The 72089-nt window shown below is 37.3% G+C and overlaps 3 protein-coding genes across 7 annotated transcripts in view; 2 read left to right on the top strand and 1 right to left on the bottom strand.

Annotated features, from left to right (window-relative positions):
* LOC127800433 (very-long-chain aldehyde decarbonylase GL1-9-like) overlaps positions 1-2193 on the bottom strand; it is an 11316-nt gene extending 9123 nt beyond the window's left edge. The window contains exons 1-3 of one of the 2 annotated variants that reach the window (XM_052335033.1): positions 2021-2192; positions 1854-1941; positions 1461-1788 (exon numbers count right to left, since the gene is read on the bottom strand). In XM_052335033.1, coding sequence (XP_052190993.1) covers positions 1461-1691 — 231 coding nt within the window. In that variant the 5' untranslated portion in view covers positions 1692-1788; positions 1854-1941; positions 2021-2192. Of the gene's footprint in view, positions 1-1460; positions 1789-1853; positions 1942-2020 lie in introns of both variants that reach the window. The other variant, XM_052335034.1, reaches the window with a different exon arrangement.
* A 23775-nt stretch (positions 2194-25968) lies between these two features.
* LOC127799343 (cleavage stimulating factor 64) lies at positions 25969-52253 on the top strand. Of its 3 annotated transcripts, none has more exons than XM_052333288.1 (10): positions 25969-26193; positions 26398-26476; positions 29042-29216; positions 33770-33803; positions 33919-34145; positions 34227-34304; positions 43503-43538; positions 43646-44149; positions 44676-44837; positions 51775-52253. In XM_052333288.1, exons 1-10 carry the CDS (start codon positions 26163-26165, stop codon positions 51901-51903), a joined length of 1455 nt encoding a protein of 484 aa, XP_052189248.1. In that variant the 5' UTR covers positions 25969-26162; the 3' UTR covers positions 51904-52253. The 3 variants fall into 3 exon arrangements, with proteins under 3 accessions (XP_052189248.1, XP_052189249.1, XP_052189247.1); XM_052333289.1 differs by having other exon boundaries at positions 33901-34145; positions 43646-44080; XM_052333287.1 differs by having other exon boundaries at positions 33901-34145.
* A 1081-nt stretch (positions 52254-53334) lies between these two features.
* Positions 53335-67600, top strand: LOC127799956 (shikimate kinase 3, chloroplastic-like). 2 transcript variants are annotated; one of them, XM_052334265.1, is made up of 11 exons: positions 53335-53515; positions 53682-53971; positions 54740-54798; positions 55010-55064; positions 55147-55219; positions 62023-62110; positions 63634-63716; positions 63808-63937; positions 64140-64218; positions 64520-64584; positions 67249-67585. In XM_052334265.1, the coding sequence occupies exons 2-11, from the start codon at positions 53755-53757 to the stop codon at positions 67303-67305; spliced, it is 906 nt and encodes a 301-aa protein (XP_052190225.1). In that variant the 5' UTR covers positions 53335-53515; positions 53682-53754; the 3' UTR covers positions 67306-67585. The 2 variants fall into 2 exon arrangements, with proteins under 2 accessions (XP_052190225.1, XP_052190226.1); XM_052334266.1 differs by lacking the exon at positions 53335-53515 and having other exon boundaries at positions 53829-53975; positions 67249-67600.
* The last annotated feature ends 4489 nt before the right edge of the window (positions 67601-72089 follow it).

The raw sequence follows: 72089 nt of genomic DNA, 5'->3' as shown, positions 1-72089 counted from the left end.
AGAGTATGATATATGAATTACAGAGAGAAGAAAGAAGAAGAGCAGCAGCAGCAGGGAAACAACAGCAGCAGCAAAGATAAGGAAGAAGAGAACTAGAGAATTTGTAAAAAAAAGAGAGAACATAGCAGAAGGGAACAGCTATATAATAAGACGACAATAAAGAAATCAGAGCAGTAGAGAAGAAAGAAACAAAAGGCAAAGAATTCAATATTAATTCAATACTAAAATTGATAATCTCCCACAATTCTGAGGCATAAGCCATCAAACCAGAAAATAGGAAAATTATGAAAACAGAATAAAATTCAAAATCCTTTAAACTTCCTAAACATATAGAAATTCTAAATAAATCAAACAGCTTGATCTCAATCACCATGCTACAACTAAAAGTAGGAGGGGGAAACAATCGATATATGCAAAAGTTCAAGCATACCATGTTTCATTCTAGTCTAGATAACCTAGTTAGGTGAAACTGAAAGCAAACTCCACATCAGATTGCAATCTTTCAACAAGATATGTATTTTCAGGTCATTGAGGTCCACAGTCAACTATAACAAATGCTAAGGCAGTAATCCCTTCTTTTACATTGTATGGTCTTATTATGGCAACAGTGAGTGAGGAAACTGAAGCTGAAGATGAATCAGAAACTTTGTTGAGGGAGAAAGTATGTGGAGCTCTTCTATGAGAAAAAAAATATCTGCAACGGGCTCCTATAAATATGACAACCATCAACTGCATCTTTGTGGACCCAGCTTGAAGTCTTGAACTCAAAATCTTTGCGTGAAAGCAAAATCAGGCTAAATGTTGGGGTATCAACTCATTCTCCAAAATGTTGTAACAATTGTAAAAGCTGCATCCAATTTCACATTTACTGGATATGGTTGGACTGAGTGGTGACTTCTATGGACTATAATTCAGAATTGGGTTAAATTTGTTTTGGATGATCAACTCTGCAGTGATGAGTTGGATTTATGAGAATATGGCTGCAAGTTGGCCATAAACATTCTCATGATTCAAACCATAGAAGACTGGCTCTCCATTATTTTTACAAGAATCCAAAAGGCAAGCAAATCTTCTACTGTTCTACATGTCTTTCTTGCCAGCCATGTTCATGCATCCAAGTTCTCTCTAAGAAGGATGCATTAGATGGGTTTTTGAGAATCATTCTTCATCTATTTGTTATTAAAGTGAGTTCTTTATCTTCAGCCTCCTCCTAGAGTACAATTTAATCTAAATTTGACCATTTACATAATACAATCCTTGCTTACTCATCCTCAACCTGTTTGTGATGAATAATATACTCTTACACTGTTTGCACATGCCTATCTTGTATAATGATCTCAAAACCTATCTACATGATACAAAGAAATGTCGTTTCTCAAGTACCCAAACTAGTCCACATAAAATGATAAATTGGAACACAAAGGTTGCCCAAGTATATAAAATTCAAGTTGAGAGCTAACCAAGAAGAGTACGTGCGCAACTGTAGCCTGAACAAGCTGTTGTAGCAAAACACCCTTCACGACTGACCCCAATGGCACCAAGTTCTTCTCCTCCTCCTCCTTCCTCGTGTGCAGGCGGTAGTTATCTAGAGACGGCATAAGCTGATAGAAGCCCGCGTACAGCCAATACACTACAATTGGGGCAAATGTTCCCATCGCTTCATCGCTCACGTAACCCTCCCAGAACACCATGATCGATCCAACAAATCCCAATCCTCACAATCTAAACTCAGTTCCCCAATTCTGAACCCCGATTACACCTCCGGATCACGTAAATCCACAGACAACCCTACAAAGTAACACAAACATCAGAAAATTAAATAAACGCGTCCTGGCAGTGACTGATCAACTTACAAGGATCAAGATTGGCGAAGAGGATAGTGAATTTTGCCAATTCTGTACCCCAATTACCCCTCCAGAACATGTAAATCCCCGGAAAACCCTACGGAATTAATCACAAAATCAGAAATTACGTAATTGTACGCATAGAGATAAGCGTGGGCAAAGATTGGTTAACTTACAGAGATCGAGATTAGCGGAGAGGGATTGTGAATGTTGCCAACCGGGTAGATCTAGGGCGCTCTGGGGCTAAATAGGAATAGACTCAGTGACAGTTGTGAGATTCGAAGAATTCGAATTTGGATGACCTGAGATTCGTTGGCGACGCAGCGCAAATGCTTTAAAAAAAGAGAGACAACGATTTTTTCCTTTTTATACTTAGATTTGAATCTTTTAGGGGGTGCTTAGCTTACCGCTTTCTAAGATGCCTTTTAAAACTTCTTATTTAAAAATTGTGTAAACTTTTAAAGTTTTTTTTAAGTAATTTTAGTAAAGTTGGTTAGTTTTAAAATTGATAATATATTTAAATAAATGTGATTTAAATTATTATTTATATAGTTATGTATTTAATTTGAAAAAATTAATAAACTATCATAATTTAATAAAAATACAAAAATAAACATTTTGTTAAATAATAAAAACAAAATTCATAAAAATACTAATTTTTTTAAAAAATAAATGATAAATAATTTATTTACCATTAAATGTTGATAAATTATATATAATTATTAAAAAATATATTAATATAATACTTTGAGTTTAAATTTAGATTTAATTCGTAAAAATATTAAATATATATATATATATACATACACAAAAAAGGGTAGGGGATGGAGGCAACAACCGCTATAACGATGAGGCGACGACGACAATAGACGGAGATGTAGGCGATAGCGATAAGGATGGGGCTAGAGGCGATGGGCGCCATGGAAGAAGTGGAGGCAATGATGAGAAGAATATGAAGAGAGACAGAAATAATGTTTTATGATATATAGTTGGAAATACCATAGTTGTTAGAGAGCCAAATTGTAAAATATTTGGTTAATTAAATAAATTATAGATATCATTTTGAGAAAAGTTGGAGAGAGCTTTTTTAAAACGTTATCAAATGGCATTTAAGTTTAGCAACGTTTAAACTCTTTAATTTTTAACAAACATATAAATAAATAAGCTGTACAACGTTAAAGGTTCACTGACAGATTATAAATAGTCAAATCACTTAGCCAAACACCCTTTAGGTTAAATTCAAAACATTACCTTTTTAAAATCAAAATCTTTTATTTTTTTCTTGAAAATCAAAATGTTGAATTACAGTTCGTGTTTGTACAAAGTCTAATATTAATCATTTTTATTAAGATAGTTTTGTTAATCAAAATACAAACTAAAAAAAATGGAATATAGAAAGTATCCCGAATAAAAGTGTTTTTTATTATATTTGTTAAATTTATTTGAAAATAAGTCATGTGACTTCTTATTTTAAACTTTTCAAATAAATTTATTTATCTCCCCTCTTTGGATAAGTTATCTTGAACCTTACAAATAAGTTATCTTGATGCGTGTTTTTCATTGTGTTTGCTAAATTAATTTAGAAATAAGTCATGTGATTTCTTATCTTGATACAGGCTTATTTTGTTCATTTTAAGAAACCCAATCTAAGTGAAATGGATTGGAGGATTTAATTTTCAAATATAATGTATTTATTATTATACATTATTTTTAATATTTAAATAATTTAATTAATTGACGATAAATACTTTTTACTTTAAAATGTTTAATCAACCACCAAATTATTTTAATACTAAAAATAAGATATAATAAATATATTTTATTAAAAAATAATGTGCATTTATTACACCTTAACTATTGCTCAATTATTAATATTTTTCTTATATAAATTTTACCTCTTATTGAGGAGACGTTTATTAAAGTGAGTAAGATAATGTTGTATCAATATAAGATTGGAAAGGCATTGTGTTGCCCGACACGAGCATGCAAGGGGGTGGTGTATGGGTTCCACCCACCCCCATGGAGCCCACAACCCTCTCTCTCAATTTGCCTTCATCATGCAAATCTTATGTTGCCCGATGCGAGCAATAAAAAAGTTTTCAATGTTGGAATATTTTTCAAACTAAGATATGAAATGATTAATAAAAGATTGAGAAGTATTCTGAAAATTTTATCAAACTATTTGTTAGATTTTTTATAATGCACTGGAGGACTTATGCGTCATTTTTTCTTATCTATATGGTCCAATATATGCTTATCTTGAGGGGGGAGATATATAAGTATATTTGAAAAATGACAGATAAAAAGTCACGTGACTTATTTTTTAATGATTGTCAGATAACTTTAACAAACATATTGAAAATGACAAAAGTCTAAAATAATTTTCATATCTTACATTTTTAATCTATATATTGGTTAACAAACATTACCTGAAAATATTATACCTAATGTAACGCCCCACTTTTTCGAGCGTTAAATAACTTAGGAATTTCGAAAATATTTTTTTTTTCAATATAAATCATTTCCCGATAATCTCGTTCTACATTCCGAACATACTAAACAAGAATCAATTATCATAAATGTGGAAGCTTAAAATCGAAACATGAAATGGTACATATATGAATTCACTTAATCATAACATAAGAATCTATACCATCGTATCATCAAATACTTAAATACATAGAGACTTATCATCAAAAGATAACAATTGAGCACCTTAGATACAATTTGACGATTCCTCATAAATATATTAAATCGTACCAACTACACATTATCTTCAATATAATATAATCTTCTAAACATGACTAAAAACATATCTTGAATCCTTACGAATGTGCATATATCAGAACAACTCGTCGAACCCATCGGCCACGTCATCACGTACCGTTACATCTCAATCATCCACTTGCCATAGTTGCAAATCCTAATTGGAACGTTTGAATGTTCCAAGGGTATAACCCAATTAAAAAATAAATCTTCTAGTGAGGGTTTAGAAACATGATACATGAATACATGATGCAATAACAATCATATGCCCTAGTGTAACTTCTTTGGCCCACTAGCCCGACACGGAACCCTAGGCAGAATCCCGACCTACTTTCAGGATAATCCTAACATTGTTCCATCATATGTCCCTGGGGAATTACGGCTACACTATCGGGGCGACATCTCAATCCCATGCACGAGTATCAATATGCCAATAATATCATGCCATGCAAAAATCATGACTTTCCATGCAATATGACAAAATGATCATAACTTCAATAAATAACATGCATAATGAAGCAAACATGTCATACATAGGTTCTCGGGATAAAACCACTCACCTTTAGCACGAAGTTTAGAATACCTCGAAAAACGGGCATCGCCTCGATTTGTGTGTATGACCTCGATTTTTGTGCCAAACCTAAAAGTTGCACAAACCATAATTCCTCAAGCACAACAATCCTATTTTTAATCACAAAATAGCACAACGAACGCGTGCCGCGTATCACGAGTTAGAGGTCGGACGCTTGGACGGCTCAAATCCGCAAATGACTCGATAATCTAAAGGTTAGATTTATTTATTTGTATGTGAATGATTTGATTTCGACATTGATCCAATCACCGGGATCGGGGTAAGTTCAAAAATTTTTGAACTACGTTGTTTGCCCTGTAGCGATCTTGCTTTACTTTAGTAATATCATTTGTAGATTCGGAGTTCCCCAGCAGATAGTTACCGACAATGGGACCCAGTTCAGCAGTGAGCGATTTATCAGGTTTTGCAGCTCACTAGAGATAGTGAAGAGTTTCACAGCTGTGGACCACCCCTAGGACAATGGGTAAGTCAAGGCTGTAAATAAAATAATCAAACAGATATCGAAGAGCAAACTGGAGGCTAGGAAGGGGGTCTGGGTGGATGAGCTACAAAAGGTACTCTGGGCTTACAAAACCACAGCTCGGACCACCACAGGGGAAACTCCTTTCTCTATGGTTTATGGGTCTGAGGACATGATCCCCACAGAATATGAAGTGATCAGTCAGCGAAGAGCCACCTTCAACCCAGAGAATAACGACTAGCTATTGGCCGCAAACCTTGATTTACTCGAGGAGGCAAGGAGTTAGCTCGCATAAGGATGGCTACCTATCAACCACGGGTTGCGAGATATTACAACAAAAGGGTTCGAGTTCGGTGCTATAACGTCGGTGATCTCGTGTTGGGCCTTGTTCTTCCTAGAGCTCGCAAGGCGAGCGACGGTTCACTAGGCTCGAAATAGGAATGCCCCTATATTGTCAAAGAAAATCTAGGGAACTGTGCATATCATCTGACTAGCATGAATGGAGTCGAAGTCCCACGAGCTTGGAACATGGAGCACCTCAGACCATATTTTTGATAAGCGATACTCTTTCTCTGTGTAATTTTAATTATTGATTGATGTTCTGTTTATTCTGACATTACTTCGTTAATAAATTGAATTCCTGATTATTACTGCCAAATCTTATTGTTTCTACCTTTTGTTAAAAGTAAGAGACAGAAAATAATACCAATTCGGGGTTAAAAGGCTATGGTATGCGAGCTGGGACCCATTCAACTTGGCCTATGTGCCATGGTTTGTGGCTTATATGAGCATCCATCTTAATCCTCGCCTTAGGCCATGGTTTGTGAAATAGAGCCCGTTCATCTCGACCATAGTGTCATTTCTAAGAAGTCATGGCTTGCGACCTACTTGGGTGCTTATCTTGATCTCGCTAAACCCTTAAAAGTCATGGTATGTTAGCTGGGATTGAACTGCGACCTGTCTGGACATATAATTGACTGGGGAATGCAATTCAGTCTAATATCAAGATGGGGCGTGTTAGCTGAGGTGTATCTTTGGTTCTGCTCACGGCCTATTGGACATGCGGCTCGAACTTATAAAATTTTACTTCACATATTATTTGAGATTATTTGGTTTTAAAGCTTATCAACTGCGAGCTAAAGATGTTTTTGAATTAACTAAAATTGAATTCATACTATGATTGTTATGTTTAACTTCTAGCTTACAACAAATGCCAAAGAAATAAAAGTTCATTAAGCACAACAAAATGTATTGCTTTGAGATCAAAAGTACAAAAAAGAAAAAAACGAAGAAAGAAGCCCTAGCAGTCTAAAGATTGTCATCTCGAAAGAGTAGCATCTTGGGGTGCTGGGTTTTCAGCGTCTTCCGAAGAGAGGTCGGCCCCGTTCTAATCAGACACTGATGAAGTTGAGACCACTTCTTTATTTGCAGCTTCGACAATGAACTTCTTCACTTCCTCCACTGCCTCCTCGCTAAAGAAAGAGAAATCGAGTCCCGGATGTTCCTTCACAGAGTGAAGAGGAACTAACTACAAGTCTCGGACTTGACCTCCTCGCACTCCTTGGCAACATGGGCTTCAACTTCGGCCTTTAGTTGCACGACCTCCTCTTTGATCTGGTCGGCCTCATGTCTTGCTGCTTCTCCCTCTTTCGACGCAACATCCGCTCGCTGTCGGGCCAGCTCCAGCTCACCTCGTGTCTCGCTTAATTCTGCTTCAGCTTTGTTGAGCTTCGAAGTGGCGTAGGAGAGGCCTATCTCATAGGTTGCTTTCTAGCAGGCTAGCTCATCCTCAACTTATCTCCGGGCTCTCTCAACTTCTCTCACCCGATCCTCAAAGCCTTGGGTAGTACTATGAGCCTTCTGAGATTCAATAGTCAAGAAGGCCAAGCTATCTTCCAACTTCTTATCTTTTCTAAGCACCTCTACGACGGCCTTGAGTTGTTCCTTATCCTTGGCAGATCGAGTGATCTTTTTTTTTTTGTTTAAATGCGCCCAAGGAAGCCTGTAAAGCATGAGAGGTTAATACATGAGAAAAAAATAAACGATAATGACGAAGTCAAATGGAGATTCTTACTAGGAGGCTGTGGCGAGTTATGTAATTGGAAAACACTTCACCCGATACCTTTTTTCTATCCAGAGTCTTGGTAGAATTACCTAGGACCTTGCTCAATCGGTCGAGAAGGATGCCGAAGTATGACCCCCCAACCGTAACCTTAGACTCAGCCTTTTCGGCAACAAGAGCTACCTTTCCTCTCTTATTCGTTTGAACCTGTTGGACAATGAGCGCGGTGGAAGGTGCTTTCCTTTTATTTCCAATAATAGGGACAGCTTGAACCTCACCAACAGGAGCCTTCCCATAAACATTAGATTGAACCTCGTATGCTGGAAGCTCCTCGCGATCAGCTAAGAACAGGTTCTAGTGAAATTTGTACGGTTGCTGGTGAAGATTGTATAGTGGCCGCCATGGAAGTCGGGTTTGGAGGAACAATATCAGTCGTCTCGTGGAGCACCCTAGATTGGGACCCCTCTCCTCGAATAGTGATAGCAGACGAGGGTAACAATGGTGGAGCTCGCAGACTGTCCGGGCTTGCGAAGCTTTAGCTTCACCATCTCCAAACTTTTCACTACTTCTTGGCCCAGACTCCTGCTTGCGTCGACCTCTTCAAGAATGGATTTAATCTCATGTCGGCCTCGAACTTTGATATCTCTGTTTTCGTCAATGGTCTTAATATCGAGTGAAGGTGCAAGATGATGCTCACGCAGCAGATAGTCAATGAGCTTGTCGTCATCGTTGTTCGACTTCTTCTTAGTAAGTGCCTTGAGCTCCTTAGCTTCAGCCTTGGTAAGCTTAGGTTTTCCACCGGTAACGTCTGCAAAGTAAGAGAGAGAGAGAGAAATTATTATTACAAAATAATATAATGGTGGAGAGAAAGAAAAGAAGAAGGCGGTGAGGTAGAGCTCGCTTACTGGGCATGAGCACGAAGCCCAAGTTTTTAAGATTAGATAGGAAGGAGCAAGTGATGAAAAACCAATGGGTTTTGTAATCTCCCATATTGGTTTTTCCCTTAGCCTTTCCCTGGGAGAGGATTCCTTTGAAGTTAGAAGGACGAGTCGTTACATAGTACAGCCCATCCTTAGCACTCTTGAAGGTATAAAGGCTTCTAACGATCTTGGATGAGGAGGGGAAGCTACCCTTCCTCATGAGAAAGATGGTTAGCAAGGCTAGTTGGGCATATGAGTTCGGGATGAGCTGAAAATGAGGAAGTTTAAGGTTATTTAAAAGGTCTACAAGGTGTGGAACGATTGGAAACCTAAGCTTGGACTTTAAATGTTGGGGGTTAACAGCAACAAATCCCTTTGGGGGGAAGGTTGCATGGTCTTTTGGTGAGGGGACCATCACACAGTAGCTAGCAGGAAAGCAGTACTCCCTCGTGCACGACTTTAGTTCATTAAAAGTCATTCTGGAGAAGTAGTGCTTAAACACCTCGTGAGCTGCACGTTCCTCTGAAGCTCGTTGACTCACGATGGGGTTGAATGACGTGGCAGTTGTAATACTCGAGAAATTCTAAAAGACTCGAGAGTAATTTATCTTGGGGTAAAAAGGGAATTTTTAGATAAATTGAGGGTATAAGGGTAATTTATTACCGTATGAATGATCGAATCGACTGCAGGGAGTGCCCTGAAGCCAAGATGCCAAAGAAAAATGATGTGGCATTAATAAGCCTCCCAATATAGGATTTATGGTATTGAAAGAAATATGATCGGGAACGATTTTTAGTAAAGCTAAAATGCAACTGCCATTTAGGTCGCAAAATTGAAATATTATAAGTGACTTTCGGGAAGTCAACGGAAGCTTGAGGGGGTTTCGATTTTTCATAATGAACAACCCTTTAGCGGTTTCAGGAAGAAACGAATGGATTTGTGGCTAAAATGAGGATTCAGGCCTAAGTGTAATTTTTTAAAGTTGCTCAAGAGGTCAAAATGACGTTTTTATGAAAGTTTCAAGGCTAAAGACTTGAGGGACTTATAGGAAATTATCAAAAGTTGAGGGGCTTGGTGAAAGAGAACCAAAATTAGAAAACCAAAATTAGTGGGGCAAAAGTGCAAAAATTCAAAAATGGCAGCAATGGGAAACCGACCAGCATCTTGCCGGTCGGCCACAACCGATTTTGGCTACAGGGTTGCATGAGGGATGGTCGGGGAAGGCTTTTTGATAAAAGCACGGGCCGACAATGGCCACTAGGTTGGCTTGAAAAGCAAGAAAAGCAACCGAAAGTTGATCGGATAATCGAGTACCTGCAAATCACTTTTTATGGCCGGGTAAGAGTGATAGCAGGTCGATCTAGGGCAGGTTTAAGTACCTAAGGGGTTGGATTGAGTGACCAAAGGCATTTCAAGGTTCGGATTCACTTATAAATAGCGCATGAAGTGGCCGAAAGTTTAGAAGTTTAAACCTTCAAATTGATGGGGTTAACGAACAAATTGGGAGTTAAAAGAATAGGGCTTTTGTTTCCCATGAGCTAAAGTTCGTTTTTGGAGAGTTTCAAGCATTTTGGTGGCGATTTGAGGGGGAAATCGAAGCTTGCCGGAAACATAGGCGGTCTGTTGGCCGAGCCTTTGTTTGGAAAATCAAAGGTCTTCTGGCCGTCCTTTCTGGCATCAAGCTAGCCCATCCTGATAGACTTGAAGAAAGGAAGGAGATGGCATTGGAGTTGGCATTTTTCGATGTGCCGGAGATGGAGAAGATGACCGGCGCGTGAAGCTCACCCGCCAGTCCTATTCTTAATTCCACTTGCGACCCGTGGGGGCGTGTGATAGGCTGAAAAATTTTGGAAAAATTTATAAAAATCCTAGGAAATTGTGTTCTAGGTGTGTGTGTAATTAGTTTTGAAGTTAGCATTTCTGGTGTCTCGGTTTTAGCATCAAATAGCCTCGTTTAGTGTGAAAATGCAACATCTAGGTAAGTCCAGTAATTTTCTCTTGAAGTTCTTAGTATATTATGAATTGTTGTGGAGAAAGTTTTGTGAAATAAGTTAAGTATGTATTTATTTGGAATTTTGGAGAGGAAAATGGGAGAAAATTGGAGAAATGTGAGGAAATTAAGGAAAAATCATATTTTGATGATTATATGTTGATTAGGGTGCCTTGAGCATTAAAGTGATGTGATTCGTGCAAATTTTGAGTTTAACACAAAAATCAAGGTTGAGCACGAAAACGAAGGTAGTGTGCATTTTTTTAGGTATCCTAAATTTTGGCAAAGGTGAGTGATTTTATCCCAAGAACTTATATTTATGATATTATTGCTTATATATGCATGATATTTATGAATGCTATGATCATTTTGTAATATTGCATGGAAAGTTGTGATGTTGCATGGCACGATATTATTGGCATATTGACATTTGTGCATGAGAATGGGATGTTGCTCTGATAGTGTAGCCGTAATTTCCCAAGGGCAATTGATGGAATAACTTTAGGATTATCTTGCCGGAGGTGCCAAGATTCTGCCTAGGATTCCATGCTGGGTTTGTGGGCCAGGGAAGTTACACTAGGACAAATGTTTATTCATGTTATTGCATTATACATCCATATATATGTTTTGGACCCTCACTAGAAGTTTCATCTTTTAATGGGTTATGTCTTTGGAACATTCAAACGTTCCAGTTAACATTTGTAGCTATGACAAGGGAATGATTGATGACGTGACCAATGGGTTCGGCGAGTTGTTTGGGTATATGCTTATTTGTGAGGATTCATGACACGTTCTTAGTCATGGTTAAAAGATTGTACTATATTGATGATCATGTATAATCATTACGGTTTAATATATTTCTGAGGAATCGTTAAATTATATCTAAGGTGCTCAGTTGTTATCTCTTGATGTTAAGTCTCCATGTATTTAAGTATTTAATGATATGATGGTACTGATTCTTATGATATGATTAAGTGAATTCAGATATGTACCATATCAGGTTTCGATTTTAAAACTTTTGCATTTATGATGATTATCTGTCTTAGCTTATTGATTCTTGTTTAGTATGCTCGGGAGGTAGAATGGAATTGTCGAGAACTGATTTATATTGAGTTTATGTTTTAAAAAAAATATTCTCAAAATTACTAAGTTATTTAAAGCTTGGAAAAGCGGGGTGTTACAGTAGTTCCTTTGGAAGCCTCAACACCGTGGGAGGTCATCCATTGTACGGTTTCCATCCATCCTTCACACAGCTCCGAAGAGCTCAAAGTGTCCATATCCCCTACTCTGTAGTTGCGGCACCTTAGACCTGATGAGGACATCTACAATGAAGTTAGACTCAGGTCGCGTGCTCTGCAACAAGGGAACTACTCAAGGCAAAGGGGCTGAGTCTACCAGCTCATTAGCCCTCAAAGACAAAGGGATGCTAATCCTATGGTCAGCAATCTCGAAGGCCAAACAACGCATCAATTGATGCCCTAAAGACACATAGCCATCGCTAGGAGGCGAAGCGTGGAAGAGAAGTCGACAGAAGGAATTAAGAGCAGTGGTAAAGCGAGCTAATAAGTTGTAAGAGGCTTACCATTTTAAATTGATCGTTGTGAATACTGGAGGTGAAGGTTAATACTTGGCAAAATGGCAACAGTGATCTTCGAGGAGCAATGCGAAAAGGTTTTGGAGTAGTTGGCAATGGAGTCTTGGAGTCAAAATGAAGAAGAAGATTGCGGGAGCAAGAGACATTTCAAAATGACACGGTGAGAGGGAAAAAAATTCCCTCATGATTATATAGTTTGGGTTGTTCTACCATTGGATAGAGAGACCGACGAGCTACCCTAGATCTAACGGTGACACGTAAAGTTATGGGGCCCATGAGCATAATGATTAAGTGGTTACGGGGAACGTGCGCATTAAATGGGCCTCAGATAAGGCGTGTGGCATTAAACGATGCTATTTAAGGAAAATGGGCAGATATAAAAAGAGGGGCTTGGAAGCTCGCATCGTCTACTTCAATTAACTTACTTCAGCTCCAAGTCCAAAGATCGCACTGCGAGTTGGGGGGCTAGTGTTATGGGTGTTTCTCGAATAGAGTTAAGCGAGTTGGACTCGGCCCAGCAGCTGGCCTAATCTCCCAAAGCCCAGCGGGCCCAAGGCCGAGGTTGTTAGAGCAAGGTCGCACATCGTCGAAACCTAAGCTCAGACTGCGGAACCAAGTGAACTCCCAGCAATACTTTTAGCTCTCTGGCCGAACTATTTAGCTCGCATAACAAAAAGACCACGAAATAATCGGAGGCGATATCTACTTTCCTTATCTGAGATAAATCAAATCCCTATAAAAGTGAAATCCGTTCCTAATTGTGTGAAGATGATAAGGAAATATTATCTTCGTGATATTATCCTTCCATTTTAAATTTTATTCAAATTGTAAACATTCCACACTATAAATAGGGGTCGAAAACCATCGTATAGGGGAGAGCAATAATATATCATTACTCTGCCAATATAACCAGAGAGACAGTCGTGGACTAGACATCATTAAGGCTGAACCACGTGAAATCTTCCTTTGTGTGACTTGTTATTGGTTCTATTTGTTTCTTTCTTCTGCGCTTGTATTTATTCTTTCATTATGGGCCAACGAATCATGGTTGACCAATTCCAAATGTCGATAATTTCTTTGTTGAATGAAGCATATACATAATATATACATACACACGGTGTTGTTTTTATGTATACACACTGGATATGTGCATTAACATACACACAAAATGTGTATTTTTTTTTTTACAAAGATCTTGCTGTTTATGTATGTATATACAAAATCAGATAAAAGAAATGTTGAAGATCCAGTGAAGAGAGTTCATCGGCCATCCTTTTGGTGAGGATGATTGCCCTGCCACTACTCCACATTATTGATATTTTACTCTTGGTAATAAAATAGTTTTGATAATGACTATATGAAAATCAATCTCTAAATCTTTATGAGTAAATATTTATGGATAAGTTTGTTTTTAATTAATTTATATGAATGTGAAAAACAATCTTTAAATCTCCTTGAAGCAAAGTTATGAAAATTTATATATGAGATATGTTAAATATGGTTGAGTGTGGTTTGTTTCAAAATATAGTTTTGATAATCTCAACTTGCTTTCAAAAGAATCAAAATGAGGATTTATTAAGTTTTCAATGTTTTCAAAAGGATAGTTGGCTATGTGGTTTAATGCTGTTGACTATGCCTGAATATAGTCGACTATGTTATAAGGATAGTCGACTATGCATAAAGATAGTCGACTATGCTTGTTCAATCTGTCGACTATATCTTGTATCTGTCGACTATTTTTGAATCTGTCGATTATCATGTAAGGATAGTCGACTATGACTTTTCATCTGTCGATTATTTTTGTTCATAAAATTCAAAATTCTTTTTATATTTTTACATCTGTCGACTATGTTTATGTGTCTGTCGACTATAAAAAATTTGTGTTATAAGATAGTCGACTATGCTTTCTTGTCTGTCGACTATGTCTTGTTTTACTTATAAAAATAGTCAACTATGCATTTTCTTCTGTCGACTATATCTTTTGCATAAAGCTTCCAACGGCTAGTTTTTCAATCTCTAATGGTCGCAAAATGGCTAGTTTCAGGCAAAGCTTTTGGGAAGCTTATAAATACAACTCAAGGATGATCAAGGGAAGGCTAATGGATGGAAATGAAATGATTTGAGCTTACATCGTATACACATTTGTATTTATATTGACTGTGCTTTAATTTTCTCTCTTAAAGGCTTTGATCTTCACTTGTAATTATTTACTTCAACCCTTGTATCATTTTTGAGAGACATTATAACTAAGAGATTTATCTCTTAAATCCTCTCTTTGTTATACTTCTTGTTTTTCCTAGCTTGTGTAGCTAGAGGGCCTACTTGGTTTAAGTATGAGGTTGTATTTTCTAACTTGTGTAGCTAGGGGGCCTACTTGTGTAAGTATGAGGTTTTAGTGAATTGATTTAAAATCCTTAGTGGGAGCTAAGGTAGTGGATTAGGCTTGGTTTAAGTCGAATCACTATAAATCCTTTGTGTCATTTATTCTTCTTACTTTACATTTGTCATTTCATATGTTCTATGTTTTAAATCACTAAAACCTCAATTGGGTCAAAAAGTTTTCAAGTTCTATCAAGAATTTTAAAATAGCCAATTCACCCTCCCTCTTGGTGTGTGTCATAGCACCTCCTGTTCTAACATACTCCACATCCTCCTTTTCTCTGGTGACTGCAATGGCCAGCTAATTACTTAACTCTCTTCATCTTCTTCTTGTAGCTTCGAGGCTGCAAATGGCAGAGATATTGACAGAAAAGATCAGAAGCATGGCTTGGTGGTTGGTCCGTTACTGGTGGCCAATAATCTCTGCAATTGAAATTAAAATGTAAATGGGTTTTCGTGTTTATGAAGAGTTCTGTTCAAAAATCATATAATTGGATTGTAAACACATTTGCACTTGTGTGCATAAAAAGTCATTCTTGATAGGAAAATGCTACACGAACTAACTGATGAACAACTTAGCGGACAACTCTCAATTTAAATTACAATTTTACCCTTTACTTTCCCCCCCACTTCATTTTTAGTCTCTCTTTTGACTCTCCCCCCCCTCTCTCTCTCACTCTCCTTTTCTCCCTTTTGCCACGATAGTTCGCACCATCATCTTCGACCAACAACTTTGGCACCGCCATCGCCTTTCACTGTCGCTCGCACTACAGTTGCCCCCGCTAACAAGATTGCATAGAAACTGGTAGTTGTTGATCACCCGATCGTCCATAGAAATCGCCAGTCGCACCAGCCATTGTCTCTCGATTTGCTGTATCTCCCTTCCTCCATTGCTCAATCCTTCATGGATCCTGCCACTACTGCTCGATCCGCCAACAAGATCGCATAGAAACCGATAGTCGCCGATCACCCGATTGTACACAGAAATTGCTAGTCGCACCAGCCACCACCGCTCGATCTGTCGTCCCTCCCTCCCTTCGCCGCTCGATCAACTGTTACTCCCACCACCGTCGCTTGATCTCCCTTCCTCCGCTGGTCACTCACTCGTTTTTGCAACTTTGTTTTAATCAAAGGGATTAAATATTTCTATTTTCTGTTATTTTGTTGTACAACTTTTGCTTGATCTAACACGAAATATTGCTATGTATATTTGTCTCGAACAATGTCATTTAGAACACACAAGATTATAGAGGATCAAGCTCATGGGTTTTAAATCACCTTTTTTTTTTGGTTTCTCCATACATAAGGCATGGAGATAAAGCTAAATCCATGCTAATAAAAGCATCTCAAAATGCCTGGTTGAAGCAGCCAATACATCAGGTGAACTTCTAGCAACTCGAATACACCACAAGCTTAATACCATTAAAAGTAATAAAGAGAGCTTAGAGGTGTTTAAAGTTGAACATAATGAAGAAATTGGAAGATCATGGGCAGGTTGCAAAATTATAAGGCTTTTGTATATTTATAGCTGGTGTCTATAACAAGAACCCAGTAGCAGAGGGATCCAAAAAGATCTTATCTTTCAAATAAACAAATAAGTCATTCAACAAGTGAAATTTTAGCCTCCAAGCAAGCATGGAAACTTCAAAAAATGGAAAGCTGGGGAAACTCTAAACTCTAAACTTACTGATAAGGACACAATCAAGTCCCACAATCAATATGTAAACATCAATGGCTACTAGTATTTTCAATTATTTTAAAATTAAGTATTACCCACTCAGTTTCTGAGTTACTTTGTAATTTTAATTTTTGTGCGTTTGCAAATATTAAAACAAAAACTTCTTCAAATGAAAAGCCTCGCCTAGTTAAGGCATAGAACTCAAAGGTAATCAATGTCCAAATGCAAATTTCATTCTTCAAATAATGTACCAATTCTGTAATTTTTTTCCCTCTTTATCTTTCTTAAATTTTTAGATGCACACAACTAAAAACAAAAAGACACATATTCAGGAAGTATAAACACAGACAGAATAAAACGAAACGTTCAAAATTTTACAACAATAGTCAAATACACTTGAATGCAAATGCACCCAATACCAAATAATCCCAACTACCAATAAATTTTAGGTTTAACTACTTTCATTTCATTGGCAAATCTACAATAGAAAATGGAAAAAATTTTGAGATCCCCCAAATTAACGTGCAAGGCTACAGTTTAATCAAATATATACAGTGGCTGATAGCGGGTAGAGGCGACGGACGGCAGATCGAGCAACGGTGGAGCGAAGGCAAATCTAGCGATGGAGAAAGGGAGATCGAGTGACGATGGCGGGAGCAAAAACGAATCAAGCTGCGAAGGAATGGAGGAACAACAAATCGAGCGACGGTGGCTGGTGCGACTAGCCATTTCTGTGGACGACCAGGTGATCGACGATTGCCAGTTTCTATGCAATCTTGTTAGCGAGGGCGACAGCGGTGTGAGTGGCAGTGAAGAGCGATGGCGTCACCAAAGTTGTTGGCCGAAGACGATGGTGCAAATTGCTGTGGTAGGAAGGAGAGAAGGAGAGTGAGAGAGAGGGAGAGTGAAAAGAGAGACTAAAAATGAAGTGGGGGGGGGGGGAAGTATAAAGCAAAATTGTAATTTAAATTGAGAGTTATCCACTAAGTTGTTCATCAGATTCGTGTAGCATTTTCCTTCTTGCTAATATAAAAGAGATAAGTTTTGATTTAAAAACCATGTCCTTGTTATGTTGTTCACATTTATCCTCTTATGATTAAATTCAAATGAAATGCATTAAAATGCAATGCAAGAAGACAATTTGAAATTGATTTGTTGCAAAAGCTTTCTCGATTATGTAATAAAGAGCCTATCAATTTAAGGCCATGTTTGTCCAGCTTGCTAATTCAAAACTCGAAATGCAAATTTATTGCCTTAAATTTTCAAAAGGATGGTTTATAATTTAAGGCTTTGTTTGGCTAATTCTGAATTATTTTTTTCATGATAATTTAATTTAGAAAATATTTATTATTATTAGTTAATAATAAAATAAAATAAAATTTATTATTTTTAATAATAAATATTTTATTGTGGCTTATTTTGAGGTTATTAGTTAACCATAAGTGGATGTGTTCATAATATATATTTTGTTTTGTACAAAATTGTCTAAAGAATTTGTTTGTTAAATTCTTACTCTGCCATTTTTTTTTAATTCATTTTTTAGGAAAATGACATGAATGCAAACCCGAAGAATCATCCAAATTGCAGTCCAAATAGCCCAAGTTATGGAAATGAAAAGCCAGCTAGATGATTATCAGATGATAGAAGGGAAAAATATATGTGAACACATCATTACTATGTGTAATAGGATATAAGAACTTATATTTGTCGGCTATAGGGGATTATTTACTAATGAAGCATAATATCAATATTTGCTTATCACGTTGTTGCCACATGATAAGGAGTTAATGGATAGTGTTTGGGAATTTGGTCATCTAAGTTTTTGTTGGACACTATATTTCTTCTTAAATGCATACAGAAGAAGAGAAATTGTAATGACCCCATATCCAAATAGCTTGTCAATAGATATTGTTAGTTATATTACTCATAGGACTCTTAGAGTCAATTTTCATGATGTCATTCATGCAATTCCTCATATGACTAGATTTATTGAGTAATGTGTTGCTCAATCCATGTATCTAGTATATTTTTCTTTTGTAGCAAATTTATAAACTGTGTCTATTATTTCATTTTATGAAATGAATTATGATTAATTATTTAATCTTTGTGATTAAATATGCATATTTTTTATTCATTATTTAATCTTTGCGATTAAATGTGCTATAGTAATTCCTTATTAAGTGGGATTAAAATGTTCTAAAAATTTGTTTTTAAGATAATGAAAAATAAAATTTATAATATTTAGACAATTGAAATATGGGCAATGATTGGGAACATAGTGAACTTTCGACCCTGTATTCAGTTGAATATTTATTGTTAATTTTATTTGATAAATGTGTGTAAGGTATGGCATTAATGAAATGAATCTCGTGTAGATTATCCTTGAGAATGACTTTTTCAAAGAACATAATTGCTTATTTGATAAGAAGCGAAAAATTGAATAGGGATAATTATGAAATTTGGAGTATGAAAATCCGGTATATCCTTGAGGAACAATAGTCAATAGAAGCTCTAAATCAAGCAATGGTGGAACCTAATGAAGAAACCACGGCACAACATAGGAGGGATAGAGAGGCTTACAATGCTTGGAAGAAAATGAACTCCACTGCTTGCATTACGTTGCTCAACAGTATGAAGAATGACATTATGCGAGAATTCATGAAGTATGAGCTGACACATGACATGTGGAATGCTTTTAAAGAGCAATTTGGGGCGACTTCAATTGCAAAGGTAAGTCAACTAACCATTAAGTTTGATACATATAAAAAGCGCCAAAATCACAACATGAGGCAACATCTTCCAGAAATGACCAATATGGTCAATGAACTTAAGGATGCTAGTGTGAACCTCACTGATGAATAGCAAGTACAAGCTATCATCAGATCCCTACCCCATAACTAGGAGCATATGAAAATTTATCTTACTCATAATGTGAACATAAAGACAATGGTCGATGCTTTACGCCATTAGGAGTTAGAGGAGAACTATATTAAGGCCTCTAGACCTAATACTGACATTTATATGATGGCATCTAGCTCCAAAGACGTTCCCAAGTTTAAGCGTAAATTTTCTCACAATGGAAATAAAGGGAATCATGTCCCAAAGAAAGGTAAAGGTGTTCGTTTTGAAAAATCTGAGAGTCACCATGGCATGGTAAGGGACCAACTCGTAATTCCTGAAAAAAGAAGAATATGACGAATGTGAAATGTTATAATTGTGACAATAAGGGGCACTTTGCACATGACTTCAACGAATAAAGAAAGTTATAGGCCGTAAATGTATTTTCAAATGCAATTTATGCTTTGAGTTTAATATTCTTAACTAAATCTAATCCTTCGTGGACTGTTGATTCAAGAGCCACATACCATGTAGCAAGAGACATAAGTTCCTTCGTGAAATATTGTCCAATCTGGAACTAAGTGGATCTATGTGGGAAATAATACAAGAGTTGAAGTTAAAGGCATTGGCACCTGTAAGTTGTGCATGTGTGGTGATTAAACCTTGTATTAACATGATGTATTGTTTGCTCCAAAAATTTGACGAAATCTTGTCTCTATACTTGTTCTTCTTAGTTGTGGATTTATTATGTATTTTCATGATACGATGGTTGAATTATTTTTAAATTCAATATATTATGGATGTGGTAATTTACAAAATAGTTTAATAGTACTTAATGTAGACTATGCTTCATGTAGCAAATTACAAAGTAAGAGTTTTTCCCTTATTACTTATTCTAAAAATTTGAATGAAGAAGAGAACATATGGCATGCGAGATTAGGCCATATAAGACAACATAGATTGGATAGATTAGCAAAATAAGGCTTATTAGGCCAAGTTGCAAAAATGAATCTACCAACTTGCGAAAGTTGTCTAGCAGGAAAAATAGTAAGAAAACCATTTGACAAAGCGATTAGAGTTGAAAATTCATTGCAATTAATTCACTTTGACATATGTGGTCCAATGAATGTTAAGGCTAGGCATGGAGGTGTTTATTTCATCACTTTCATTGATGACTATACTCAATTTGGCTTTATCTATTTGATTTCTCATAAGTCAGAAGCTTTAGAGTACTTCAAAAGATATTTGAACTTGGTTGAAAATCAATTAGACAGAAAAGTTAAAGCATTAAGAACCGATAGAGGTTGCGAGTATTTGTCTAAACAATTTAAATTGTTGTGCGATGAAAAGGGAATTGAGAGACAATTGACTATTCCACATACTCCATAACAAAATGGTGTTGCAGAAAGAAGAAATAGAACTCTTCTAGAAATGGTTAAGTCAATAATAGGAGGGACAAAGTTGTCAATCACCTATTGGGGTGATGTATTGTTGACAGTTGCCTATTTACTCAATTTAGTACCCTTCAAATCTGTACCTTTTACCCTATATGAGTTATGGACTAGAAGAAAACCTGATCTAAGTCATTTGAAACCTCGGGGATGTGCAACCCATGTTCATGATCCTTCTCACAAACATTGGAAGTTGGGTTTGAGAGACAAAAAGAGTATATTTGTAAGATACTCAACACACTCAAAGGAATATATCTTTATTGGTGATCAAGCAAATGGGAGTGTTATCGAGTTTGAATTTCGAGATGCATTTTTAAAAAAAAAAAGAATTTCCTAGCAAGGGATAAATAAATTAAAATTTGTCTCTTTATGAAATTAAGGATTAGGATGATTCCATTGTTCAAAATTAGTTAGTACATTTACCTGAAAATATATCTAGAGAATTTGATCCAAGTGGGAGCGAGATGAGAGTTCCTGAATCTGTTCCACGTGAGCCTCAAATTAGAAAAAGTAATCGTGGATGCATACCTCAACATCGTTTCGATGTTGAAGGTGAAGCTTTTCTAATTGCCCTACAAGATGAGGAATAACCTAATTTTGTCCAAGAGGTTCTTTTTGGAACTGTTAAAGAAAAATGGCAAAAAGCAATGGAAGAAAAAATTGACTAAATGAAATCAAATCAAGTTTGGACATTAGTTGACATTCCAAAGGATCGCAAGGCTATTGAAAATAAATGGGTTTTGAAAATCAAGCGCAAAGGCTGATGGATCCATTAAGAGATATAAGGCACATCTAGTAGCCAAGGGGTATACTCAACAGGAAGGAATTGATTATGATGAAACATTTTCTCCTATTGTAAAATTTACCTTTGTACGCCTTATCCTAGCAATAGTGGTAAGTTTAGATTTGGAACGACATCAAATGGATGTAACAATGGCATTTCTAAATGGCGAACTAAAAGAGAAAATTTATATGGAACAACAAAGTTTATATAAAAGATGGTTAATAGCACAAAGTGTGAAGACTCATAAGATCTATTTATGAATTGAAACAATCTTCCAAATAGTGGTACTTAAGATTTCATCAATCGATTATCTCATGTGATTTTCAAATGATTGGTGAAGACCACTGTGTGTATGTCAAAAGATCTAACAATAAGTTTGTGATCTTATCTCTTTATGTTGATGACATACTTTTGACTGGAAAGGATAAGGAGTATCTTTTGAGTATCAAAGAGTGGTTGTCCTCCAATTTTGAGATAAATGACTTAGGCGAAGCAACATATATTATTAATGTTAAGATCAAGAGAGATCGTTCAAAGAAATTGTTAGCTCTTTCTCAAGAGCTATATATTCGAAAGATTTTGGAACGATTTCATATGCAATATTGCAAGCCTGTAGATATTCCAATTGTTAAAGACTAAGGCTTAACTAAAAGGATGTGTCCTAAAACTCCACAAGAAAAGGAACAGATGGCTAGAGTTTCTTATTCTAATGTCGTGGGTAGTCTTATGTATGCTATGATGTGTACATGACCGGATATCTACTATGTAGTTGGAATAGTGAGTAGATATCAGTCAAACCCAAGCCAACTCTATTGAAAAATTGTAAAAAGGATAATGAGGTACATGAATGGTACAGTGGATTATTCCCTTTGTTATAGAGGAAAATATCTGCGTCTTAAGGGATATACTGATGCTAATTGGGGAGGAGATTTAGATGAAAGAAAATCTACCTTTGGATATACTTTTCTTTTTGGCAACGAAACTATCTCTTGGAGTAGCAAGAAACAAACTTGTTGAGTTTTATCTACCACGAGTTTGTAGCATTATAAGTGGCAATACAAGAAGTTGTTTGGTTGAAGAGTTTTTTGAACCACTTGGGAGTTGTGAATGATTTGTCGAATTCTGTTATTGTGAATTGCGATAATCAAGCTGCAATAGCATTCGCTAGGGATCCCAAATATCATTCGAAGACCAAACAAATTAACACAAAATATAATTTTGTGAGAGATATTATTGCACAGAAAGAGGTGCTCTTGGAGTATATCTCTACACACAAAATGATAGCAGATTCGTTCACAAAACCCATTCTAAGAGATTTATTCTAGAGTCATGTTAAATCCTTGGGAATGCATATATGTTAAATGTATTTTTTGTGAACATTGATATATAATATTATTATTTTTCTCAATTTATGTCAATAAATGATTCATGTTATTTTGATTAATGCCAATTGTGTTTAATACATAAATTACATAATGCCTACACACATATATATAATGCTTTGTGCTTAATGCTAAGTGCAATGCTTCGTGCATATTGCTGAGTACAATAATTGAAGGTATATCGGATAGATGGTTGGCTTTCTTACACAAGCAACCACATCTATGATTGAATGATATATAGATGAAATATAAGTTTTAAGCATATCACAAATGCAAGCTAATGAGAGCTTAAACTTAAAATAAAATCACCTTGATGAGTTATCAAGACGAGGCTATAAAGGGGAGCCAAAATGTGAAGATTTGCTTCTCACCTTATATGTCTAAAAATGCCAAGTGGGAGTCCTATTTAACATATATGTGAAAAATAGATTTGTGGACTCAAGTTAGATACTGAATGTATCTAAACTATCATCTATGCGATATTTATATAAAATGAGACATACACTCCATGGGGAAAAAAGAATAATACTGTAGCACGTGTTTCATACCATGTGTGCAAAGTTCGACCAAAATAAGGTAATAAAAGATATGGATATCTTTTTTTAGTTGTGTGAGACCTTCTTGGTCACAAGGATCTTGTAAAATACCCTTTAACCTTTTAACTGTTTCTTGAAGTTATGATTTGGTGCAGTTATCTTGGAATGCTACCAAAGGTAATGTATAATTCAATTGGATGGAACATATCTGGAAAAGTGATTGAATTATGATGGAAAGATTTCAGAAAGAATGAAAGATCTATTTGAGTGTTACATTTGGATTTATTCACAGGTCGACCAATTATAATCATTCGTTGAATTATAATCGCGAGTATAGATTTTATTGAAAAAGTGATAAATCAAATTGAGATATAAATATGACTTGATAGTTTTGGGGTATAGCATACAGACTCTACTTGAATAATAGAGCTGCTATATATACTTAACAGTTGTATAGCAACAAACTCTTAGAAAAAGAGCACGTTGGTCGCACGACTTATTTGTTTGTATAGAACTCACAAAGAAATGAAAGTATATGGGTATGTGAACTCATTATGTACGAGTGAGAGATGAAGTAAATCTAGATTGTGTACCTATGTAGATTCACCCATAATGGGTTCCGAATCCAATATCAAATTTAGATCCAGATTCGAATCTGGATCTACAATCGTTGTGTGCGGTTGCAAAAGAAATAACTACCAACGGTAGTTGAACCCCACTTCCTTCATTCATGGAGGAAGTGGGCAGGTGGTTTTTTGGCAACCTCTCATACATCCATTCACTTGAGATACAAAAAAAAAAGGAAAACGAAAGCCTGGAAGATACTCTCAAGAATTCCAAATCAACGGTGTGTGTGTGACTCTTAGGTTGTGGATACAAACGACATCCACTGTAATTTCGTTTATACTAGTAACTCAACCATTTGATCCTATATCCGCTGTGCAACCAGGTAAGTCTAGTTTGATTTAATGTTTCATTTGGTTTCATTTATCCAACAAATAGTTTGTGAACAAGATTTATGGATTCAATGAAGTTTTTGTTATTTTTCATTTGAATTTTTGTTATCTTAGTTTTCATTAGGTATTTTTATGAAATTTGGTCTTTTTTGAATATTTTTAGGTTTTTTGGAATATTTTAAGTTATTTTTTTATGAAATTTCGGTCATTTTTTTAAATATTCTTAGCTTTTTTAAAAAAAATTATTTTTTTTATGAAATTTAGCTTTCTTTTATCAAATTTGGTCTTTTTTTTTTCTATATATCATGGACTAAATATCATTTTTTTTTTAAATATTTAGATATCAAATGTCATATTTATTTATTAAACCTAATCTAACGTATTTCGCTAACGTTGCCTCATACGTAGTGTAAATGAACTTAAATCAATAATTTTTAATAATTGAGATATCGAATATTGATGTCTTATATATTATGAATCAAATATCATATTTTTTAATTATTGAGAGGCTGTTATATGTATTAAGTTTTTGTTTCTTGTTTTTATAACATATATATATGAAACATATATGTACATTCATACGTATTTTACGCATGTACATATATGCATACATATATACAACACATTGATTAAATTAGAAAACAAATTTGCGACTCTAATACCAATATAAGAATATATGTATAGGAGAAAAATAAACAACTTGCCAGTTTTTCTAATGAAAGCAAATCAAATATTTAAATAATCTATATTACTAGTTACGAATGAAATAATTAATATAAAAAATATTCTGAATTTACTACTCAAAAACCTTCATTTCCCAATACATAAAGAAAATGAGTTAAAAGAGAGTTTTTTACGATAAGTCTTTCTCCTTTTCTTTCTTTCAATCACACACACAGAAAACTCATTTCATTTCTTCATATATATTTATGTGTGTGTGGATGTACTAGCGTGTAGTTTTTTTCTCCTACTTCTCCCTCCCTATCTTAGAAAAATGGGACATAACTGCCATTGTGTAGTTGTTTGACCCATGAGCCCTTATGGGTGGGTCTAACCCGGATTTGTGATCCCAATTCGAGTCCAAATTTCATACACAAAGGCAAAATCATGAGGTTGTTAAGAAATTTAATCTCACCTAAGTGGAAATTAAATAAAATTAAGATTAGCAATATTATATTTTAAATGTAAACTTATTGGGTAAATTATGTTAATAATCTCTAAACTTTGTATTGTGTAACAAATTAGTTATTGTATTTTAATTTTTGTTACCACAATTATTATATTTTAATTTTTATTAAAATTCAGTTTCTCTTTTCTTATTTTATCAAATTTTGTTAATAAAAAATGATGTGATATAAATTAATATAAACTTAAAAATCACTTAATATTAAAATTAAATTAAATCTCACAATCAATTGATTTTGGAGATTATATTAAGATATATCACTTTAATTTTTGTTAACATAATTTGATAAAAATTAAAGAAGAAACTGAATTTTTAACAAATATTAAAATTTAATGGTTCTAATAGTAAAAATTAAAATGCAGACTAGTTTATTATAAAATACAAAATTAATAAAATTTACCCTAAGCTTAGAGGGTTTCATCGAATATCTTGTGTGTGAACGTGAATTTTCATCGAACGTCGGTTAATTTCGGGTCGGATCAACTCTGGACCCGTTTGCAGTTCCAAAACAAGCTATCCGAAACCGTTACCAAAAACGGGTGAGGGGTGAGATGGTTTGGAATTTTGGTTCGGAACTGCCTCTGCTGGTCTGCGCATTTCCAAATCCCCTCCTCCCTATATACTCACAGTGAATCTCGGACGCGCCGTAGAATTGGGGACTGGAGAAGAAGAACGATAGCGATGCCGAGGAGGAAGAAGACGAAGATAAAGCTGGGCCAAAGCTTCGCCTTTTTCTCATGAACCATGGCCACTTCTCAGCACCGTTGCGTTTTCGGTTTGTCCACAACTCTGTCGCTTTCTGTTTAGATGTGATTAAGTTGAGCTCCGTTGGCCAGTGATAGAACTAGGGAAATTGCAAGAAAAAAGAATTCGGAGTTTCGATTTATTTTCTTATGTATCTGATGTGATATAAGAGTAATTAGCGATTGGATTTAGCCTTGGTTTTCTGACGTTCGTTTGGTTTAATTCGGTGACCCAGTTGGAAATATACCTTATGACGCCACCGAAGAGCAGCTTATACAAATTTGCGAGGAGGTTGGGCCTGTTGTATCCTTCAGGTGAAGTTTTTGCGAAGCTAACTATTAATTTGAACCCTAGAATTTGATCCCTTCAGTATCAGCACAGTTATTATAGCTCTGTCTGTTATGTGGGGGGGTCTGGAGGAGGGCTACTGGCAGATGTTAAAGTCGGTTAAGGAGGGTAGCTGATCATCTATCCCCATCAATCAATCGATTTTTGAATATTATTGCTAAGATTCCTGAAGTTATAGTAACAGTTACTTAAATTTGACAAGTTGGGAGTGGCATATACACTGGAGTTTAAGGGAAAATGGCACTCAAAGTAAGGGGTTCGTGGGTTGGGTGGGTTATTTGTGCAAGGATATATACTAAGGATGGGGCTGCTGTGCTAACTGGACCCTCCAGGCAGTTTTTGGAGAATATCTTTCCCGCATAAGATTAAGGCTCCAACTCACTGAAAACACAAAGGACCATTTTCCATTATCTGCTTTTTGTATGTATAGAATGTGCTTGGCTGTATAAGAAACTTTCTTCCTCTGTAAATGTTGTTGTGTGAATCAATGCATAAACGCTAGATGGGCAACAGCGTTTCCATTGTAGGTAGAGACATGCTTCAGTTGTCAAGTTTTTATATCCTTATTTTGCTAGTGCTAAACTATAAAGAACCGGCACTTCCTAGGGGTTGCTGTACCTGTGTTGCCGATCTCTGATACATATTGGACACACCCACACAGTGTGGCAAATAATTTCTTAAATTTTTTTAAGAGGAGGTGAAGGGGACAAGTGCATCCCTTATGAGGACACATTGAAGACTAAAAAGTAGGGGTTTTCTTTTGACTCTTCAGTTTTCCGACTTGGTAATTGCATGATTGTTTTCATTGCATGACTTCAGGATCTTGCTTTTGATTGCATGATTGCTCATTTTTTATACCCTTCATGCTTCTCTCCTCTAGCTCTTTAAACATCAACTGGATTGTGAGGGACAAAGACTGGAATTTTAGCTTATGAATTTTAATGCATATTTATAACTTTGGAATATAGTTTTGATACCTTGTTATGCTTTAAAAATATGAAAAATTGTTTTGTTAATTAATGTGTCTTGACCATGTTGTATCCTTCTTTTTTGAAAAATATCATGTCCCCATGTCTGTGACCATGCTACATAGGTGCTAAATAACCAAAAGCAAGATCCTGAAGTTGTGTGGCCAACAATAAGAATTCTTTAGTACCACCACGTATAACAATTCTGCAACTTTGCTGACATGAGCATCTAGTGGATACACCATAACAGATGCTTCACCATTTTCTTCATGAAGAAGGGGTACTCTGCTGACTAATTGATGCAGTCACCAATCAAGACCTGGTCCAAGTTCGACCCGACCAAACCAGAACAGTATCACTGGAATAGTAGCGCTGGAACAATATTTTAATACTTCTTAAGTTTTAGAATTCTACTTAATTTAGGATTCTACTTCATGTTTCTACTTGATTTAGGATTTTACTTCATGATTCTACTTGATTTAGGATTTTACTTCATGTTTCTACTTAATTTAGGATTCTACTTCATGTTGGATTAAGATTTTATTTTTATTAGGATTTTAGTTGGATTTTGTTTCCAAATGTTAGATGGATTTGGATTAGCCAAATACTATAAATATGCCTAGGATCTAGAGTTTGTAATCAAGTTTTTCTCAATCAAATTTCAACAACCTATTTGGGTTTTCTTAGCAAAACAGTCTTGTTTTTGCGTCTTCTTGAAAGCCAAGCTTCGACTATTGAAGTTTATTTTTTCAAAGGTTTATTTTGGTGTGTTTTTTTCACACACGCGCTACACGCTGCGTCACTAATAGTGTATGAGCTCAATATACCAGGGTCCTATTATATAATGGGTTTGGACAACAGTCTAGCAGATATAGTGTGACAGCTACTTCTCCATTATTTTCATGAAGAAGAGCACCCTGCTGACTTATAGTTTATGAGTTCAATATACCAGAACCTTGTTAGATAATGGGTCTGGTCAAATCAGACATCCTTTTATCTTTGGTAGGGCTCTATAAAAAGCATGATGTAGTCTGTAAGATTCAACCTAGCTTCCTTGGTTTTTTGTAGGCTCCAATTCTTTGCACCTACATGGGGTAAAGGGTTCAAAGGTAGGTATGAGCAGAAGCTTATAAGATTATAGCAATGCAAATGGCTATGATGGAGATGCGTTAATGACCTGATACACATCTGATTGCCAGTGGAGGCCTGTACTGCCTCACTGATCTAATAACTTGACAGCATTTTTCTCATTAGGAGATGCAGTAAGGGTTTTGAGTTCTGCAGCAGGATATTTTCTGATTTCTATCTTTGTGGGGATGGTCAATGGAAGTCCCCCATCTCTGTTATTTAACAGCCCCTTCCCTCAAAGCTATTTAGTCAACAAAATTAATTTGTTTCCTTCCATCTTGTGGTAGTGGAAAATGCCTGGTTATGTGACAACACATTTAGGGAATCCTTTTTTCTTTTTTGATTGGAAAGCATATATATTTTGTTTGTCTATTTCTATTTTCCTTTGCACGAGACTGATTTGCATGTATGATTGGCCCTCTTACTCTCATTCAGATTAGTTATTGATAGAGAATCTGGGAAACCAAAAGGTTATGGATTTTGTGAATACAAGGATGAAGAGACAGCTTTAAGTGCTCGTCGTAATCTTCAGGGGTATGAGATCAATGGCCGGCAATTACGAGTTGATTTTGCTGAAAATGACAAAAATTCTGACAGAAATCGTGAACAGGTAAAACATAATGATTTCTCGTAAGACAACAAATTTGTATTGTCATTATCACCACCATCACTATCATCACTGTTATCATATTCTAACCATGGTATAGATATCTTTTTGTTTACTTTAAATTGAGTACTTCCTTTTTATGGTTCTAAGATGGCAGATGAATTACAAATTAGTAACCCTAGATGTAACTTCTTCACTTCTATGATGTGGAAAATCTTGAGGTAGTTCTTTTGTGTCATCATTGTTTAGGTTATAGTCCCTGTATATCATTTTGTGTTGTATGAATCCAAATTCTAATTAGATAGTCCAAAATACCTAGTTTATGGTAGCAAAGTTTTCCACATATGGTTGAAGCTTCAGATTGTTGAGAACCAAATATAAAGCCCTTGACTGCCTTCATTTTCACGATAAATTTAGAAATTGCTCAGAGAGCTGCTAGTGCTCTCACCAAGATTTCTGACAGTTATGATTGTCTATTTTGCGGGGCACAACTGATTTCTCCTTATGAATTTATAACTGTTTTTCAGTATCTGAAATCTTTGTTGTTGCCTTTGAATTTGATACATTGATCATAACTGGATCTGGTTTCTAATGTGCTTGGTTGAGGGATTCACAATGTTGAGTCTATTTAGGGAACACGTTACCTAAACATGTGTACCTGCATAAGATTTAATATAGCAGTTTGCACCAAGTTAGGGAATTGATAACTGGATGGATGGTTTTGTTGGATTTCATGTAAGAGACATGGTTGATCACATGTTTCCATTATGGCCTGTGGAGAGACCGTACAAATTGTTCAGTGCTTATGGAGGTTTTTGGATGAATGAATAGGTTCTGGTATACCGCTTTGAAACTGCTTTACAGTTTGACCTGGACTTAAGGACTAGGTAATAACATTGAATTCACAGAAAAGTGATTTTTGTAACTGTTAATTCTTTTGCCTATATGAGATTCAATCTCGATCAAGTGATACAATGATGTTTTACCAGGACATTTGTTGGAGGTATAACGGATCATATTCCTTTCCTGGCTCGAGTTGTGTTACTGTAGTATCAATTTTATAGAATAAAAAAAAGTGAAAATTGCTAGGAATTGCCACAGGTTTGGCAGCACAAGCTTTTGAATCTTAAAAGAAAAGATGAAATAGCTGACCACAAATTCATGTTAAGTCATATCAATCTCCTCTTTCTCCAGGTTAATCCTCCCAATCTACCAAATGTGAAGAACTTTTCTAAACAGCTGCACACCTTCATTGAGGATTATATCTAATTTTGGGAGCTTTTGTTTGTGTAACAGATATTCCTTGCTTATTCTCACCCATTGATCCAAATCTCTTACAGTTTGTGGAGTTGATGTTTTGGTCCTAGGATAACTTGAAGCCTAATGGGGTCAACCCCTGAGAAATAATCTACTGCAACAAAAGCAAAAACTTGGGAAATAATTTTATCTATCAAATTGCTTATTGTATAGATGTTACTGTTTAAGCATGAATAAAATGTTGTTTATCCAAAGAGTAAGTAAACTGGCATACAACCTCACCTCTTGGTTTTGGGCTTTCTTTCTCTCAAAGCAATAATTTAAATGATTTATCTTCAGTTGTATTTTCCCTAGCCTTACTATTTGCCACCTTTCAATTTGATCTCCATGCATGGCTCCTTGAGGCCACTCCTATTTGCTACTCCACATGCATGCTATGCGTCCCCCATTGGCTCCTACATAATGATTGCAATAGTGCTGGTGCCTTCAACAACCTAGGCTCAGGCAAACTTAGGATCTTTTTTGTGTGGGACTTAATGGGTTTTGTGGAATGAAGATTGGAGTCAAGGGTTGTTCAAGATTGGAGTCGAGGGTTCTTCAAAGACAGATTCTTTATTTCTCATCTTGTATGGTTAGTAGAGAAAGAGAGTATACAAAAACAAAGAATAGCTGACAATTCTCCTCCATCCAGGTGTAGTCACCCTGCCAGGGAAGTTTCAGGCCATTATCCATGATCACACGTCTTAGATGCTCGCTCTTTGACCTGATAAGTCAGTTATAAATATGGTGTCTAGACCTCCAACTGCAACATACTTCTAAAGTTCTCAGCTACTCCAACTCAAATTCTCCACTACTGTTCTCTCTCTGGATTGCCTGACCTCTCTTCCTTCTTGACTTTGGCAATTCTGTGCAAACTCTTAGACCAAAAATTGCTGTGTAGAAAGAGTTGTTAGTGAAGCAAGGTCAAAACCACATGAGAATCTATATAAATGACTTGATACAAAAGATGGAGAAAGGGATATATATAAATTGGCTAAAACAAGAGAAAGAATAGCTAAAACAAGAGAAAGAAAAATAAGGGATCTAAACCAAGTAAAATGCATAAAAGATGAAAACCAAAATGTATTAGTGAATGAGGGTAAGATTAAGGAGAGATGGAAAAAGTATTTCACAAAATTATTCAATGATGGTGGGGACACAAGAGTTAGGTTGGGACATCTTAGTAACTTCGAAGGGAACGTGAGCTATACATTTTATCGATGCATAAGTTTAAATGAAATAAGACAAGCATTAAAAAAGATGAAAAATCATATGGCGGTGGGACCGGATAATATACCAATAGAAGCATGAAAATGCTTGGGAGAAGAGGGCATCTCCTGGCTAACGAAATTATTTAACGCGATCCTTAAATCAAAAAAGATGTCAGATGAGTGGAGGAAGAGTACTTTGGTTCTTATATATAAGAACAAAGGAGATATTTAAAACTGTGAAAATTATAGAAGAATTAGCAGAGGCTCAGAAAAGAAACAAATGTTTCGGAAAATCAGTTTGGTTTCATGCTTGGTAGGTCAACAATGGAAGCTATATACCTACTGAGGCTCCTAATAGAAAGGTATCGGGATCATCAGAAGGACCTGTATCTGGTGTTTATAGATTTAGAAAAGACTCATGATAGGGTCCCTAGAGAAGTATTATGGAGGGTTTTAGAGAAGAAAGGAGTCCGAACAGCCTATATACAAGCCCTATGACATGTATCACGGTGCAGAGACAAAGGTCAGAGCATGCGGAGGGAATACCGAATCGTTTAAAATTACAATGGGACTGCATCAAGGTTCTGCACTAAGTCCATACTTATTTGCTTTAGTAATGGATGAACTCACTAAACACATTTAGACAGATGTGCTATGGTGTATGCTATTTGCAGATGACATAGTGTTGGTGGATGAAACAAAAGAGGGAGTGAACACTAAACTTGAGTTGTGGAGAAATAATTTAGAATCTAAGGGATTTAAATTAAGTAGAAGGAAAAATAGAATATATGGAATGTAAATTTAGTAAGAATACAAGAGTGGAGAATGTTATAATAAAATTGGAAGATCAAATCTTATAAAGAAAAGACCATTTTTGATATTTGGGATCAGTGATTCAAAAAGATGAAGAAATTCACGAGGATGTCATGCATTAAATTAAGGCAGGTTGGCTAAAATGGGGAAATGCATCGAGGGTGTTATATGATGGTAAAATCCCATTAAAATTGAAAGGAAAATTTTATAGGACAGCTATAAGACCAGTCTTGTTGTATGGCTCAGAATGTTGGGTAGTCAAATACTAACATGAGCAAAAGACGAGCGTAGCGGAGATTATGATGCTAAAATGGATCTGTGGCCATACAAGAAAAGATAAAATTAGAAATGAGGTTATTTGTAATAAGCTAGGAGTAGTGGCAATCGAGGAGAAGATGAGAGAGACTAGACTAAGATAGTTTGGTCATGTGAGAAGAAGACCAAGAGATGCTCCTGTGAGGAGAGTTGATGAAATGGAACAATTAGTCAAAAAAAGAGGTAGAGGCAGACCCAAGAAAATTTTGAGAGAGACATTAGAGTTTGATATGAAGTGTATGGGCCTAAATGAAGATATAACAAAAAACATAAATACATGGAAGTCTAGAATTCATGTAGCCGATCCCACATAGTGGGATAAAGACTATATATGTTGTTGTTGTAGTGAGAATATTTAGTAAAATTGCTGTGTAATTACTAGAGGCGGTCAAATGCCCTTAGCTATATCAATTCCCTTGCTCATGAAATGAAACAAATTAATGTAAAGTTTTATAAATTTTTAGTTTTCTGTATTATTGTATTATTATTTTTTATTTTTCTTTAAAGGAAATTGTTAAATCTTGAATTAAGTGAAGGGAAATACTTTTGCTGCATTTTAAATTTTAAATTCAAAAACTTATGAACTTCAAACTTAATTTTTCCTGCACATTTTGGACCTTTAGCAACATTGTAGTTTATTTGTGTTGTAATTCTCTTAAGATGGTAAGCTTGATCAACAAATTACTCCAACTTCCTTACTTGTAGTCTCCAAACCTAAGTTACCAGTTATCTTTAGCAAATTGATGCTAATAAAAGGAGAGGCACAATTTGGAAGTATCTTCTTTGTGGAAATTTTTATAGTGCTTGGTCTTTGATGTTATATACTCTTTGGCATGTTCTGAATTGGGACATTGAGTAATAAGAGGTATCAACTGCCATATGCTATTGGGAATTTAGTAGAGAACTGGTGCATTTTTGCAGGGTCGTGCTGGGCCTGGGATGGTGGCAAATGCTGGTTGGTTCCCTTTCTTCTCCTGAGCAATGTTTTGATTTTCTCTTTTGTATTAATATGGTCTAGAATTATTTTTCTTTTCCTTGCGGATATAATACAGACCTGCAGAAACAATTAGGTGGTCCAGCAATTATTGGGGATTCTGGTTTCGACCAGCCAATTGGTCTCCAAGTAGCTATGGCCGCTGCATCTGTGATGGCAGGAACACTTGGAGGTGTTCAGGTTAGTAGGGAGTTGAGTCAAAATGGTTTGCAGGGTCAGCCCGGACTTTTCAGTGATCCTTTAACCCTTCATCTGGCCAAAATGTCAAGAAACCAGCTAAATGAGGTCATGTCTGAGCTCAAGGTTAGCATTTCACGAGTATCCAAAGCTGCCTTTAAGAATAATTCACATTATATGGAATAGTTATTTCCATTTTGATGACAGGTAATAGCTACACAAAATAAGGAACAAGCTCGTCAGTTATTGCTTGCATGCCCGCAGTTGCCTAAAGCTCTTTTCCAGGTTATTATCTGCCGTTTGATGTTTTCTCAAATTTGAATAGGGAGGCTTTTTTGTCACACTAAAATTTACACATCACAAGTCTTCAATAAGGGAACTTTCTATATGTTAAGCCCATGCCTTTGAACATATTATGTGCTTGCTTATGAGATGGGTGGTCTCCTACAACATGTAAGGGATGGTATGGAGTTCTTGGTGTTGAAGTTTCCATTTGACAACTGGTATTAATTATTCATATAGAAAGTTTCCTGTTCCAGTTAATTTCTGTATGTGATGTCTGGATCTTAGTAAGAATATATTTTATTAAAATACAAAAGAGATATTTGAAAATGAAGCCTTTTGTAATGAGGTTCTGCTTGATGAGGTTGGTGAAGAATTATGGGTATCAAATTTCATTTCTATATAAGCCAAATATTGTGTGGCTTTTTTTAGCAAGAAAGGAAGAAATCAAGACAGATCTAAATGAGCCAAACCTTGCTCATTTTTCAGCAGCATCTTGTCCAAACCTGGTAGGGGTATATATGGATTATGAGTTCATAATAAAAGCAAAGCACTGATGGCAACTCGTGTCAGAAATCATAGATTAGCATGGGAACTTGTTAAATGTCATCTCCTTATGCTTTTTAGTTTGGGATTTTTACAAAAATGGTTAATTACCAAAAAAGATTCAACTTCACTCAAGTTTTCAATTTTGGGCTCAACTTCTAATTTTTTCAGTATTTGTATTGAACTTTCAATTGATTTCAATTATGGACTCCTGATGTTGCATCTTAGGTAGGAGAGAGATGGATGATGTGGCATCTTAGTAAGAGAGAGAAGGGGAAACAGATTGGTAGAGAGAGAGAGAGAGAGAGATTGGCTATGGTCACTGGGTTTCTCCTCTGGAGACACTGTCTTCTGCATCAGCTGCCCCATCTTCTATGTCTCTCCCCCTCTTTGTCTTTCTTGGTGCTCCAGAATCGGTTTCCTCTCTCCTCCCCCTCTTAAATTTTCTCACTGTCAGGAAGGGCCACCGTCCGAACAACAGGGGGCTTTCTCCTACCAAGATGGGCTGATCCCATTTAAACAGCAACATCGCTGGTTCTCTACATAAAAAGCAGCAGCAGCAGCATGGGCTTCTTGCAATGTTGCTGTGGTCTTCTTCAATCCCACTACCAGTGTTACAGAGATTGCCAATTTAATCTTCCAATTGTCAAACACCCTGTTTTCAAAATATATGTGTGTGTGTGCATACAGAAACTGGTGGCAATATAGAGAGAAAGTAAAGATGGCTATTTCAATGGTGGCAGCTTTGTCTCCTTAGCTCTATCTGGGCATGAGACTGCAACTTTTGCAGCCCAAAATTCCATGTTCTGTTTCTTCCTCTTCTTCTTCCTTTGCCTTAGTTTCCAATGAATTCAATCTTTGAACCTACTGGACAACACTGATTGGAGAAATCAACCAAAAGCTAGGTTAAGCCATATATGGTGCAGTATCCGCAATGGATCTACAAGGCCATGTGTTATTCTGTTCTTGCCAAAGGGTGCGAAACACGCCCCTCCGGTCATGTGCATTGCCACCTCAGAGCTCTTCACCTGCTACCAGCTTGCTGCCTTGCCCACCACTCATGCCCTCAAAAGTGTCAGTTTAAGAACCCTTTCTGTTTTGATTTCACTTTTCACTGTGCTTGAGTTTAAATTGGTTTGAAATGAAATCCCTATCGAAGTGATTGACCCACTTAATTAAGAAGTAAAGCAATCAATTTTTATGGACACCTGAGAAAGACAGATGGGTGGGGGGGGGGGGGGGCTGATGGCGAAAGATGCCGTTGCTGGAGAAGAAATCTAGTAACCATTGATCTATCTACCTATCTACATACCTACATATCTATCTATCTATCTATTCTGGTTTCCCTTTGTTGAGTTATATGGTTATATTTATATAATATACCTAGGGTTAATCTTATGTTGGAGCCCTTGGTCCGTTGTATTTTGTATATATATAGGTGTATAGTCTATATCAATTATCTTCATTCATCACCATCTCATGAAACTTCTTCATATGAAGATGGTGTTGAAACTTCATTTCATTTTTACTCCGCTAGGGGATGTTATCCACTGTCGGTCCCAAGCTCGGGATAAAGGAGGAGGGTTGCGTCAGGTAGCCGACAATTAGCGTAAAATCTAGTCGGATCCAAATATGAATTCTAGACAAATTATCTATTGGTGTGTAACCCACATAAAAGTCTAGAATTCATGTAGCCGACCCCACATAGTGGGATGAAGGCTGGATATGTTATTGTTGTTGTATAGGTGTATAGTCTATGAGTTTAATATATTTGATATAGATATTAAAAGTTAGGGTTTTCTTCCTAAGTTTCGCATGGTATCAGAGCCAAAATACAAACCCTAGCCACCACCATACAAACTCGCGTTGCCGCCCATATCATCGACGACCACCGTCGGTCGCGTCGCCACCGACAGTTGCAACTTGCCGTGCGACTGTCGTCGTCGCCCACTGCGTTCCCGCCGCTCGCGCTACTGGTCTACAGCGGTTCTTCACCGTCTGACCACCGATCACGTGCACAGCCACAACTGTTGTGTTCGCTGGCCTCCGATTTATCGACCCCCGGAGGCCCATCGCCGTTGCCGTCCCCACACGTCGTCTCTCTCGCACTATTCACGGAGACGTTTTTGCTCCAATCTCTTTCTCCAGTGCTCCGATCGCAACCCCGTCTTCACCATTGGACTTGCCTCTTTCAGTCCATTCCAATCCCGGTGGTTTCATCGCCATCCGTTGCCATGCATCGTTGTTGGTCATCGGCATCCGTTGTCTGCCGTCGCTCCAACGCGCCTCCACGCTTCATTCTTTGTGTTGGATCATCCAACCTTTCTTTTTGACTTATTTAACCCCTTTTGTTTCAGATCTGTTGATCTTGTAGGGCTCATTTTTGTCCAACATTGCTGGTACCAGTAAATCTAGCTCATTCTCTGGTATTTCGCTCCCTCTCCAGCCATTGCTACTGAGAAGTTGATAGACAGTTCCAATTATATCTCTTGGTCCAAGGCAGTTGAACTATGGTGTATGGGTCAAGGTTTACAGGATCATCTAACTATCAAGGCCGAGAATGTGACCACAAATAAAACTAAGTGGCAGAGAGCTGATGCTCTGTTGTGCAGTCTCCTGTGGCAGTCAATTGATTTTTCTTTTCATCTGATCTATACTAACTATACCACGTGCTGTGAATTGTGGGCTTAGGCCAAGGCATTATACACTAATGACATTCAACGCCTGTATTCAATGGTGTTTAATTTGCTCAGTTTACGACAGCAGGGTTTGACTCTTCCTGATTTTCTTGGTCGGATGACCTCTATTAAAGCTGAATTTAACTCCTTGTTACTTGCTGGTAAGATTGCTGTAGAGGATCTAGCTCAGCGGGATAAGTTCTTCATGGTGTATACTTTTGCTGCCATTGGTCTTGAGCTTGCTCTTGTTTGTGATCAGATTCTTGCTAGTCCTACTGTACCTACTATGGATGAAGTGTATTCTTGTCTTCTTCGAGTTTCATCTGTTCCTACAGTGCCTCCCTTTTCTGCAAGTGATTATTCAGTTATGGCTTCACAGGTTCAGAGTAGTAGCGAACAGGGAGGAGATCGTGGTAATCGGGGCAAACACTCCAAGTGTAACTATTGTCACAAGTGGGGGCATACTAAGGAACAATGTTATAAGTTGCATGGCCGCCCTCCTCATGTTAATGTTGCTCATGCTGATGGTTCTTGATCTGAGTCATTTGATGGTCATCCGCTGCAATATGTCCTTCTCATTGGGGCTGACTATGATGAGTATCTCAAGTATAAGACGTCCCAACAATCCTCATCCACAGTTGCTTCTATCGCCCACTCTGGTGATTCTATTGCTTGTCTCGCTCAATCATCCTCTTTAGGACCATGAGTCTTGGACTCAGGTGCTTCTAACCATATCTCTGGTAATCCCCATTTGTTCTCTCATTTTACTAATTCTATTTCTTTACCTTCTGTAACATTAGCCAATGGGTCTAAAGCAGTTGCTAATGCTGTTGGCACTGCCAAACCCTTACCTTCTCCCCTTACCTTTTCTGCCTTTAGATTTTGTTCTTTATCTTCCTCATTGTCCCTTTAATCTTGTCTCTGTTAGTAAACTTACGCGTGCCTTAAATTGTTCTATCACATTTGATGATCATTCTGTTACCATCTAGGATCGCAGTATGGGACATATGATTGGTGTCGGATGTGAGTCGCAGGGTCTCTATTATCTTAACCTTCCTGCATCTCCTATTGCTTGCTTGGTGACTGAGTTTCCTGCTCTTCTCTACAATTGTTTGAGATATCCTAGTTTGGCTAAGTTTCAGAAGATGGTCCCCAGTTTGTCTAGTTTGTTGTCTTTTCATTGTGAGTCTTGTCAACTTGGAAAACAGTCTCGCACTTCTTTTCCAAAGCATGTCAATTATCGGGTTGTGTCCCCGTTTGCTTTAGTTCATTCCGATGTCTGGGGTCCTAGTCATGTCGTGTCTGTTTTGGGTTTTTAATATTTTGTAACGTTTATCGACGATTATTCTCGTTGCACATGGTTATATTTAATGAAAAATCGTTTTGAGTTATTTTCAATTTTTGAATCCTTTTATGCTGAAATCAAAACGCAATTTCATAACTCCGTTCAAGTATTGCGTAGTGACAATGTCCCTGAGTATTTTTCTATTTCCTTTACTACCTTTATGTCTTCTCAGGGGATCTTGTATCAGTCGCCTTGTGCATATACACCACAACAGAATGGGGTTGCTGAGCATAAAAATAGACATTTGATTGAAACTGCTCGCACTCTTCTTCTACATCATCATGTCCCCTTTCGCTTTTGGGCTGAAGCTGTCCTCGTTGCTTGCTATCTCATTAACAGGATGCCCTCCTCGGTTCTTCAACACCAGATTCCTCAATCTCTCTTGTTTCCTGATCAACCATTATAAATTCTTCCTCCCTGTGTCTTTGGTTGCACTTACTTTGTCCATAACCTGTCTCCAAGTCAAGATAAATTGTCTGCTCGGTCCATCAAGTGCATTTTTCTTGGTTACTCTCCCCTTCAGAAGGGTTATCGGTGTTATTCTCCTGACATCCGTTGTTATTTTCTTTCGGCGGATGTTACCTTTTTTGAGTCATCTCTTTTCTACTCTTCGCCTCATTTCGAGTGTCAACCCATTTCTGAGGCAATCCCTCTTCCCGCAAGTCCTCCTGCTCCTATTCTCCCTATTCTTTCTTCTACCCCATTGTAGGTTTATCATCGGCGTCATCAACCTCGGTCTCCTCTCGGTGGAGATATTGTTCCTGCACCTTTTCCAGTGTCTCCTACTACTTCAGCGACTCCTGCTGCCTCACATCCTGCTCTAGTCTCTCCATTTGCTGCGGTCCTGTCTTTTAAGGATCTGCTTCCTATTGCCCTTCGGAAAGGTACCCGTTCTTCTCGCAATCCTCACCTTATTTATAATTTTTTTAGCTATCACCATCTCTCGTCTCCTTTTTGTGCTTTTATGTCTTCCTTATCCTCTGTTTCAGTATCTAAGATTGTTAGTGAGGCACTTTCTGATTCGGGGTGGCGACAAGCAATGGTAGATGAGATGATTGCTTTGCATTCCAATGGTATTTGGGATTTGGTTTCTTTACCCCTAGGGAAATCTCTTGTCGGGTGTTGATGGATCTATACTGTCAAGGTGGGTCCTGATGGGCAGGTTGATCGCCTTAAGGCCCGTTTGGTTGCCAAGGGGTATACTCAGGTTTATGGTCTTGACTATGGTGACACTTTTTTCCCTGTTTCTAAGATGTCCTCTGTGCTTTTGTTTCTCTCTATAGCAGCTATGCGCCACTGACCGTTGTATCAGCTGGACATTAAGAATGTCTTTTTACATGGTGAGCTTCAGGAGGAGATTTATATGGAGCAACCTCCTGAGTTTGTTGCTCAGGAGGAGTCTAGGCTGGTTTGTAAACTCCGTCGCTTACTATATGGGTTGAAGCAGTCTCTTCGAGCCTAGTTTGGTCGTTTCAGTATTGTCATTCAAGACTTGTATGACTCGTAGTGAGTCTGATCATTCGATTTTTTATAAACACACATCACAGGGGAGGTGTATGTACTTGGTTGTCTATGTGGATGATTTTGTTATTACAGGTGATGATCAGGATGGTATTGTTCAGTTGAAGAAACATCTTTTTCATTATTTTCAGACTAAGGACTTGTGGTTACTTAAATACTTTCTTGGTATAGAAGTTGCTCAATCCAGTTCTAGTATTGTTATCTCTCAATGAAAGTATGTGTTAGACATTTTGGAAGAAACTAGGATGCTTGATTGTAAACCTATAGATTCTCCTATGGATCTTAATATAAAGCTCTTACCAGGATAGGGGGAGCCTCTTGCTAATCCTGGGAGATACTGCAGGCTAGTCAGAAAACTTAATTATTTCACTATCACTCGCCCGGATATTTCTTTCTCAATCAGTGTTGTCAGTCAATTTTTACAGTCTCCTTGCGATAGCCATTGGGATGCGGTAGTCTGGATTCTCAGGTATATTAAGGGAGTTAAGGTAGAGGATTATTGTATGAGGACAGAGGTCATTCTCAAGTATTCGGATATTCTAATACTGATTGGGTAGATTCTCGAGATAGATTGTCACTTCATCCGAGAGAAGATTTTATCTGACTGTATTACTATAGATTTTGTCAATTCCAATAATTAGTTAGCAGATGTTTTCACTAAATCTCTCAGGGGTTCTTGAATTGAGTATATTTGTAGCAAGCTTAGTGCATATGATATATATGCTCCAGCTTGAGGAGGAGTGTTGAATTATATAGTTATATTTATATAGTACACCTAGGGTTAATCTTATGTTAGAGCCCGTGGTCCATGGCTCGTATTTTGTATATATATAGGTGTATAGTCTATGAGTTTAATATATTGTATATACATATTAAAAGATAGGGTTATCTTCCTAAGTTTCACACCCTTTCTCTCTCTTACTGAGGGATGTCACATCATCCATCTCCTCTCATACTAAGATGCCACATCATCATTTTTAACAATAAAAATAGGCGGTAACTAATCCGTAATTAAAATCAATTGAACGCTCAACATTTATTTGAAAAAAATTAGAAGTTGGGTCCAAAACTGAAAACTGCTGTAGTTGGGTCTTCTTTTTGGTAAATGACCTTTATAGAAACATTCATGAGGTTTGCCATAATATTCATTTTCCATTAAACTTACTGTTAACCTTACAGAAACCTATTGGAACCATTTTTAACCTAATAGAGACCTACCTAAGGTCTAAATTTTCATGCCGGAAAATTCCATAAAAATAGTTGATACACTTTCCAATGGGAAAGAAAGTGTTGGTAAAGTTGCAAGTCTAAGAAAAATCATTTGAGAGGTTTTAGATATAAAAAAGTCAACTATAGGAGGGGACAGTTTTAGATACTTAAAAATTGCTCAAATAATTTTTTTCTTTAGACTTGCGACTTTTCCCACACTTATCTACTTTTCCCACACTTATCTCTACCTTTGGGAAGTGTGTTGACTATTTTTACAGAATTTTCCTCCACAAAGATCTAGACCTGAAATTGGTCTTTGTTAGGTTAAAAATGGTTTTAAGTATGTTTTTGTAAGGTTAACAGTAAGATAAATGGAAAGTGAATATTATGCCAAACCTCAGGTAGGTTTGTAATTGTCCCTCTTTTAGTTTCAATATTAATTGTGGACAATGTTCTCCATCCAACCCCGTCTGTAGAAAAGGAACTATATGGTCCACTGTGTGACAGGACTAAACATTTAGTGATGCCAAAAGTGGAGGAAAAAGCTCAGGTGGATGTAAGCATTTCTGCAACATTTGAATGCGTAGGAAAAATGCTTTCATCATTGTTCTTATATTGCTTCTAGGCCCATTCCTGTTGTTACGTTAGACATGCTTATCTATCTTGGGTTTCTTTCCTGGTCATTAAAATTTTCTTGTTCCTGGCCTTCTGGTGAAAATAATTAACAGAATTAGAAGGCATATCCGGCCTTTTGTTGACCAACTTACAATGGTATTTTCCTTGTTCCATACAATGGGAGTCATTTGAGTTCTCTCTCCACTTCACTTCTCCAGTTTATTCTGCTTTATTGGTGGTGTCATCATGTGACATTATGGAGAAGTGGTGCCTTGGTGTGTTATTTGCAGATGATATTATTTTTGGTGGATAAGAAACCAAAGCCATGAATAATGAGCGTGAGTTGTAGAGGCACACCTTGAACTTTTGGAACTTAAAGGCTTAAGGTTGAGCATGTTGAAATGCGAATATATGAAATGTAAGTTACAGTTTAAATAGAAGTATAATAATGTGGTGAGATTTAAAGATCAAGTTATTCTAAGATAATATCAATTCAAATATCTAAAATCAATTGTTCAAAAAGACAGATTTTAAGGATGTTAATCACAAACTCAAAATAGGACAGTTAATGTAAAAAAAGTGCTTTCAGCAATTTATACAATTTTAAATAGTTTAAAACTAGAAGAGAAAATTTTTATTGGACAAGTATAAGACTAGCTCTGTTGTGTGACATGAAATGTTGGGTAGTGTTGGGAACCAATTATATAATAAGTTGAGAATGTTATGGTAGGTGTATAACTATGCAAGAAAAGACAAAAATTAGGAATGGGGTTATTTGTAACAAGTGGCATAAATTGAAAATTTGATGAGCTAGATTTTTTTAAAATAGTTTGGATATGTTAGAAGAAGACCAACATATGCACTTGTGAGATGAGCAGTTGGAAATTAAGAAATTTGTTGTAAAAGAGGTAGAGGAAGACAAAATATTTTGGTGGGGAACTCTTAGATGGTAACCTTACAGGAGATAGGGTTAGATAGAGATGATTGGTAAACTAGAGTCCATGTAACTGACGATGCCTAGTGGGATTAAGGCTTAGTGTTTTTGGTTGTCATCACATTACCTGCATTTGGAAGTATGAAGTGATACTCTCCTTCAATTATCCTGACATATTGTGAACTTTATTTGGAACTTTATTGAATTTTTAAGTTCAATGTTTTCTGGCTGGCCAAGGTCTATAGTTTCTACAGCTTAATTTTCTTGTACCTTCATTCCTTATTCATTGTGATTTACTTATGACCACCTCATCTGCAACAACTTACTTTTTTTTATTCCTACTCTAATTTCAGGCAGAGATCATGCTAGGAATCGTTACCTCAAAAATGGTTTGTTTAGTTGCCTCAAAAAGATTGTACTGAACTACTGTTTTTCATTTACTAATGGTTGACATTGTCTGACATGAAGACATTTTACTTGTGTTCAAATTTTCCAGTTGCAGACATCAAATATTCGGCAGGTTTCTGGTCTGCCAGGGCAACCTCTATCACAGGATGGGCAACAGAGTCAGCAACCATCAGGTCCAAATTTTCCTGGACTACCTCCTCTTGCACAAAACAGGATGCAGATTGGGGTGATGCCCAGAGTACAAGAAGCCCAACCATCTTCTGTGCATATGAAATCTTTGACTCATCAGCCTCAAAGTCAACTTCCACAGCCAGCCCAGAACCAAATTTTGGAACAACACCCAGTGCCTGGTCAATCTGGAATTTCAACAGGTCCATCAATGCGCCCAGCCCTGAGTGATATGCATCTGAGACAACTTATGCCGGGGGCAACTTCATCTTCTATGAAACAGCAAATACAATTGCCTTTCTTTCAACAACGAGGACAGGTCGGAGCTGCTAATATAGGGCATAACGGTCAGCAGGTTACCCCAAATGCTCTTTTTCAGCCTCCCCTTTCTACTCGTCCTCCATTACCAGATCAGAACTTTCAGGTGCAGACTTCTCATGTCAATAGTGGCCTCATTAGGAATGAAAAATACAAGTAGCTGCAGTTGAAGCTATGCTTGGAATTCCTAAATAATCTATAAAATTTAGATTCTGTATATCTTCTACTAGAAGAGTACTCTTGCAAGCATGGCTTGCCATTGCCCATAGGTTACAATAGACACTGTTGATTGACTTTTTTCAATTTTCCCCAGACAAATATTCTTGCATTCATAACTTTGAAATTGATCTTACATTGGAATTTGGGATTCAAAGCAATATGAGCATGTTAAGGTAGATAAGAATGTGTAGTCCATTCTTTACAGGATTGAGATAAGTTGAAATGCATGCTTATGGTTTTTATGGTCATCATTGTTTCTTCTACTTTTGCAGCAACAATGTGCAACACCCCCCCCCCCCCCGCCCGGGCGGGAAAAAAATAAATAAATAAATTAAAGGCTAGAGGTACTTCAAGTATGTTGGTTAATTTGATTGCTGAACTAATTTTCTGTTTTCCTTCTTTTTTAACAACAGTCTGGTGCCTCACCATCGGGTATTCCTCCTATGATAAACAAGGATGTTGTAAATGTGCCAATTTCTGTATCCAGACAATCCCAGGTCTCCAATATTGCCTCATCTGTGCACCAAATTCCCCAAGCAGAAGTGGCTCGAAACTCTCAGAAGCAAGTTCCTCAGGTTCAGTTCTTTCCATTCTGACATTGGTAGTTGATGCCCATTTAATTTAACCTGACTCATAAACTCACTATTCATTTTGTTTGTGTTCCGACAATAACAAAATGGTCATCCCCATTAAACTTCTTGTTGCTAATTCCCAGGGGCCTGATGAATGTTCAAAGTGGTGATACTGTAATTGCAAAGTTTTTACTGCCTTGACACTCACTTCGTTTGACTGGAAGATTAAATCCTTCAACATGTTCACAACATTACTTCACCCTGTTGGAATGGAGAATTAAGTAACATCTTCTGTGTTTAATAACATGATAACGGATTTCCTGGTTAACCTTAGTGGACACATTGTTGATATTGCATGGCTATTGAACCGTATGGTAATGAGAAGAGCTGCATGAGATAGCTGTCAGGTTCTGATTCTGACAAGAGGAATTCTCCCTTAATCAATGGAGAATTGAGAATTCTTAGAGAGAAGAGAAGAAATAGAGAGAGAAGAACTAATAGAATAGAGAGAGAGAGAGAGGCGGGAATGATTCAATTGTATTCACCGATGCCTCAATTACCGATCCTGAAAGGATTGGAGCCAAAATTCAAATCATACACCTTCTACACACTACTACATAACTGTCTCCTTTTCCCTTATTACAATAGGGCCCCTTGATTCAATTCATATTACCCCTGCTCGCCTATTGGCTTTCCCGCCTTTTACCCGGTTACATGATAATTACCCCCCGCTTGAAACCTTGCTTGTCCCCAAGAAGGTTAGAGTAAGCATACTGCCTTGGGAAATTGTTTTAGGAGATCAGGTAAGTATTCCCATGTATTATTTTTTGGGTGTAGATTAGACCAACGGACTAGCACTTGTGTGATTGGTGCTCCCTATTTGTATATGACCTGCTTACCCATAATGACTATAGGCTCAACTTCTTGTTGAACTCCTTGGGATGTCGGGGGTAGAGTAGAGCTCACTGAGTTGTTTCTGGTAGAGTACTTGAGTAGGGACACATGAAACACTGGATGGATGTTGGATCCTTCTAGAAGTTGTAGTCTATAGGTAGCCTTTCCTACTTGAGCTGTTACTTCATAGGACCATAGAATTTGGGCTGAGCTTAGTAACTCGTGTTGGGGATAAAGTCTTAAATTGAGCTTGCCTTAACTTCAGATACACCTTGTCTCCCACTGAGAATGCCCTTTCACTTCTCCTTTTGTTTGCAAATTGTTTCATCCGGTTCTGTGCGTTGGCTAACTCCTCCTTTAAAGTAAGCATCACTTGTTGCCTCTGATGCAAGTAGGTATCCACATATGTTGTTTCCCTTCCTATTGGTAATAATGTGGGTTTGTACCCATATAGGGCCTCGAATGAGGTCATCTTTAGGGCAGTATGGTGGTTGAAATTGTACCACCATTGGGCAAAGGGTAGCCATTTTTGCCACCTAGTTGGATGCACAAAACACATACACCTCAAATATGTTTCCAAGCATTGATTCACTCGCTCAATCTACTCATTTGTCTCCGAATGGTAGTCTAAGGACACGTGCAAGTGTGTTCCCAAGGACTTTATTAACTCCTTCCACAATAAACTTGTAAAAATTTTGTTTCTGTCTGAGACAATCGTTTGGGGCATCCTATGCAACTTCCCCACTTGGTCTAAAAATACTGTAGCCACCTCTTGGGCTGTGAAGGGGGTCAAGCTGAGAAAATGGGCATACCTTGTCGATCTATCAACCACCATTAGGATACAATCCCTTCCCTCGAACTTAGGCAAGCCTTCCACAAAATCCATATTGATGTGGGTCCACGCCTGTTTTGGTATGGGTAATGGTTGCAATAGGCTAGGAGGGTGTATATTCTCATGCTTACATCTGTTGCAGACATCACATGTCATAACATATTCCGTAACTGTCTTCTTCAACTTAGGCCAATAGAAAAGCTGTTTAATTCTGCAATAGGTGTTTTGTACCCTAGAATGTCCCCCAATTGGGGAATCGTGTAAGGCTTGCAATATCCTTTTCTTGATGGAGTCACTATCCCCGATCACCAACCTCTCTTTATACCTGATCAAACCATTGCCAAGTGTGTATCCTTGTCTGCTAGAGGGATCAAGAATTAACTACTCCATGAGCTCCTTAGTCCATTCTCCCTTGTCACAACTGGATGACACCTCTAGGTACCAATTTAGAGTGAGAGATGATGGTTGCGGATGTCCCTTCCGCAAAACATCGTGAGAGGGTGTCACTTGCCTCGTTTGTGTCTCTTCTTGTATTGGATCACATAATCAAGTCCCATTAATTTTGACATATCTTTCCTCTGTAGATGAGTGTAAAGTTTCTGCTGCAGTAGGAACTTTAAGCTCTCATGATCCATTCTTATGATGAATTTTCCCCCTTCTAAGTAATGTCTCCATTTCTTCATGGCTATAAGAACAACCAATAACTCCTTATCATACACACTGAGACCCAAATGTTTAGGAACCAAAGTTTGGCTAATGAAGGCTAGAGGTCTGTCTCCTTGCATCAATATTGCCCCTACCCCATTATTGCAAGCATCAGTCTCTAACACAAACAGTTGATTAAAGTCTGGGAGACTTAGTGTAGGAACCTCACTCATAGCTTTTTTAAGTAGCTTGAAGGATTCCTTTGCATCTTTACTCCAATGGAACCCTTCTTTCTTTAATAGTTTTGTCATTATAATGCCATAGTTCTTTCCAAATCTTCGATAGTAACCTGGGAGACCTAGAAATCCCCTCAGGGCTCTCACATTAGCAGGTCGGGGCCATGCAGTCATTGTTGCGATCTTATTGGGATCTGTGCTCACTCCTGTCCCTGATATTATATGGCTCTGGTACTCCACTTGGGTCTGTGCAAATGCACATTTAGATTTCTTGATGAACAACTTGTTGAGCCTAAGGACTTGTTTAGACTTCTTGATGAACAACTTGTTGAGCTTAAGGACTTGTAATGTGGTTCTTAAGTGCTCTAAATGTTGGGAGAAAGTAGGATTGTAAACCAGGGTGTCATCAAAGAATACCAATATAAATTGGTGGAGGTATGGTTCAACTATTTGATTCATTAGGGTTTGAAAGGTTGCTAGGGTGTTGGTCAAATCGAAGGGCATTTTTTGAATGCTGTTTTGTGAATGTCTTTAGGATGCGTGCGTATCTGATGATATCTCAAACGTAGGTCAAGTTTGGTGAATACTATGGCTCCATGTAATTCATCCAATAGATCTTTGATGATAGGTATGAGAAATTTGTTCTTGATAGTGAGGGAATTGAGTGGGCAGTAATTGACACAAAAACGCCAACTTCCATCTTTCTTTTTGACAAGGAGTAAAGGAGAGGCTTATGGGCTTAGGCTTTGTCTGATGATGAACGTTTGTAACATGTCCTTGATCATCTTTTCTATTTTGGTCTTTTGTTTTGGTGGGTATCGATAAGAACGTAGGCTAACAAGTTCTGTGTTTGGTTTGAGGTTGATGGTGTGATCTAGGGGTCCTTTTGGTAGTAGAGCCTTAGGTTCCTCAAACAAGTCCCCAAACTCAACTAGGAGTGAATCAAGAGAGTCTAGTTGGTTTACCTCCCAAGGAGTTGGGGCAGTGCCCTTAGTGATCAACTTTAGTTCTCCTCCTCTACCTGAATCTTCTTCCTCTTGCTCTAGTGCATGTATAGAAAATAATTGGGCTACATGTAACCACTTGTTTTTGAAAATTTTCTATAGCTTCTTTCCTGTGATCAACACACATTCCTATTTTTGCACTGCCTATAATAGTCATCCTTCTACCCTCCTTTTCAAATGTTACTTCCATCTTGTTGAAATCAAAGCAAATGGGGCTTATCTCTTTCATTCAATTCACTTCGAGGACAATGTCACATCCTCCCAATTTTAGTAGTCGTAAGTCAGCTTCAAACTCTTCTCCTTGCATCTGCCAACGAAGCCCCATGCAAGCTGATTTCCATAACACCTTTTGTCCATTAACTATAGTGACTGACAAGGGATGAGTTCCCGTGAGGCTGCACTTCAGCTTCTTAACAGTTCCTTCATCTAGGAAACTGTGGGTACTTCCACTATCGATTAGTATCATCAAACTACTGTCCCAAGCCCTTCCTTCCACCTTTATGATCTTACTGTGAGTTAGCCCCCTTAACACATGTAATGAGACCTCCACCTTCTTTTCCTCTTCTTTATCCCCCCTAACTGTCTTCCTCTTCTCCTTCTTTTTCCTCCTCCTCATTTCCCTCTAGTAATAGTAGCTGACGTTTGCATTGGTGCTCCGGGGAGTATTTGTCTTCGCAACGGAAGCATATTCCAACAACTTATTGGCCATCTGTTGTGTAGGTGTTGAGAGAGTCAATCTCTTACCCCCTTGACCAATTTGCCACTATCTCTAGTCAACCCCTTGTTCCCCTGTTATACTGATCCAATTTGCAACTCTTTCCCTGTCCATCTTTACTTCTTCATGAGTGCCTCCACGGTTAGCTCTTGTAACTTTGCACACTCCGCAACTTGCTTGATGGTTTTAGGTTGAAATATCTTGACTATAGAACGTAACTCCTTGTTCAAGCCTCTAATGAAGTTTGATACGAAATAACTTTCTGTAAGGGTGGGACTCAAAATCAACATTAGAGCTTTCAACTCCTTGAATTTTTGTTGATAGATCTAGACCGTTCCCTCCTTTCTCAATTTGTTAAATTCCTCCACAACATCCAACATTCTCCTTTCCCCAAAACGATCGCAGAGATCCTCAACGAACTCTGCCTATGAGCAATTCTCCTTCACCCTACTCCATCCCTGAAACCATGCGTCTCTCGCTTTATTCAAATAGGCAGCTGTCAATGTCACTTTCTGTTGTTCAACCACATTGTAGCGGCTAAACATACGTTCACAACGCCTCACCCACCATCTTGGATTATGGACGTTGAATAAGGGAATCTCCATCTTCGGCATTGGAAATCCGATCTGGTTAGAACCAATCACACTCCCATGCCTCCTTCCTCCTTCATTCTCCCCTACTCCTTGAGGTTCCACCTCAATTTCAGTCGATCCCTCGGATCGGTGATTCACTCCATGACCAAGTAATATTGGATTAGATCTCTCCCTAGGAGGGAATTCAAAAAAGAGTCTTACCTGTGTTTGGCTGGTGAACATCATCATAAACTGTTGCATTTGATCCCTTAGGATTTGACCTTGCTCCCTCATTTGATCTTGTAGCCTCGCATTCTTTTCCCTGCTTTCTTCACGCCACCTATTCATCGCACTTTTAATCTTGCCTTCCACCATCGAATTCTCAAGTGTTCCCATCTAGATCTACATGTTTGCTACCGTCGGCAACATCTATTGAAGCTATGCCTCCATCTTATTCATCCTCGTTTCATCAGCCATGGTTAAATCAGGAGGATCTTGTCTTGCGCTCGGGACCTTGCTTTGATACCAGTTTGTCAGAATTTGATTCTGACAAGGGGAATTCTGCCTAATCAATGGAGAATTGAGAATTCCAAGAGAGGAGAATAAATAGAGAGAGAGAGAACGAGAGAGAGGCGGGAATGATTCAATTGTATTCACTGATGCCTCAATTAGTTGAGGGGTTTGGCTTATATATCAATTTTGAAAGGACTGGCACTAAAATTCAAATTATACATCTTCTACACATAACTGTCTCTTTTTCCCTTATTACAATAGGGCCCCCTTATTCAAATCATATTACCCCTTCTTGCCTATTGACTTTCCTGCCTTTTACCCGGTTACATGACAATAGCATATGTTGAATAGAGGCTTTAAAGCAAGAGATAATTGTAATTCTTTTATTTGTTACAGGCGTTGACCTATATTGGCTTGGATGTCAAGCATAAGGGCCTGACAACAAGTTCAAATATCCTTGCCTAGAGTTTATATGACTAAAGCATTCCAATGGATTGGAAATTTGAGAATTGTGGGAAGAAAGAAAGCCTTCACACGACGAATTTAGAAGAAAGTCTCAAATCCATCAAAAAGTAAAGATTGATCACTAAGCAAGGAATGCTGTCGTATCCTTGTTTTCCAAAGCAAATGCCAAGGAATTCAGAAACCATATTGGACTTCTTCCCTGCACCGGGCACTATGAAGTGGCTGATGACTCTGACATAATGATACAACTACCTTTGTAATGTGGTCCATGTATACATTAATTATCATAAGCTAGGATTGCTGGACCCATCCACCTTGAATTCCCTTCAGCCTATAATAGGACTCTGGCAAACGTCAGATTCACAGTTTTAGTGCCATTGTATTACCTAGCTTTTCCCTGGTTGTGCGTGTTGCTGCTGTGCTGGTGCTAGAAAAGTTTTTTGAAAAAGAAAATTATTCCCGGTCGCAACCAGGCATCCATTCTTATGTTGAAAACCATCAACAGTTTTGAGGTTTCATATGCTTTGCTGGGTTGTTCAAGCCTTTCTCTTCTTCTCTCTGTGAGTGCCCCTTCTTGTTCAGATAAAGATAATAGTTAGGTTATTCACAGTCTATATGAAGTTAGGATAGATCTCACACCAATGTTAATAATACTGTTTATGTGCTTCACTTTGTTCTTGCTGCAATGCAGAATTTTGAAGCGTACATTCTTACCGGGTTAATTATATCTTATCACAGCACGTACCTTGTTGAAATGATTCTGGATATGAATCTCAAGAATTCCTTGCATTTTGCCAAACGTACAGGAGCCAGCTCGTATCATGTTTGTACATATAAGATACTCTGCAGCGCTCGTTCTTATGTTATTCCGCTAGGTCCATGCCTTAATTTCTGATAGATTAATTTTGGTAATCAGTCTGGTAGACAACTTAAGACTTATGATTGTTATTGTTGTTGTTGTAGGATGGTAGACAGGAATTGTTGTCGATCAAACAATGATCTTAATTCCCTTTATCCTCGACCTTTATTTTGTTTGCCTTTTTCTTTTTTGATCTCTTTTGCAGGTGCAGCTTCCTCCCGAGATGGAGTCTGCCCTACTGCAACAAGTGCTGAGCCTCACACCAGAGCAGCTGAGTTCCCTGCCACCCGACCAGCAGCAGCAAGTCATTCAGCTCCAACGGATGCTGCGGTGAGAGCTCAGTTACAGCCACTTGCGTGAGGGGATCCATGCGACCTGTTCCTAGTAGCGCAGGCTCGCCCTTTCTTCTCTCAAAGTTGCCGGAACAGAGGACTGGCATCGCTCCAATCGGCTCCAAATAGTCCTAAAACGATTGTTTGCAGAGTTGGAGGATTTTAGCTGCACGAGGGGTCATGCGGCCTGTGTAAGGGTTACAGTGATTATTAGCAAAATTAGTCCAATCCTGAGAGAAATTTTGGGACTTTGTTCTCATGATGTCTAGATATAGAATTCTTTTGACCAACAGCTATACACATTTAAAACACGGTTACAATAAACGAAATTAACAGTTAAATTATTTGGTTATGCCTTCGTTCTGCTTTCAGGAGGAAATCATTTAAACTGTGTGGTTATGCCCGTTGAGAACGTGGTTGTTGATCCCACCAACCACCTTTCAAACCCTAGATGACAGGCTGTTAATTTGGACCTATTAATTGATTGAGGAGAGAGTCATTTAAAGAAAGAGCTGTCCGCGTGTCATCATCGTAGTGGATAGATGATGATTCAAACGAAGGAGTGGTAGTTGGTTGAAAGGTCTGGAGTTTGGTGAGGCTTGCATTTCAGGAGAAGTTGGAGCATGTCCCTCACAAACTTTAGGCAAAAATACATTATGGTGTATGATATACTTTTTTTTCTTTTGAAAATTCAAAAAATTTCAGGGTCTGAATGAAATTTTGTAGGACTTTTTATTTTTTACTTACATGGACCCGAGTCATTTAGTAAAATAAAGATGATGCATCGAGAAATTACTTCAAAAGGAATTGCTCTTGTTTCAACTAATATGAAATTTTTGTTGTGTTAGATATTTAAAATTTGGTGATTTAATTTAAATTAAATTTAATGATAATTAAGTTTATAAAATAAGATCTAAAACTAAAACTCAATTAGAAAAATGCACGAGCCGAGTCAATTGAATAAAAACTCAATTTTGACTCACAAATATTTTACCATTTGTCATTTTAGTTCTTAAACATTTTGTGGCCCAATTGTACTTTTTCACTTTACAAATTAATTTAATTTGATTTTTTAGTTCTTAAATATTTTATGGTCGAAATGCACATTTTCACTTTACAAATTAATTTAATTTGACTTTACAACTAATCATGATTAATTTATAAAATGTAAAAATATAATTGAATTAAAAAAAGTTTTGAGAATTAAAGTGATGGATTGAGATGAGCTGATGGACCATATTGAGCTCTTATGACCAATTTAATCACATTAGTTTGGTTGGATTCTTACGTTTAGTTGAATTTTCACCGCTTTAATATGAACTTTCACAGATTAGGGGAAATTAGTGTAATTCTTAAAAAAATGAAGGATGGGCAAATGTAATTTACCTCGCAATTTGTATCGGCCTCTCAGTTCATAAATCGCGCGCTCCTCACATTTTCATCACCAGACATTCCATGCACCCTTTTTATAAACCCTTAATACCTAAAGGTTACTGCCTGCATCCTAGGGGAAACTCGTACGATTTCGACAAAAACCTCTTAGGTTTCGGCCGACTTTTCATCTTGCTTCAGCTTCATCCTCCGTTGAAGTGAAAACGAATCAGAAATGTCTGAGTAAGTTTAAAATTCATGAAGTAAAATTGAGAGATTTGTGGTTGTTGCTGCAGTAGCAGCTGCAGTGAAGCCGTATACAGTAGACTTTTATCGGAAGGTTTGTTTGTAAGCTAAGTAAAGCAAATTATATATGATTAAGATCTGATTAATCATTTCCGTCGTGCAGTGGCTTTTATTAGTTTCGAGAAAGCAATTAAGCAGTTCAGTCTGTTGATGATCTGATTGATAATCGTTGAGGAATGGGGGTTCCGTGTGGAAGTCTGCAAAGTTCTTCGCCTTGGATAGGCACCGAGAAGATTGACGGGCGAGTGAACGGGTTCCTGAGGGTTTCGCAGAGGTGGAAGAAGGATTCCTCGCGGAAAGCGGTTCATTTTAGTGAGTTGCAGTTGAGAAGTGAGTCGGCACAGCATGGACCCGTTTCTTTGACGGTCTCTTACGCTTGTAAGGATTTTCGCGGTAGGTATGGATTTTTTTTTTTTTGTGATTATACTGTATTGTTGTAGTTGTTGTTAAACCGTTTGGCTGGATCAGGAGGACACAGTTTAACTCAGGACACCGATGCAGATTTGTCGAGTTAAATTCACTGCACATAATCAATTCCATTGAGGACTAAGTTAACAATGATTATACACATAAACAGAACTCTGGTCCTTTCCCGTCTTTCCTTAAGGTATTTGAATATTTGGTTAGAGGACGCAAGTTAATGCTGAATTTTGTATTTTCTTAGAAAAAAATTGTTGAAAAGGCAAGAAATTTTCAAAGGGAATACAGCGTTGCATGTATATTAAAAATATAAATATAGCGATAATCATGAGACGGGAAGCGCTGATTTAGCCATTGCCAAATTCAGCTCAAGGAACTCCTCTGCTTGAAGGAGTTGCCCTTTCATGGGTGTCTCATTCTCAACTAAACTCCTGTAAGCCTTTCCCAACTATGATTGATTGTCTAATCCAATCTGGAAGGAGGAAGAAACATAAAAAAAGAAAGAAAACAAAACCAGCTTTGGCATGTGATTAAAGGCATTTGATAGGGGACAAGGCCTGGAGTATGACGACTAAACTTTTCACACACATTGTCACGAAGAGAGAGAAATGGCCTATATTGATCAAATTGAATTGATTTAAATGCAGAGAGCTTTGAGATCTTTCTGGATCGGTTATTTCCACTCTGGTGGTTTACCTCTTCTTTGTCACTAAGCTTTTGTTTTGACTGATTATTTTGTAGTTCCAACCCTGCAATCAGGAAATTCTCCCATGTCTTTTGATGGAAATTGGCTGTTAAAGGTATGTTATGTTTCTATCAATACATTTGAGATGTTGGAGCTTGAACTATTAAAGTTTCTTTTCTTTCTTTCTTTTGGATTGTGAAATTAAATATTGTACATTTTATAACTGGACCTGGCATCTACAACTTAAAAGAGTTAAAATTTGAAACATAGGATTGGTTTGCCATGCAACTTTATACAGCCATGTAATTCGGTACTACTAAATGCAGAGCAAGGGAGAGGAGGTGGCCCCATATTTGAATGAGCGTTGTATATTCCTAGTTGGTTAGTTTCTTTTCTAAGTTGTTTTCTATGATGGTACTTCAAGTTACTCTGCTGATTAAACTCTATGAAGTGTGAAATTCAGGAATGATGGGCTCTGGGAAGACAACAGTCGGCAAGGTTTTGTCTGAAGCTCTAGCTTATTCCTTTGTTGACAGGTTAGTGTTTTAACCACATGTTTTTGTTTTTTATGGGGAACTTGTATCAGTATGTCAAGTAGTAGTATTCCTTAGCTTTCTCTTTGAGTAGAAGGAAGTTTAGCTGAGAGCCAGACAAGAAGACATTTAGTTTCTTGCCCTCGATTCTACAGAGCATATTGCAAATGGGTTCAGGTATGCAGACTGGAACCAGAAACATGTATGTAGTGGACAGATTCAGGCAATTTAGAGATGGTGCTCCTGGATCAGTTCATTGATGAGGCAAAGTGTGGTAGATCTCATGAATTTATTCATGTACTTAAAATGAACCCCCTCTGGTTTTTTTGCAATGTAATTTTAACCACGTCATAGGCTTCCTGTTTTTCACTACACTGTAGTGGATGTAAACCAATTGAAGAAAGGAAGCTTTGTATAGCAGTAACAGAATATTTGGATGGTTAGATTCCATTTCAAATGAAACACAGGTAAGTACTCAACTCATAAAGAGAATGTGTAGTGTTGCAAACAACATGAGCCAAACCAAGTATTAAATAGCCATGTGGACCGTGCCGGCCCAATCATAGCCCTCGACCCGTGACCCAATCTTGGCCCGATGTCGACCCTGCGCCAGTCTGCAACAGCATCATTGCCATCGCCTGTTGGGTACTCTCGCGCCCACTCTAGATCCCATCCTCATTAATGGCAGATCCCATTCTCATTTAATGGGGGTTTCGTCGGCACCATGCCGCTGTAAGGCAACTTCACCGGCACTGGATATCCAGTCTCATCACTCCGCAACGCACGATTCATGCATGTAGGAGGACCTCTCCTTTTCCTATATAAACCAGCTCCCTCTAGAGCCAATGTATGTTCTTCTCTAGTCTACTGATACTCTATTAACTTATTCTTTCACTTATTTGAGCGTCGGAGTGCTTGCACGTGCCAGCCACCCCTCGACGGACCAATCGCTGGAGCTCATCCTCTACTGCTGCGAGCTCACGTTCGACCATACCCCTTTTGGGCCGGAAGGAATATCTGGCGCCCACTGTGAGACTCGATAAAACTTACCTACCCCATAATCTCATTAGAGCCTTTCAAACCAACCCCACCACCTTCCCATGGTGCGAACTAGAAACGCCCCTAACCAAGAGCTAAACGCCACTAATCACCTTCTAGAAAATCCAATCGCCATGGAAATCCTCCTCCAGACCGTTCAATAGCTTCAAAACCAAGTTGCTAAATTAACCCAAAATCAGCAGTATGACCAACGTAACCAACGGGTTGACAACGATGTAGAAGGTAGTCGCCACCAACACCATCAGGCTACCCATACCCCTATTCCCCCACCTTCTGCATCTCTGTACTCTTCAAGCCATCCTTTCTTCGAGTTCATTATGGCTGTACCTTTGTCGGACGACTTTCGCCTTCCCAGTACCTTGGAGCCATATGACGGCACCACCGACCCTCAGGAGCATCTGACCATGTTTAATGTCGCGATGCTGCTGAATGGAGGTACGGACCCGATCATGTGCCGATCCTTTCCTAGCATGTTGAAGAAGTCGGCTATGTTGTGGTTCTCCTCCCTAGAGCCAAACTCCATCCACGACTTCTTTGAGTTGGCCATTCGCTTCCTCACTCATTTTTTCTACAAGCTGAGCTCACCATAAGACGTCGGTCAGCCTCATTAATTTGAAGCAGGGTGAGCACGAGCCACTTCGAGCATTCCTAAACAGATTTAATCAGGAGGCTATCCAAATCAGGGACCTTGGTTTCCTTACACGCTATCATGGCCGGGCTAAAAATAGGCCCCTTCGCCGACTCACTAGCTCGAAAGTCCCTCGTCAACCTAGAAGACCTTAGGGTACGGGCGGTAGGCTACATAAACATGGAGGAAGTGTTAGCTGCTCGGCATGGAAGCACCTAGCTGCAAGCTTGGCCATAGCTAGTTCATTAGCCGGGACCTTCTACCGGGCACCAATGCAATCTTGAGAGAGATCCCGACCGAAGGCGGGAAAACAAGGACCGCAACAAGGGACGAAGGGAGTCAGCTTGGATCCTCGTAGCACCTCGGTTGCGCTACGATACTTACACTCCCCTCATGGCCAGGTGAGATTGGATTCTCTAGGAAGTTTACAACTTAAGGATAATCTCACTCCCAGATACCTCGGACCAGCAACCTTCCTGCAATGACATGGATACCAGCAAGCAGTGTGATTACCAACACATGTTCGGACACACAACTGAAGAATGTGCTGCCTTGAAGGACTAGATTGAATGCCTATTCAGAGAGGGCCATCTCCGTCAGGATACCTACAGGGCCGATCGAATATGGTCCCCGCAAGGCAACCAGGATAAGCGAGAGAGTTGCAGCCCCCAAAGGTGACCATAAGTGGATGAGAGGCAGAACGTTGGGCCACAACCTACCAATCAAATAAGAGGGGTCATCGACACAATATTCGGAGATTTTGCAAGCAAAGGAAACTCAAGCTCAACAAGGAAACAGCACCTCCAAGCAATAATGACAATAGGCGATACTGAGAAAAAAATCAAAGAGTATTGCCCGGCATCCGGTGATCTCCTTCACTGATTGAGACTTCGAGGGAATTGACCAGAACCTTGACGATCCTATGGTGGTCTCAGTCGTCACTGCCAACTTTTTAGTAAAAAAAGTCCTCATCGACCAGGGGAGCTTGGCAGATCTACTTTACCTCTCGGCCTTCAAAAGATTGTAGATTCCCGAGAAAAACCTCAAGACTTTCCACGGGAACTTGGTTGGCTTCTCTGGAGAACAAATGGGTGTTAAAGGCTACATTGAACTACTCACCACATTTGGCACGACAACGTTAGGTACCTAGTGATCAACTGCCCCAGCTCGTACAATGTCCTCCTCGGCCACCCCTCTCTCTACACCCTAGGCGCAATAGTCTCCACCCCGCACTTGGCAATGAAGTTCCCAGTGTCGGCCACCGAGGTCGGGGTGGTCCATGCCGATCAGAAAGAAGCTCGACAGTGCTATAATGACAGTTTAAAATTGCGAAATCCCAAGCCTCGTAGGGAACCTGGCAATTGCCAAGACTCGGCAAGGACATACCCAAACCTAAACAAAGCATGCCTGAAGGATTCGTACCCCCTACCAAACATCGATAGACTCGTCGATGGAGCTTCGGGGTACAGATATCTGAGCTTCATGGATGCATACTCGAGCTACAATCAAATAAGGATGCACTCAGACGACGAAGAGAAAATGACCTTTATTATGGAGAACACCAACTTTTTCTACAAGGTTATAAATACCCTCCAAACTCATTTTTGAGACATCTAAGTGCTTTCATTGCATATTCAAAACACTCGAAAGCTCTCAAACGCTCTCAAGCAAAATATCCAAGCAATCCGAGGCTCTTGAAGCATTATTGCACATCCACCGAAGAGCCACAAGGCAAGAGGAGAAAAGTTCTTCAAGTTTTCTACGACAAATCTGAACTTCTCCATTTGAGATTACAAATTTATTTATTTATTTAAATATTATTGCCTTGCATATTTTTGTGCTTAATTACTTATTTGTGTCCAAGTGTGGACAAATTATTTATAAACATTTAAAGGATTGTATAGGTTTCCTAGAACTATTAAAATCTAGGTGTACCTAGTTTCTAAGGTAAGCTAGGGTGGAAACCTTGGTGTAGTGGTTGCCTAGAACCCGTTGTAATCTAGGTGTGTATCTAGTTTTCGAGGTGAGCTAGTTTGAAAACCTTGGTGATTTGATTTAATGGAACTCCAAGGGTGGTTAGACCTTGGGAGAGTGGACTAAGTGTGTGTGGAAACACCGAACCACTATAAATTGTCTTGTTCTTATTTTATTTATTCTTGTTATATCTTGTGGCTTGCATTAATTGTTAATCTCAAACATAATTTATTACATTTATCAAATAAATATTCTTAAATAAAATCATTAATCAAGAATATTTATTAAAAGGAATAAAATTTTAATTACTCAATTCACCCCCCTCTTGAGTAGTCATACCGTATGGGACTAACAATTGGTATCAGAGAAGGGTTCTAAAATAGTTGAATCCTTAGTTTATACCTCAACTTAGAAGAGATCTAGATGGCCTCATTTACTAACTAAACCATAGTCGAAGGACCTTCACCCTTTAGATCACCATTCTTTGATGACTCAAACTTTGCTTATTGGATGATGAGGATGGATTCATATTTATTTTTCATAGATTATTATTTGTGAAAAATAGTTAGAAATGAGTTTGGATGGTATTTATATGCATTTCGGCACTATTCATAATGGTACAAAATTTGACCGTTGGGGCACTGTAGCAATAGTAAAAAATCGATTTTTTTGGTCTGAATTTTGCAAAATTATTTTTTATACATTTTAAAAATACTTTGAAAAATAATTTTAATGGAAAATAACATTTTTGAAAATACATACACTATGAAAAAATATTTTATAAATTAATCTAGAATATATTTAAAAAATACTTTTGATAATACATATGCTATGAAAAAATATTTTATAAATTAATCAAAAATAATTCAATACTATAATTAATATATTTAATAAAAATACTCTTTTTGTTAATCACCAAAAATACTATAATTTGTATATTAAAAATTCTCTTTTTGTTAATTATCAAAACTTAATTAATATAAGCAAGTTGGCTCAACGTTCTCCCCCCTTTTTGATGATGACAAAAAAATGATTTATGAGATGATTAATTTGATAAAATATTTTTGAAATCCCCCTTAATTTTATACTATAAGCTCCCCCTTTCAAAAATACTAATAGCATATAAGTGTTTTGGACATAGCTTAATAGATAAAATAATTTTTAGGAGTGTTTAAGGATCAAACCTGATTGCTTTGATTGCACCTTCTTGCCTTGAATGGTTGGACTGATTTCCTATCTCTCAAATATACAATTTCCTCACATACAAGGTCTCTCAAAAAAAATTCATATATTTTTCTCCCTCATACAAAAATAAATTTACAACACATTCTTTTACATACAATTCTCATCTCATAACATCTTATTCTTCTCCCCCTTTTTGTCATAATCAAAAAGACATTGTTAGTGAAGAGAATACAGATTTAAACAATATAGTCCATGAGATAAATTTACCAAGCATAATCCACATAAACAATATGATGGATGATGAATTATGGTTTTATCTTTGATAGTTTGAATTATGGTATTATTTAAATTCTCCAGAGGAGAGTTCTAGTCAAGAAGGGAGAATGATAGGGATCAAGTTCTAATTATCTTTGAACTTCATAATTTTAGTTATATTCTGGTTTTATTTATTTAGGAATTTTATATTTTGTTTCTTACTTTAATTTAGATTTGTGATACCATAAGGATTAGGAATTGGTAGGAATTCGTGAATTTATAGATACCTTGCAAGTGTAGGGATTTTCGGTTTTCAATTATTGATTATTGATACAAGATTTGGATTCATCTCTGTTGGATATTCTTCCCTTTCCCTTCCAGATTCTTCTTCTCTGTTGCATCTCTTTCCTTCTTCTCTTCTCTATTCTTCTTCTTCTTTCTCCTCTATTTCTCATTTCCTCTCTTCTCTCTTTGGTCCTAAATCACTCAAGCTTGTTGAAGATTTCTTGTTTGCATGCCAAGCTGTTAAAATGCCATCTCTAGTGTACGAGGCTCCCTGATATGCGAGGTTGGGGGAGGTCTGTTTTTGTATACAACTTTATCCTTGTTTTGCAATGAGCTATTTTCCATTACTTGAACATGTGAGCTTCTAGTTACTAGGGAGCAATCTTATAGTTTCTATATTGGCTCACCCCCAAATAGCCTAATTGAACATCAATCTCTTGCCATTTTGTAGCAAACCACGGAATGAGTTATGAAGTTCTTATCACATTGCAAATGCATACTCAATTACCCGTTGGTACTTACTGATTGTTTTTATAACCTAATTGAACATCCATGTCTTTCCATTTTATAGCAAACCACAGAATGAGTTATGAAGTTCTCATCATATTGCAAATTCTTACTTGATTGCTTGTCGATGTAGTGGATTTTTAATGTTTTTTAGGTCTTCCTTCTGAAACCACATTAGAACTTCTCAATTTGGTTTGCTAGGTCCCAGAATGTTCTAGAAGGAAAGGGGATGAATCGAGCTATTACAGTTTGAGGTTTTCTCCTTTTCTTCGTGTGAGGTGTTTTTTTACAAGAGGGAGATTTGCAATTTTTGTCCCCCTTTATTGAACATTGACATGACAATGCTTCATGTACAAGTTTGATATGATATTACAACTAAGTGACCTTTTTCTCATAGCTAACATGACAATGTTTCATGTACAAATTTGATTTGATATGACAACTAAAGACCTATTTCTCATAGCTAAGTGACTTCTCAAAAAATTGAATTGTATCAATATGATTAAAACAATCTCCTTATGGGGAGTATGTTGCTTATTATTCTTTTACATTCACTCTAATAAACCATGTTTCTTCGGAGAATGGAATTAAAGGAACTTTTCTTTAAGTCACTTCATCTTCCTGCTCGTACATGAGGCTTGTCAGTTGAATTAGGAGTTTATGCTTGATTTGGTTTAGTTTCATTCAGTATAAGCTTTTTTATTGAGTCAGTGTTGTCCCCAAATGCAAGAGTCTTGTCTTTCAAATAAGTTTCTCTGTAAAATTTTATTTATTTTCTTGTCAGTTCATTTATTCAATCAATGATTCTTTTCTTCAAGATTCCTGAGGAGACTAAATCCTTATGTTCCTCAAATTCACCTTTCTTTTCTGATTGATTTCTGTTGAACATTTGTATTATTTTTCAATATTGCAGTGACAAATATGTTGAGGAGGCTCTAGGTGGAAGTCCTGTGACTCAGATATTTAAGCAATTTGGGGAAAGTTACTTCAGAGACTATGAGGTCTGTAATTAGCATTATATTTTATTTCTTATCTGCCGTGTGGTCTCACTTGATATTGATTGTAGATAGATAAGCTTATCTTTTATCATCCGGGTGAGGTTCTGAATTTCATGCTTCAGACAATGTCTTTTTTTTGGACTTTAATTTTGTGCTTCTCAACTTTCTGTAGTAAGAAATATAGATATAAAATGGAACCCAAAGAGACTCAAGGACCTTGCTCACTTGTTTGGATTGTTAATCCCTCCAAGAATTGTTTTGGAGGGGGAATTGGCATCTCAAAGCTGAGCAGTTTCTTGAACAATTCAATGGTTTCTAGCTTTATGATGAATAATGCTATACATATACTTTCAAGCTCAAAATAGATGTGGAACTTGACAAAAAGAAAATCATTAGAAGTAGGTACATTAATAGTTAATAGGTCATAATTTTAGCCTTTTCTTTTTGATTGTTAACCTTGTCATTTTCATTTTTAAGGTTGCTACTGCAGATTCCCTTTACTGCTCCCCACCGGGGGGGGGGGGGGGGGGAATTAACTTGATTATGACTAACCTAAGTTTATTGATTCTAACATAAGTTAGATTTGAGTATTACGTGATTAGGAAATAGTATCCCGTGGGTGCAGAAATAACGGGAGAAAAATTTATTTTCGAACATTTTTTGCCAGAACTTGTGGTATTCAAAGTCATTTTGGGTGGGACTTCTCCAAATTCCACTGATCAATTTGTGTAACCCAAATGTTTTTCAACAATCCGATTGCAGCTCCATCACTTGATTCCTGGAGATGGAATAGTGGCATTCATTTCTTAAAACTTCAAGTCTCCTTGATCATGTGCGAAAGACATTTCTCAGCTGGATTTTTGGGAGGCCACGTCAGCCATGTTTTATGATGGGCTTGTGTGGCCTTGCATGCTGTTTGTAGTTGATGTAACCCATCATGTTAAGTGGCGGGATCTGTGTAGACACTATGTACCCCTTGCGGCTTGTGGAACTCTTATCTGTTAAGTGGTGGAATTTTTCCTAATCCATGTGGACGGGGCGACTTATTGAGCACAACCAGATTAGTTGGGCTGAAGATCCGGCTGAGTAAAAGATCTGGATACCTCATGTTAAAAAAAAAAAAAAAAATTAGATGTTTCAATGGTGATTGAGTGGTCAAGGGCTTGAGCATGGGATATTTACTTGTAGGTCGTTCTGGGAAGTCTGATATTTTCGTTGTAGGTGATTGCAAGGATCTGAAGTTTATTTGTAAAGCCTTGTATTGGATTACAGGGCTGCAATGAGAGTTCGCTGTCATTAAGAAAAAAAGTGTTGATGCATGAACTGAAAATATTAAACTTCATTGGATATCCAAAACCTCTGAATTTCGGAATTTGTCTGGCTAGTCTTTCAAGTAATTAGAGGCTTTGAGTGCCAGCATTTTATTTTGTTTAACGATCCTATCTTTTGCGCAGTTATGATTTCTATTAAATGTGTGCTATTATTCTTAGACTTACCGGAAAGCATCTTCTTTGTCACTTCCTTAGAGTGAAGCTCTGAGGAATTTGTCTCTAATGCCTAGGCAAGTTGTTGCTACTGGTGGTGGTGCAGTGGTCCGTGATATCAATTGGTACGTGCAGCCAACTTTCCTAGTTTTTCTTATTAGACGAGTAGCTTAGTTTTAACATCTTCTTGAATTTATTTATTTTTTGAATTTCCAGGAAATATATGAAAAAGGGGCTCACCGTCTATCTACAAGTTCCCTTGGATGCTTTGGCACGCCGAATTGCTGCCGTAGGCATGAATTCTCGGCCTCTCTTGGATTTTGGGTCAGGAGATGCTTACACAAAGGTGGTTATTTCATTTGCCCGGTTTAACCTAAATTAAAATTTCAAATTTCTTTCCTGCCAAGACAAATTGGATAATCAAGAAGCAAGCCAAATAAGTTTATTGGTTTTGACTTTTCTTTTTATTTTTTTTACTATAATTGAGAACTTGCAATTGCAGTCACTTTATCTTTCTGATTTTGACATTTTGCTCTTCTGCTTTACAGATATTCATGAGTTTGTTTACCCTGTCGAAAAAGAGAAGGCAGGCATATAGTAACGCAGATGTAACGGTTTCTCTTCAGCGTATGTTTCTAATATGCATATTCATGGGTTTCTCACTCAGCTACTTATCTTCTTCGTTGTTCATGGTTGAATACTTGAAGGATAATAGGATCAAAGAAGTTCATGGAAACTACTTTGTGTCTGTATGCATGTATGACTCAGTAAAGGAGCACACTCTGGGAATCAAGGATGAACTCCACTGGCTGAATTATTTAATGAAATCTACTTTGAACTGTGTTGGATTACAATATCTACAATTACCCTACTTCTGTTCCAGTTATTTTTAGCCAAGTTACCCCGTGAAATCTTTATTATTTTGCAGACATTGCAGCGCAAGAAGGTCTAGAAGATTTATCTGACATCACGCCATCCGCTATTGCACTGGAGGTACCCTCTTCATCCTTGTCTCTACTTTCTTCTATCTCCTAATCTCCCTGGCACCATGCTGGACTGAGTAACTAACGGGATGTTTCTATAATGAGGAAGTGCAATCGAGCTCATCATAACTAATACTAGGTTCAAAAAACGGGACGAACACTTAATCACATATAAAAATGTCACATCAAGCACCCAAATAGATTACTTCCTCACGAGACAAGAGGACCGGATATGTTGTAGGGATTGTAAGGTGATACTAGGAGAGTGTTTGACTACTCAACATAGACTTCTAGTACTTGACGTCCAAGTAAGAAATTGGAAGAGAAAAAATCACATAAAACGAAATCTAAGAATCAGGTGGTGGGATTTAAAAGGGGAGAAACAACTCATCTTCAAAAAAAAATTAAGGAGTAAAAGAGAATGGAATGGAGAAGGACAGACAAACTAAATGTGGAGAGAAATGGTTAATGCTCTGAGAAACACAGCAAAAGTAGTGCTTGGAGAGACAAATGGTAGAGCCCTTAATCTTAAGGAGTCTTGGTGGTGGAATGAAGAAGTGCAATTGAAAATTAAAAATAAGAAAAATTACTATAAGGCTGTATATCAGTGCAACAATGAAGAAAATCAAAAAAGTTATAAAGAATCAAAAAAGGAAGCAAAAAAAGCCGTTAGTGAAGCAAGGTCAAAAGCATACGAGAATCTATATAAACGACTTGATACAAAAGATGGAGAAAGGGATATATATAAATTAGCTAAAGCAAGAGAAAGAAAAATAAGGGATTTAAATCAAGTGAAATGCATAAAAGATGAAAATCAAAATATATTATTGAATGAGGGAGTGATTAAGGAGAAATGGAAGGAGTATTTCACAAAATTATTCAATGATGATGGCGACACAAGAGTTAGGTTGGGACATCTTAGTAACTCCGAAAGGAACGTGAGCTATACATTTTATCGACACATAAGTTCAAATGAAATAAGGCAAGCATTAAAAAAGATGAAAAATCATAAGGCGGTGGGATCGGATAATATACTAATAGAAGCATGGAAATGCATGGGAGAAGATGGTATCTCATGGCTAACGAAATTATTTAACGCGATTCTTAAATAAAAAAAGATGCTAGATGAGTGGAGGAAGAGTACTTTGGTCCCTATATATAAGAACAAAGGAGATGTTCAAAACTGTGAAAATTACAGAAGAATTAAGTTAATGAGCCATACCATGACTCTCTGGGAGAGAGTAATAGAGCATAGGCTCAGAAAAGAAACAGAGGTATCAGAAAATCAGTTTGGTTTCATGTCCGGTAGGTCAACAATGGAAGCTATATACCTATTGAGGCGCCTAATGGAAAGGTATCGGGATCATCAGAAGGACCTACATATGGTGTTTATAGATCTAGAAAAGCCCTATGATAGGGTCCCTAGAGAAGTATTATGGAGGGTTTTAGAGAAGAAAAGAGTTCGAATAGCCTATATACAAGCCCTTAAGGACATGTATCATGGTGCAGAGATAAGGGTCAGAATATGCGGAGGGGATACTGAACCGTTTAAAATTACAATAGGATTGCATCAAGGTTCTGCACTAAGTCCATACTTATTTTCTTTAGTAATGGATGAACTCACTAAAGATATTCAGACAGATGTGCCATGGTGTATGTTATTTGCAGACGACATAGTGTTGGTGGATGAAACAAAAGAAGGAGTGAACACTAAGCTTGAGTTATGGAGAAACAATTTAGAATCTAAGGGATTTAAATTAAGCAGAAAGAAAACATAATATATGGAATGTAAATTTAGTAAGAATGCAAGAGTGGAGGATGTTATAATAAAATTGGAAAACCAAATCTTACAAAGAAAAGACAATTTTCGATATTTGGGATCAGTGATTCAAAAAGATGGAGAAATTCACGAGGATGTCACACATAGAATTAAGGCAGGTTGGCTAAAATGGAGAAATGCATCGGGGGTGTTATGTGATGATAAAATCCCATTATAATTGAAAGGAAAATTCTATAAGACAGCTATAAGACCAGTTTTGTTGTACGGCTCAGAATGTTAGGCAGTCAAATACCAACATGAGCAAAAGACGAGTGTAGCGGAGATGAGGATGTTAAGATGGATGTGCGGCCATACAAGAAAAGATAAAATTAGAAATGAAGTTATTCGTAATAAGATAGGAGTAGTGCCAATAGATGAGAAGATAAGAGAGACTAGACTAAGATGGTTTGGTTATGTGAGAAGGAGACCAAGAAACGCTCCTGTGAGGAGAGTTGATAAAATGGAACAATTAATCAAAAAAAGAGGTAGAGGCAGACCTAAGAAGACTTTGATGGAGACATTAAAGTTTGATATGAAGTGTATGGATCTCAATGAAGATATGACAAAAGATAGAAATACATGGAATTCTAGAATTCATGTAGCCGATCCCACATAGTAGGATAAAGGTTGGATATGTTGTTGTTGTTATATTATATACAGATCTTATTAATACATAAGATTAGATAGTTTTTGCTAAATTGTTTAAAAATAAACTCGTAACATAAATGGGATATGACTTGCTGCATCATACTGATATAATATGACAAAGTTAATTATACGAGATCGTAAGGATACATTATGGAGTGCTAGTGAAAGGGCTTATATTAATTGGTGGAGTGTTGAACTTGTTGGCAGGTACTGGTGCAGATTCAGGGCTTTCTGCTACGCAACGAAGAAGGCATGTCCATCTGAACATTTCCCCATTCACATTAAGCAAATAAATATGAAAATAAGTTGGGTTGTCTTTACTCTATCGGCATCTCGTGTAGCTCTCCCTATATGGATCCTAATAAGTGCAAGTGTTGATTCCCTTGCCTATGCTCAGAAAGTGCTGAATCAAAATGGTTTTTTTTTTTTGTCGCTCCCTCGTTGTTTTCTTGTATAGAGATATAGACGAACCATCTCATCAATTGTGTGTTCAAGTTTCACTTGCCTCAAGCTCTTCTCGTTTGTAACGTTTTGACTCATGTAAAGCAAAGAGAAATAAGTAATTGAGGGAGACCCGGGGGGGGGGGGGGAGGAGTGATGTTCCTTGTGTCCTTTAATTTATAAATAGATCTTCGTACTTATATCTTACATTGGAAAAAGGTTCAAATCTGCTTCTCAACTTTTTCAATTAGTTCAATTGAATCCAAATTTATGTTTTGGGCCACATAAATCCAAACTTTTTAGTTACAGTCCAAATAAATTCAATTTTTGCTTATTTCCATGACTTACACACCCTAAATGTAGCAGATAAGAAGGGAAGAAAGTGGTGCCCTGTCGACCTCTTTATCAAAAAAGTCTATTTTCTTTAGCTTTAGAGCAAAAATAGTTAACTGTTCTTGTGAATTGTTAACGAAGTATTTTCACACTTTGGGTAAGTTTAAAAAATATCGATAATTATTGTAACATGTTAATTTTTTTTCGAAATTGTCGACTTGTTTGATAAAATAGTTAAATGTTTGCATGAAATTGTCGACAAATTATAAAATTTATCGACTAAATTTTTAAAGAAGTCAACTATTTTTTAAAAGATCTCGAAAGTTTGCCCTAAACTGTAAAATTCTCGATGAAATCATACAACTTATTTGAAAAATTACCACAGCTTCTATCCTATTTCAAGCAAAATCAACAATAATAAATATAATTCATGAACACAATAAACATAAAATCAATACATAAACCTTTTACATATATTTGCTACATTAATTTCTTTCATCTTTTACTTTTCTCTTTAGCTTTAAAATCTTTAAATCTTTTCCACCGTCATCTTCATCTTTTAACTTTATCTCTTTATTTTTTTCATTTGCATTCTTTAGAGTCAGTATCTCTCACCTTAGCTCATTTATCACTTCTTTGCATTCTTTAGAGCCAGTATCTCTCACCTTAGCTCATTTATCACTTCCACATACCTTATTGTAAAGTTAGAGTCATGCCTGTGAAGTTAGAATCATGCCACTCAAAAAATTGATAGTTCATTATATGAAAAAGGGAAAAATTAAAAATCATTTCCACAAACCTCATTGTAAACTCTGGATCATGCTACTCAAAAAATTGACAATTCATCATCTAAAAAGAGAAAAATCAAAAATAAAATCAAATAGTTTTATTCGTACAAGTTTTTTTTATTAAATTCCTTTATAAAATAAAAAAAAAACAATAATGTTTTTGCACACAAATGCGTTGTAAGAGTATAATCTTTTGCCTGGATTGCTAATACTTCAGGATATTTATTTTGGTGCCTTCATACCATAGTGACAATATCTAGCACGCCCTTCATAATTAAAGTCAAGTTGATTGTTATTTCAGTGTTTGATACTGTGGTTGTGCATTGGTGGGGCATAGATCGGGTCAAGGGCCTTATCTCATAGCTTATTTGTTTAGTTGATCACTAGTATCCTTTGTTGTTGTTTGTTCCTATTAATAATGTAACACCCCGCTTTTTCCAAGTGTGCGACATTAATCCGGGATTTCATGAATATTTTTTTTCAACATACATTCAATATAAATTATACTCAACAATCTCGTTCTATCTTTTTAGCATATCAAACTTAGTAATCAATAAGTTAAGACAGGTAATCATCACATATGTAGAAGTAAGATCGAAACCTTAAATGATACACAACCTTAAATTTCTTTTAACAAAATAATACATAACATCTAAATATCACAAACATAGTCAAAAAGACTTACAAAAGATCTAATATAGTAGCTACATTTCGATCACCTATTTTCCTTTAGCACCGTTGTTTTCACTTGGAACGTTTGAATATTCCAAGAACAAAGTCCAAAATTAGATGTTGAATCATCTAAGTGAAGGTTCAAAAATATTTTCGTGAATGTATGCAAAACCATGAAACAAATCGACATATCCCAACCTAAAAGAACCCCACACAGTACTTAACCCATACCACAAGGAAAGAACAATCTCTCTGAAGACAACACAACCACATCGGCATAACACACTCTTGGCTTAAAAGGGTAACATCAATGCCTTTTCCTGACATAACCAAAAACCATCGCTACCACTTATGACACGGAAAGGTCAACGTTAACATAGGAACCCCGGGAAACACCCCACTATTATGTCAGGCATTATGTTTCCACTCAAAATCATTTTGGATCACGTCAACACAAATCTTGGCCATAAGATGATCATATCAACACTATTATTGGGAAACCACGTCACTCTCAGAAACAATGCTATTGCTTAAAGGAACTTGGGGTGGTGTCTACTCTCAGCCCCACTACTTAAGCCGATATAGGGTGGTGTCCACTCTCAACCCTGCCACTTATGGTCCATCCGGGATAATGTCCATTCTCAGCCCCACCACAAGTGAGCATTAATCCTTGGCATGCATATCTAGTGCTATCACTTAAGTGTCACAACACATGTTAACATCCCATATTCCACAAGGATAACACAAAAACATGCCAATGCCACATACCATGATTCGATGCATCATATAAAAATAACTTTTCAATGTACACAATTTATCGCACAAAATTCAATACACATGTATGAAACATTTTGGGACGAACCTCTCACATGAAAACAACCATCGATAGATTAAACCATTCACATGCAACAGAACCATTTGCATGAAACTAAATCAATTTTGGGGTCGAAACACTCACAATAAACCAAGTTTCGGTTAAGAACTCTCACCTCGAATGTATTTTAAAACACCTCGATTCTCGTGTTCAATCTCAATTTTATTGCCAGGCCTTAATAATTGTACTAACACTCAATTCTAAGTTTCAACGTACCCTGACAATCATATTTATTCAAACAAATACCAACATCTATTTTTTCATAATTTTCTCTTATTTTCTTCCTATTTTTCCCTCGATAATTCCAAAATAAATACCTCCTCAAACATTTTCTCAAATTTTCCAACACCATAATTCATAAAATAATTTTTAAAAATAAAAAAATAAATTTTGGAAAATACCTCTCACTCACGCGCGCTCATGCGCCTTGTGCGTAATGACCAGCGCGTGACCTGCGAGTGGAGTTTGTGCGTGCATCTCACGCTCATTGTCTTCTCCGACGAACCCTTTGTCACTGGCGACTAAACACCTTTTTCGATCTTTGATTTTCTTGCACTAACACGAAGAACTCTTCAAGTCGATCACCTTGGCACCTTTGGATGCCTGAAACAACGGCCAAAAGCCTTTCCAAAGCTTGCCTGAAAGCTCGTCACTGGTGAACCTCCCACTCAAATTTATACCAAAATGCTTCAAAATCTCTAGAATTTCTCCCCACACACAAGGAACAAAAGCCCCTTATCCAATCTCTTTGAATCACTCTAAAATGCCTTGATTTGATGCTCCAAAAACATCAAAACCTTATGCTTATTTATAGGTGAAATCCGACCTCCCTTCGACCAATCAACGACCATAACTTGGTCTCCAAGCTTCCTAGGCCACTAAGGACCTACCCTAGGCACGACCTTGGCTGCCCCATCGCCAGAAAGGCAGACCCTCAATGGTGGCAGTGTGGTGACCAGTCATTGCAGGTTTCATACTCGCAAGTTTGGAAAATTGCACTTATATCCCCTAGTTTCTTCCAAATACCATTTTGGGCCTTTCCTTGAAGCCCCCGAGTTTTCCAACTATCCCATTAAGAGCCATAAGTTTTAAACTTTTCATTTCACCCTCGAATGTTCAGAAAAAATATCTTTTCAACCTCTGTCGGGCAAGATTAATAATTTGCACTTAGGTCGAAATGTATGTTTTGATTGCAAACCCTTTTGTTTCATTCCAAAATCACTTAAGGGTTGTTCCTTATACAACATAGGAACTTTCTCAGGGTTCTGTTTACTTTCCGGAAGTTCCTTACAATCATTTGATCTTTTAGGCTAAATTACAGCTGTACCAAAAACTGTCTCTGATTTGATTTCTTTCAATACCATAAATCACTACAAGAAAACAACAGTTTAGAGACAGATTTTTTTGAGATGGATTTAGAGACTAAAGCTAATCCCTCTCAAATTGAGATGGATTTATAGACGAGAAAAAATTCGTCTCTAATTTGAGACGGAAAAATTTCTGTCTCTAAAATCTGTCTCAAATTAAAGATGAATTTTTTTTTTCATCTCTAAATCCGTCTCAATTTGAGAGGGATTTTTGAGACGAAATTTTTTTCATCTCAAATTAGGGACCTAATTTTTTTTATCTCAAAATCCGTCTCATTTTGAGACGAATTTTAGAGACGGAAACTAAAAACTAATTTGTCTCAATTTGAGACGGATGTAGAAATGGATTTTTTTCCATCTCTAAATCCATCTCAATTTGAGAGGAATTTTGAGATTGAAAATTTTTTCGTCTCAAATTAGAGACGGATATTTTTTGCCTCAAAATCCGTTTCAATTTAAGAGGGATTTTGGAGACGGAAATTAATCCGTCTCAATTTGTGACAGATATTTTTCCATCTTAAAATCCCTCTCAAATTGAGACGAATTTTGAGAGAGAAAATTTTTTTCCTCTCA

The sequence above is a fragment of the Diospyros lotus genome, chromosome 4, assembly GCF_014633365.1.
Source record: "Diospyros lotus cultivar Yz01 chromosome 4, ASM1463336v1, whole genome shotgun sequence".
NCBI classification, from domain to species: domain Eukaryota; kingdom Viridiplantae; phylum Streptophyta; class Magnoliopsida; order Ericales; family Ebenaceae; genus Diospyros; species Diospyros lotus.
The sequence above is the reverse complement of the archived record's forward strand: the minus strand, read 5'-3'. Positions and strand labels throughout refer to the sequence as shown.

Excerpts from the sequence above, each read along its gene's own strand:
- LOC127799343 (XM_052333287.1), top strand. The coding sequence starts at position 26,163 with ATGGCCACTTCTCAGCACCGTTGCGTTTTCG. Across the intron at positions 26,194-26,397 it reads TCAGCACCGTTGCGTTTTCG|TTGGAAATATACCTTATGAC; the intron begins GTTTGTCCACAA and ends TCGGTGACCCAG. Across the intron at positions 43,539-43,645 it reads GAATCGTTACCTCAAAAATG|TTGCAGACATCAAATATTCG; the intron begins GTTTGTTTAGTT and ends CAAATTTTCCAG.
- LOC127799956 (XM_052334265.1), top strand. The coding sequence starts at position 53,755 with ATGGGGGTTCCGTGTGGAAGTCTGCAAAGTTCTTCGCCTTGGATAGGC. Across the intron at positions 54,799-55,009 it reads ATGGAAATTGGCTGTTAAAG|AGCAAGGGAGAGGAGGTGGC; the intron begins GTATGTTATGTT and ends TACTAAATGCAG. Across the intron at positions 55,220-62,022 it reads GCTTATTCCTTTGTTGACAG|TGACAAATATGTTGAGGAGG; the intron begins GTTAGTGTTTTA and ends TCAATATTGCAG.